General features: G+C 36.1%; 1 protein-coding gene across 1 annotated transcript; it reads right to left on the reverse strand.

Moving 5' to 3' along the window:
• Positions 1 to 10,472: 10,472 nt before the first annotated feature.
• On the reverse strand, positions 10,473 to 51,761 carry NBC (sodium bicarbonate cotransporter; the record flags this gene model as incomplete). Its single annotated transcript, NM_001079551.1, is given in 24 exon segments — positions 10,473 to 11,022; positions 11,640 to 11,839; positions 18,060 to 18,212; positions 19,351 to 19,389; positions 19,391 to 19,397; positions 19,400 to 19,524; positions 19,950 to 20,018; positions 20,541 to 20,613; positions 21,465 to 21,643; positions 22,588 to 22,752; positions 23,604 to 23,717; positions 24,958 to 25,213; positions 26,075 to 26,287; positions 26,771 to 26,904; positions 27,578 to 27,752; positions 28,330 to 28,507; positions 29,225 to 29,318; positions 30,144 to 30,392; positions 42,815 to 42,874; positions 47,073 to 47,236; positions 47,958 to 48,173; positions 49,172 to 49,332; positions 50,249 to 50,387; positions 51,541 to 51,761. Coding segments are annotated over 24 exon segments (3,574 nt in total), but the record flags the coding sequence as incomplete, so codon positions are not given.
• Positions 51,762 to 72,089: the final 20,328 nt, after the last annotated feature.

The raw sequence follows: 72,089 nt of genomic DNA on the forward strand, positions 1-72,089 counted from the left end.
TGCGACGTGGTTTATTGTGCCAATTCACAATTATCACGTAGAAAGAGGATCGTAATTTTGGCTTGTATAAGATTAGGTTCAGCAAACGGTCAGACGATTATGCTATTGATCGTGATCGTTAGATGTTCGTTTTGGGTATAGTCTGCTCTCTTTTAGGATTCAGCTTTAGAAAGGAGCGGATAAAGATATTTGATAGTTTGATGACAATTCGCGATAGAATTGATTCATGGCGAGTTTGAATGTTCAGGAGGGAAATCGTGCTCTCATTATAATGCAATTCTCATCACGTTTTCACGCCATCGCGTTAGCATTCTAAACATTAATGCAGTGTGAAGTCGCACTTGTCATGCTGTATTTCTTCCCAATTATTTTTTAATTTTTTAGAAGTTATTAATGAATTCTTCAGGAAATAACGTAAATTGCCGACATCAAAGAAAATTAGATATTTCTTAAAACTTAATCTCTGTTTGTTCTCCTATTTGAGGCGTGACTTTTATGTTATGTACCCTGCATAAACCCTCGTAATGCAAATACAAACACAAACCACCCATATGTAAAAATAAACGTATTTCTCTCGTATTTCTTGACCCTAACTATTATACCCAATTATGACGTTTCTTTTATGATGGTCTTATGAGCCAATCAACCAGATATTCCTGTATTTGCTTGATCTCAATTCATTTTATATTGTTTGCAATTAAATAGGTCTTTCGCCCATTTTCTCCAACTGACACTCGTTTATACTCATAGCTTTGTCTTGTTCTTTCGGTTACATGTTTTCGAAGTTTTTTAATTCCGAAAATTACATACAACTTGTATCGTTTTTCGGAATTACGAACCGTTGGGATAATAAACTCTATATTTAAATTATGAACATACGGATAAACGAACCTTCGGAATAACGCAACGAATCCTTTTTTCGGAAAATAATTTATGATCCTCCTAGAAGTAGTATGGGAATTTGTGTTCGTAATTATGAACCTTAAAAAAAGGAACCTTAGAAGGAGAAAAAAAAAGAGTGTCTCTCGTTTTTTCTAGGGTGCAACCGTTCTAAGATTCTTTTTTACAACCAATTTCAGATGAAAATACGGGTAACGTAGCAATTGCAAAATAATGCCAATCGCAGTCAACGGATACAGTATACTTTCTCGACGGAGTACATTATGTTTTCTCCTTTTTTAATATTAATTAATCATATTGACGAATGTTCGAATAAGTATACATCAAGGCACATCCTCTTCGCAACTCTTTTTCGTCTATAGCCATGCACTCTAATTATTTACCTACTGTAATTTATCGATTTTCTCTCTTTTGTGTCACTTTCTTGCTTCAATAAATTCTTTCAGCGGGTATTGCAATTCGATTTCGCATTTAGTTATCTCATAGAGGTGTTATGGTCTAGTGGACAGGCACGTAGCCACGTGGGGAGGGGGGGGGGGGCACGGGGGCACGTGCCCCCAATTTTTTTCCAAGATCGGTTGAACTTTTTTGACCCCTTTTTTCGACCTCGATCAATTACACGTACACTGTCGCTCATATAGTTGGAATATTTTAGTTTTACCCCAATTAATTTATTGCATTTTACCCCGGTTCCCAACATTAAAAAATCCTCTGTGTGCCCATGCCTTGAGCCATAATGCATGACCGTCCAGAGGATTTTTTTATGTTGGGGACCGGGGTAAAATGCAATAAATTATTGAAAATTTATTGCATTTTCTGTTTTTTTATTTTATTTATGGAAACTGCCCTCTACCCTAGCCCCCGCTGCGTACAGTCATGGTTCAGTGACAAAGAAATGGCCTCGTAACTGTGAGGCCCCAGGATCAAAACCGTGTCGATGTGCTATATTAGTGCCCTTTTGTGGGGCATTAATACTCATACTGTCATTTATGAATTAAGGGCGTAGGTCCCCTAGTTGATAAACATAGTAGCATACACATGCTTTAGCAGTCACGCAAAACACACATTGGCAAATTATTATTCAATAAAATCTGAGAATGTATACTATTATCTAGATCTATTATTTTGTAATTATTTATTAAAATAATTCCATAAATTGGGGTAAAACAAAAAATATTCCAACTTTATGAGCGACAGTGTATGTGCCCCCCCCCCCAAAGGAAAAAAACCCATCAAACTCTGGCTACGTGCCTGCTAGTGAATAAGTCATCCGACTGCAGATAATAAGGACGGAGTTCGAATCCCAGCCCGACACTAACCGTCTTTGGCAAGACGTTAATCTACATTTGCCACTCTCCACCCAGGTGCTAAATGGGTACCCGGTAGGATGCGAAAGTTAATGTAGTTTGCTCATCATTGTGAGCATCTGTAAAGTGACGCCTGAATGGAATGCTCCCCAGGGAGTGGAGAATGTGCATACAATGTGTGCGGGCAGGCCTAAATCCGATGACCGGGATAATTACATATCTGTAAAGCACTTAGAGGCATCGTTGATGTATTAAGCGCTATATAAAAGCGAATATATTATTAAATATTATTATTATAATCTACAATAATTCCTCAGCTAAGCTTCAATGTCAAAACATTGAATTAAGCTGCATGTACAATATTATAATCTTGAACTTAACCTAGATTGTATTTCCACCGTCAAAAAAGCCATTGGAAGCAAAACAATTATGTTATATAAACACAATAGACCTATATATATATATATATATATATATATATATATATATATATATATATATATAACTCCTTATCCAAATAGTCTTTAAGTCAATGTTAACTTTGAATGATGACTATTAAACCATTAACAAACAGAACTCTCATTTTGCCAAGAGCTCTTTAGTATATATATATACAGACATCAAACAACATGAAATTCAATATTATGTTCTAATATGCTATTTACTTATATGAGCATCATCAAATTAACCCAACACATCAGCGTGCGATATGACCATGATCCCCCCCCCCCGACATCTGACATCACAGCAAGAGAGTGACAAAAGCTCATAATGACATTGAATCATTAATCATCATCATTATCGGGAGGTGATAATGCGATCTTGGGTGGAATTTAGTTTCAGACATGCAACGCTAACGACTCATATTCTAGCCGACCAGTCCAATAAATGTATTAGCACAAGTCATCATTACATCTTGAACATGATAATTAACCCAGAAAACACGAGTTACTTTGAACTTCTAGTGAGTTAGGCTGAAGTCTCGCGCTACTAAGCATCCATTGTCTGTGTTTTTTTCCGGAGGGGGTGTGGCCTGGGTGCTGTCTCAAAAGGAACACTTTTTTTCTTTCTGGTTTTATTGTTATTTCTGAAAAATTAACAGAGTAAAAGCAACAATATAATATATTCAAAAGGAACACTTAATTGATACCGGCGCTTTTGTTCATTGTTATTTTGTTTATTGGATATTTTTATTCAATAAAAGAGATGCGAAAACACGTTTGATATCATCCTATTATTACATGCACAATAATTGGTTCCCCGATTTCATTTTCAATACTGTGCTTGTGTATTTATAATAGTTCCTACCACTCTATAAGCAGGTCCATACTCCAATTATCAATTGGATTTGAATTTGAGTGTATGTTTTGTATTTTGTAGTATAGCCAAGTCAATCGCTAATGAAAAAAGTAAATTTACGAATACAATAATATAAACAAAATCAAATTGGCTACTTGACAATGAAATCTTCGCAGATTCTGGTATTAAAACACTAAAATGATATACCGTGCAATTTATCATATTTTGAATTTAGTGGCAGCATAGAATGGGAATACCAGTGGAAGGACTTATAGTGTATTGGGATAATGAAAATAAAAATCGTTTTCACTTACTTATGATGATTTTATGATTTTGGGAGGTTTACTTATGGCATTCATGAAACTGAACTATATGGCGTTTGAATATTAGATTTGAATTAATGATTACCTCTATAGTGACTTGATTATCCTTATGGACACAATGAGATCACAAAAAACGATAGAATACAGTTGATTTTAATCTCATCCTCCACGATATCGATATTTATTCTCCTTAGATTCGACATAAACATACGCTTTATGAGTACATCCATATCACAACAAAGGAATGATTTACACATAATCCCTTTTTCAGCATTGGTATTCAGAAAAATAAAATGCCATTTCAATCAAAAATTTCAAACTCAAAATCACTATGTTACTAGCGCATATTTCAATAAAATTGCGATTCTCTATTTCACAAAAGAAATCATCACATCTCCGATTTCGCTAAAAGTGTAGACATTGTTGACTGTGAGAAATACATTTTTAGCATATCCACTATTCAGACAACATAAATAGGCGAAAGAGAACTTAAGACTAAGTCTTCTACTTAAATCACAATATTTGTCATAGTTTCCATAAAGGAAAGAGAACACTCTTTGGTCTCTAATAATCTTTAGCTTTAACAGCACAAAGCAAAAGATGCACACAAAAAATAAAAGGAAATGTTTTTAAAAAGACGCTCTACGCATCTACAATTACACGTTAATCTACATATGAAATCAGCAGAAGCTGTTGTCACACTGTCTTACTGGAAAATACTTATAAAAATGAAGTTAAAACTATTTTCTGTCCTTTAAAATGACTTTACAGGATAAAAAGCACTTGCTTATGATCTATTTGGAGCCATATGGGCATTAATTCATATACTTTTAAAAGCAGTTAATGCCCTTCTGGCTCTCAACAGATGTTACGTTTTTATAAAATCACAAAATATATCTAAAAGAGACAAAAAGAAGAACCTTGAAATATGAAACAGGACTATTATGTTCACATATTTTCATGAACTTGAATAATGGTATTTTGGGGATTAGGGCAGAAGAATTGATAAAGTAATGTTTAACAAATCTTAGTGGGGTTTAATAATCTGCCACCAGGATTTTAAGAGAAATACACAAGGAAAAGATATGGAACTTTTTCCTCCTAGTTTTTACAATATTCACTATAATCCTACAAGTTAATGAAAAGAGAATCAAAACTCTTTCAGATAGATAAGAATAAAGCGTTCAAGCACCCATACATTATATATACTTCCAAGTGAAGTAACAATGAAGATAGAAATAAAAACAAAGTTTATACCAAAGCTGATAAAGGAGAATTGATCATCAATACAGATACAAGATTAAGAATGACACAACATGTGCGATGATAGAACTCAAAAGCTCAGAAAACTCTCCTTTTCCAAGAGAGGAAAAAACAACACTGCAAGGAAAAAGTACGAAGACAGATACAAGGCATTTTTTAATTTCCTTTTAGAGGAAAACTTATAGTCAATCAACAGTTATGAAATAATACGTAGTATTTGAAGACGTTATACAAATCTTGATGTGAGAGAGGATTTGGAAGAGGAAAGAATTACCTAGTGAGAGAGAGAGAGAGAGATAGACAGACTGGAAGGGAAGAGAGAGAGAGAGAGAGAGAAAGAGAGAGAGAAGAATTGTTAAAAGGCCAACACAATATGAAAGATACTTCCCTAAAAGTACAAGTAGCATGAATTCAGGACATATTTTCATGAACCATCAATTACAAGCTGGTGCATAGAATAACCATTACATCAAACATCAAGAAAAAATGGAGAGGGAGAGTGAGATAGAGAGAGTGAGAGAGGCAGAGAGAGAGAGAGAGGCAGAGGGAGAGAGACAGAGAGAGGGAGGATGAAAACAGAATGTTATAGGATAAACACACTTCATGTCTTAATGATACAAATATTGCTAATCTTTCTCATTACAATCAATAGAAGTATTTTTTACAAGCACTCCATCAAGAAATCGATATCTTTTAGATAATATACAAGAGAGTCCACTGGCCTCTTTCTAGCCTGTATCACCCATACCAATAATTTAAATAATACAGTGCATTGTATTGATGAATAATTTAACCTACATAATAATAGTTCATATTACAGGTACTCTCATAGTATGTTTTTTAAATAGGGTCAATTTGAGGGGGCATCAAAATGGATACAAATACCCAACATGATGCATTTTTAAAAGATAAATTGATCCTCCAAAAAACTTTTTGCCCGTGTGAGAAAGTAAATTGAGATTCTTCAGCCATAATTCGAATAACCCTGCCTATTAAAACAAGATTGCGAGTCTGATTGTTGTGTGGAAAGTTGAAAATAAGAACTGGAACTTTCCGAAACGTGGAAGTTTCATGGAAATGAAAATCTTGTAAATTTTAAATCTTTAGTTGTCCGAGATAAATAATAAATAAAAGGAGGAAATCCCCAAAATACCTTGCCTTTGGCTAACTAATACTGTAATGTTAAATGCATTGTAATTTAATATGTTTGCAAGTCACTGTGTAATGAGATACATTACCTTTAATTTAATTTCCCTTTGAGAAGAAAAAAAATCAAACAAGTATTTCATTTCAAAATAGTTTTGTTTTTTTGTTTTTTAAAGTTTTCTAAACATCAACTTGCAGTTTTTATGGTAACATAATGGTGAAGACTACATGTATCTTCCAAAAATGTTTTGACATTAATGCATCATTTTGATGTCGAGCATCTCTCAATTATCTCAATATATTTCTGCTCGAATTAAAATGTATAATTGTTTTTTTCTTCTCAAGAATTCATCTAGCATTAGACTCCTCTTCCACGACTCTAAACCACACACTTCATTGGTACTTACATGTAATTTGGTACTTCTTAATGTATTATACAAACAAAGAAAATCCACAACAATAGATAAACATACATGTAGTAATAAAGATCATTGTTATCATCATTGTCAAACAGGCTTCAAATTAAACATTCAACTTGCGAGTATCTTAAGTATATTCTTGCTGATATAATATCCGAGGGGCAGTCTATTTCAATTGATAATTCTCACTGCATGATATAGGTATGTTGGTCTCTATGTACATAAGGACCTAGGTAACACAAAGCATGTCTTGTACTAAAAAACAACAACACAGTTACCTCAAATCAAAGCAATTTCAACCAATACTAGTATCATGAAAAATAAGTAACCATATTGAGTAAATATCACTTTGGCAACACATGACGCAGTATTGGTAAGTGTGACTATCGAGTATAAACAGTTAAACATGTCTCGGTGGCACAACCTTTATATAGTGGTCACTCCTATAGGTCACCTGTCTATAGTGGCCCCCTACATGTATACTGTCTTCCTCGAGAAGGAATTGTTTTATTCAACCTGTTTAGAAAGGCCACCTGTCAACAGTCACTGTACTACTATATATCTTTCCATGCCATGGCCTGTATAGACAGGTTTGACCATATACACCTTCAAACCTTCACACCTTGAAACCGATATATACAGGATGCATAATAGACAAGAAAATGAGTCTTTATAGGTAGGTGGTCTTTATGAACAGGTTCCTTTAGTACAAGTTTCAATGAGAGATGAATTTTGAAGGGATATGCTAATGGTGGTCTTTCTATACAGATGGTTATTAAAACTGGTTTTACGTTATGCACCACAAAACAGAATGATTGAATTGAAATATTCTTGTGGTGTTTACCGACTGTAATCCATTCACACTAAATGCTATATGTAACGCCAGTATTATGGATACAGCGCTTTACAAATAGTGATTATTAAACACAGGGGTCGTTCACATTAGTCTAATAGGAGGACTGGAGGTAGCTAGAGGATCTGTTCACACTATGCAATATTTACTGCAATAGATCTACAATATAAATCTCTCATTTTAAACAACAGTATGTATGTATGATATTTGTACATGAAATGCTGCAAATATGATAACATTTTTATTTAATGATGAAGTGAAGTAGGAGCTGTAAAATGCAAAAGGGCATTTCCCAATTCAGACTTCCAACGCACTTAATTTATCTCTCTCTTTGATTATGTACCATTAACATGTAGCACAGGTAATAAACAGTCAAACCTGTATTAGTGGCCACCTCTCTATAACGGCCGCCTGTCCAATGAGGCCGTGCATTTCGTCTCCCACGAGAGTATCAAGATAAAGATTCATACATTCACTTACTAAAGTAGAGTTTTGAAGAAAGAAAAAGCATATATCCAGCTTGGACGCAAACTAGATCATTCATCCACACATTCCTGATCATATATTATTACTTGTTTAGTTTTTAAAATCAAAATTTATTTACAATTTTGGAGCAAATGACTACTACTTCACATCAAATGCATCAATATTTTGCTAGCAAGGTGTCATCGTAAGATCATATATGTTTCACATATGCTTACAGTTTTTACACAAACACGAATACGTAGTCTACTTTTACAACTTAATACCACTACAAATGATCACTATGAGTTGTATTAGGGATTTGTGCACATAACACTTAAGTAAATAGAAGAATGAAGTCCTATATTATTTATGACGGGTGTACTCTATTTCATCAAATGTTTATTTGTATACATGTATATACTAGTTAGCAAATACACACTCAAACGTATTTATAAAATGTACATCCTCCGTATGACGACAAGACCAAAATCTCCTTTAATCATGATTAATAGAGGAATGTCCAATCGCAATCACTTTGGGTTTATTACTTCTTCACCGGTATCCCATATTGATTACAATCCAAAGTTGGCAGTTTTAGAAATCAAATAAATGAAATGAATCAATTTAAATATCTGATATTTAACAACAATAAATCATTATCATAATCATGATAAGTCTTTATTGCAAATACTATAACAATCCAGCTAGAAATATACTCTCGTATACATTATCTTTTGCTGATTACATGAGGTCCCTTGAATATTTTCAGACTTCATAGACATCACACATCATAATGTTCTTTTTTTAAAGGTCTACGGTACTATGAAACAAAATGGCTACCGATATCAATTTACACCCAAGACCTATCAAATGTCACTAAAACAAAGACAAGCACATTCAAAGATTCAAAGTGGTAGAAAGTTGCATAATATAAGGTGAACAAAATATATCTCTTTACAATCTTCACATGGTTTTGGAAGTGCTCTTAAATACATGTAGTTTACAAGAATCTTACCCATCTCCTTCCTCAAATCATTATTACAATATTAATTTACAAACATCACTTGAAATCTCATGAAATATACTTTTAGAAGAGGAAAAAAGAGAAAAAGAGAAATATCGTCTACTCTACTAGAGTCTACAAACAAGGTCATAATTTATCCTATTTATCCCATCAAAACATATTCTTTGAAGGGCTTTACTTTTACACAAAAATTCGACTGAAATGGAGGTAATATACTTATTATTGCCAGTCTAAAAGATAGAGCTTGCCTTGTTTCTAGCATATTTACAAATCACGAGCTTTGTGCATGATTTTTCTTCCCAATCCTGGACATTTTACATTTCATTTTGGTTAATAATACCAAGGATTGTCTTGATATTGGCAAGAGTTTAATCAGTTTTTTAAAATCTACAGTTTGCTTCTACCTTTCACCCAATATGATTTATGTTCTGATACAGTAAGATTAATGATGCTTTTTCACTCGGTCTGATGTGAACTGGCCACTGCACTGTTTCAATAGAGGGCACTTCACATATCGTGACATGTGTCTTTGTCTATAGTCACATAGAAATGCTACTGACATAGAACTCTTTACATAACCCCTCTGTGCCTATTCTTTCTGTCTAGATAAACATGTTGGCTTATATGCCAGGGAAATTAAAGAGTAAAGATAAGGATACAGAAAAGTATTTAAAAAGAAAGTGATATTCAAATATCCTTATCAAAAGGACAAGTGAGTATAACACAGTGGTATTTGTGATTATATGCAATCACGCATCACCAATTTACATATACGTTAAGTCAGATTACTAGTGAATCATTAAAGCCATGATTTTCTTTGTACAAAGTCTCTCAGTATCTGCCAATAATCTGTCTGCATGAAACAAAACAAAAACAGAATCTTCGGCAGACAAATAACTTGATATTTCTCTCTGTGATTATAATCCCTGCTGCCAGATAAAATCTCTTTGAATTATAGAGCTAGATACCACACTCCAGTTTATGTACAAGCCTATGGAATGGAGGGAGTCAATATATAGTAATTGGGTTTCTCCTTAAAGCTATAAATCACCCATTTAACTGTAACACACTCATTGTAGATTTCTAGTCTACTTTCTCGCAGTCACATTATCACCCCCACATAGTTAATTTTCACATTCTCACTGTGAGAAGTTTGTACACATCGCAACGAGAACATGTCCTTTGGATAGGATGTTAAGCGGTTAATCCCAGACAGGCACTCTCCGGTGCAATGTGTACAAATCTCTTTCCTAATGTTACATTTTCTCATCGGATAAACACACGCACAGAATAAATACCATGCAGCAGGCTCGCACACACAATCTTTAATAAATGGCATCAAATACAATTTCAAATTAAACATCACTGATGTTTGTGTATAAGTTAAAACAGATGTCCTCCTGCGGCATTAAGTCCCGTTAAGCTCCTCATCTTTCAAAGTCCTGTAGCTTTTGACAGCAATCAAGTAAGCTGCTAGCATTAGGTAATACAGGTTATATCAGCATTTTTTCAATCAATAAAAAATATACATGTATGTATGTTTGAACGCACCTCTCTCTACAAATTAAAAATAACACAAAAATGATGACAAAGTAAGTTTTTCTAAAACTCATGATCACACATCTTTCTTCCCTGCCATAATACGGTCATCTTGATGAATATTCATTCCACTTCATGAATATTCATGTCACTACAAGAAAAAAAAGTACAATAATATTTTTAACCAGTCAGTCAAAATCATATAGACTGTAGTTGAAGCCTTCTGCTTGCGCACTCTCCAGACACTGCTGCGTCGGTCGGCATCGCACCGATGGAGTTGAGACGTTCTTGCACTTACACAGAGGTTTCGTTATCAGTACCGATGTGGGTTGGGGGTGGAGACGGGGTGCGTCGGAACTGCTCGGGGACCTCGATGCGCACCTCCTGGATGCTCCCTCGTTGGGTCTCGAGATACGACGATTCCCGAGGGCTGCCAGGGATTGTGGGTAGGTCCAGATTAGGACGTCCTCCGCTACTGGATTTCCTGTAGGTAGCAGGAGGAGAAAGTGCCACTTAGTCTTTAAATGTAACACTAAACAGAGGTCAAGTACCTCATGGCAAATGCAGAGTTCTATGTTTTTTTCTCTTTTTTGTGTGTAAATGTATGCTTCACAGATTAAACACTCTGTTGCAATTTACTGTACACTTCCAAATTCAAGTCTGCATTGACAACATATAGACTTTGCTGATAATAGCAGAGATGTATCAAATACAATACCCAATCATCCAATTATACACTAATTAGGTTGAAAATACAACATGCTTATTAACTAGATCCTGTAATGTGTAATATTCAGTTTAAAAAAATATTTATATTCATCATTCATGATTACTTGCATTTAATTGAAACTTGAAGCCTATCTGCACTAGTTTGGCCAGGAGGGATTAGACCTCCCTGCGTGGTCAGTGACAGGTGGTTATCTTATCAAATCAGCTCTCAATTAACATAAGAAAAAGGGGACCGCTTAGCCATTGTTTGCTATATAGAGGGCGCAAGTAGCTACACGTAGTGCAGTCCTACTTTAAAGTGAAAGAGTTCAAACCCTTCCATTTTTTCAATTTCTCAATAGAGATCAAACAAAAGATGTGTGTCCCACTTACTCTTTTCCATGTGGCTTTCTGTGGACGACTTGACCGCCCTCAGCATTCTTAGCCAGTGCTTTCCAGACACCGGTCTTGGCCATGTCCTCAGGAATGTTGATGCATGCAACCTCTGGATGGAACTCTACCTTATCAACGGGGATACTCAGCATGTTACCATCTGAGAGGGGTACTTGGACGCGGCCTGGAATGTTCTTGATCTACAAATAAAAGAAAGAGAATGATCTAGCATGAGAATGTGTTTATATTGTGGGACAATAGGTATGTCTTCATCAGCTCGAGATTGCCAAATAGCCCGCTATTTCTGATTTGGGAAATAAGTCCAAAGTTACAAATTTCATCTTCATCAACTCGAGACTCAACCTCAAAACTCGAAACTCGAGCTCGAGAAATTAGCTCAAGATATTTTGCTCAGCATTCGTCCAAAGTGCGAGTCTTTGGGCTGGTGAAGACGCACCGGAAAATAGCTGGATATTTTGCAAGCTGGTCCAAGTCATATTGGGATGATCATCTCGACCAAATATCCCGCTAATTGCGACTGGGGGCTGATGAAGATGTAAATTAGCTGGATAATTTGTGATCGGGATAGTTAAAATAGCGGGTTATTTGGCAATCTCGAGCTGATCAAGACAGGCCTATTGACTGCAAAACGATTGTTGCTGTAGCATGCATCGTTCAACCGGTGATGAGCTTCAGAGAGAGGCATTTGGGCATCGCCTGGAACTTTCTTCAAGAAAGAAAGAAAAAGTAAGATAAAGATAATTGTTAGGTTAAAACCATTCTTTGCATGGGTAATGGAACAGATTCTTAATTCAGTTGAGGGTCAGATCAGCTCCAGAGAGAGACACCTAGACTTGGCCTGGAAGATTTACAATCTGCAAAATAATGAAACAATGATTAGCTTATTGCCATGATTTGGGTGGCTACCACACTGGGTTAGTGCAGTAGAGGATAAGTTGGAAGGCCACTCCAAGATGGACAACAATCTTGAATGATCTAGAAGGTATGGAGGAATGACATAATCAGTAATAGCAAAAGACCAGTGTTCCAATGAAATCTCTTTAAACACACATCTTTGTCAAAATGTGAAAATATTTGACTACCTCTGTAACTTGCTCTTGAAATTATGGCCCCATCTGACAAGTATGCTATCAAAACCATGCTTATAAGCTAATGTTGAATTTACTGCTTTTGAAATCGAAAGAGTTCATCACTTCTGAAGGGAATCTTTGTCTCCATTTCAGTCATGCAAAGACTTTAAGTACAAATACAAATTATTGTAAGGCTCTGTAATTTTTTTCCCTAAAAATAAGGGGAAAAAGTATCAAATAGTTTTATTCCAAAGAGTAATTTATCACCATGCTAATTAAAAAAAATAATAATCAAGAATTCTGTGCATGCTCATATCACTCAAACTGGAGATCTACATGTATGCATGCACCCAGCTCGAGAAGTGGTCCAAGCCACTTGACAAGTTTCTAAACTTTGTGGTCATATGGGAAAAACTTTCAGGAATCAAATTTCCCACATTTTTATGTGATTAAAAGTAAACCCTTTGCTGTCAGGCTGGTATAATTAACGCAATCAAAGTTCAAAGGGTATTCTACAATTACGATTCCATGAGTGATTTTATTTGGTGACTTCAAACATGCAAATACTTCATTCCCTTTTATGAGGATTCTATCTCTTTTCTTATTATTTCATTCTTTCCTTTGAAAGCTCTGAGTCCCGGTATTCTTCATAACCATAACTCTAGAGAAATTAAAACGAGACAATGCTCCTATTAAATAGCTAAGCCTGAGTCACATCACTCTGGTAAGTGAAATCAGATGGGAGGGGGAGGGGGAGGGGGGGGGGGGTGAAAGAATATGTGCGCATTCTTTCCATGATCATGCCCTCATTCATTACAGCCATATTGAAAGAGATCTTGCCAAAGTCAGCCATTCCTTTCTCATTTCACATGTCCAAGACTATTTCTGATTCATGCAACGTTCTATTTCATCCTGCTCTGAGACATGTAGATGTTTACACATTCTCATCTAAAAATGAAATTCAAAAACTACTACATGTACTATCAATGAATTTCCTTTTGAATCTTTTGCTTTCATTGACAATTGCACCGAGACTGACGTGGCAGAGGCCAACGGCATGGCTCTTACTTTTGTTAAATATAGGGAAACTGTTGTGCGATTCCTCAAAATGATAATGTATTATTTTCATTCATCTTTTTCTTTTGTGTGAACTATAGTGCATGCCACTTATTCTTTGAAGAGAAGTATTACCACATCCTTGTTCATTCAAATCATTCTTGCATAGCAAACAAGCATCCTAATTGTGTGTAGTCCCATTCATATCAATTAATGCTGGTCTTGCTTTTACCCTCTACCCTTTTCTTTCCCATGCATTACTAGCACCATTCCATTCCAAGCAGTACCGGTTCAGTTTCTTCTAGATTTTCTGTAGGTTTAGGTGATGATGGTGGCGGCGAATAAGCTGGTTCTTCATCTTTCAGTTTCTCTTTCATTGCTGAACCATTTTTAGCCTGTTTGCATACAATAGCAAAAAAAATGCACACTTGGAATGAATTGCAGTCTCTAAACATCCCAAGTCATTTTAAATATCTAGATCAAATTCCAACAGTAGTAGCATGCATAAGAGAAGAAAGATTTGTGTATGGACAGACAATTACTGTACAGCTCATGCATGTAGTATTCTCTCTAGCTCCCTCTTGTGGTGAATGACTGACAGTTCACTTACTACTCTACTTAATAGGAAACCTCTTGATATGTGCAATATTTGTCACCCATGCATGCAATATTTTCTTTAACCCCCTCTGGTGATACAATGCTTACTACCATTCACTCTACCTAACACTATGAAACTTGGGAGCTTGATTAATATTTAGGTTTGCCACTAGAAGTAGCTTCACTGACCATTACACAGTCATATTAAGCAATCATGAAAGTAAGGATATGCTCCAGTATTCAATTAAAAAAAATAAAAATAAAGCCTTTTATTTTTAATGGTGATGTAAAGTGTTATGAGGATTGAGGTGTACTACCCTCAAACCCAAAATGAATAAATTAATTCTTAAATCTCTTTACTTGTTAAAATGTTAGAATATTTTGTGTAAATCATTATCATGCATATAAATTTAAAAAAAAAATGATAGCACATAACATCCTATATTGATGACTTGTCCAAAATTTGTTGAATTTTCTTCTACATGTTTATTATAGCCTGATCAATGCTCGCGTAAGCTGTAAAAAATCAGGTAATTTCTAACTACGGTAATCAAAAGGTTAAGAAAAGAAAAATGAATTATTTGTATTGTCATGACATAGCATTCCAATTAATCATCTATGGTATGGGAGATTAATCTTATACTTTAAAATAAATTGGATTTTACAAAAACTTCTTTCTTGTGGGTTGTTTCTTCTAACAAACAGTTTGTAAGTGGAATGGAAAAGCAGAACACTGGACAAAAAAAAAAGGTTGGGGTCATAAAAAGTTTAGTCATCCTAATTAATCCGTGCTACCTTATAATTCACATCAAATACCATTTTAGGTTGTTCCTGAGATGCCATGGCCGATGCACGCTGTAAAAGTTGAAATGTGTCCGAACGTTTTCTTCCCTGTTAATAAACAAAATTACTTTGGTTTTTACCTACAATATCAAAAATTTAAGAGCAAAGAAAGGCTCTCATCGTCAGCTAACCCTCCTGGTCTGCAAATTTTCAAAGGGAACACCTATCTTTTTCATATTTCTTTCTTTTTTGGATTTTATTTTGTGATTTCTCCTGAACATCGTGCATCGTACTCTTTTAAAAAAACATTACAAATGTCCTTTAGAATTAAATATTTTCTAATTTGGCTTCTATGTTTGTTCTCCCAATAATTAGTGAATGGTTAATAGATGTGCAAACGATGGTCAATGAGTAAGTCTTTTTAAAAGTGAATTTGAGAGATCAGTTTTTTGTGTGCAAACCTGAGGGGTTAGAGATGTGACATTGTCAGTTGAGTGCCAGAAAGACGCGAGTGCCTTTCTGATTCCCAAGTAGACCATACAAAAAGGTTGTTAGACCTTCCTCATGCTATGCATGCACAATATACATGCTTGAGACCATCATTTGTGTAAGGTCTAAATTCGTTGTTTGGGGCTCCATTTCTTTATTTATTCTTAACCCCGTAATGCCACTTTGGAAACTGCGCAGAGGTACTGAAAATACCATTTTTGGTGATGGTCTAAATTTCTGGATGTTGAAGAAATCAACCAACTATCAAAATAAATCAACACATTCATCCTCAATAAACAACCCTAGACAAAGAAGATTTCTGTATTAAAGCCATCCCTTTTCTTCATTACAAAAAAAAAAAAAAATAGCTCCAATCCATTGACTACTGGTTATCTCGTTACCATAGGCTTATCAGCATACAAAACAGCCTGGTTCATTTAATAGTCTAAGTAAACTATTTTCCAATCATGCCAATAATTCAATACTTTAATTCAATAATGTTTTTTTATCAGGACTGACCAATTCAATTTAAGAATGAATTCAAAGACCATTGTAGTTTACTGTCAGACATCATTAAAACTATACAAATACAAGGTCTTAAAGCGATATTGCCCGCTGTCTTCTTGAAAATTGAAGTAAATTCCTTATTGTCTTTTGATACTGTTTTCAGGGTTCACTAAATCTCAGGCAGGGAACATGCACTATACTGTCACCTTTTTATACTTCCACTTTATACCGCAACCCAATCTTTTTAATTTGGCGAGGAATTGAAACTGTCACGGGAGGAAAAAAATATTTATTTATTTATTTATTTATTTCTGATATTTATACAGGGTGGCACATATCACCAATTCGGTGGTCTTCCATGACGCCCTGTTTGGTAAGAATAAAACAAATAACAGCAAAAACAAAATAGATAAATACATCATTCTTTCAGTCTCAAATCTGATGACTCCATGATAATTTAAGATGGACAATTATGCGAAATGAAATTAAGCAGTGTTATCATTACACATTGATCAGTACTACTCTACAAAAGCAATGATTAATGTTTGTCTAGTTGAAACAAAGAAACAAACAAAGCAAAATTCATTAACATAATATAACATAAACATGTACGTTCTTCAAAAGTTTACTAATATCACTGCACAAACATGCACACAAACTTTCAAGACGGGTGTAATATAGAGTAGAGAGAAGTAAATACAGACTCTTGTAAAATCATTTGGAAAGAACCAGCTCTCAATGGTAGAGAAACGAAATGATACAAGGGGCACACATTACCAGATAAAATGAAGTCACATATAAAAAAAAACCTCTAAATAAAATGATGTGGTATTGGAAGCAACTTCTCCATACCTAATGTAACAAAGTAAGTGAGAAGGAATTCAATCATTGTGAAAGTCTTTTATGACAGCGCCCTCTACAGGAGAGAGCCTACACTCATTTTACAGCAGACTGGATAGGCAATACATTTTATGGCTCTATGTCTCTCTCTCTCGTAAGTCAGCTTGTGTCAAGAGATGGCCGCTTGATATACTGAGGGTTGTTGGATATCAGGCTTATGCTCAGGTAATAATTTACTCAGGGTGATGAAAATAGACTGTTATTTATATAATCATGAACAATAACCCTCAATAAACACAAGCCTCAACGAAGGACCACACAGCAGCAAATTTGACAGGGGTAACCACTGCGCATTCCTTTGAATATGTACATCATGGTCTAGTAGATAAGGTACTCTATTACCGACCATTTTGTCAGGGTTTGAATCCCTGCCATAGCACCAACATTTTTGGCAAGACATTAATCAACATTTGCCACTCTCCATCCTCATGAAGTAAACAGGTACCTGGTAGAAAGAAATTCCTTGAATGCTTGAGCACCTGAGGGTACTGTACCTCGCAAACAGCCAGGGAAATAAAATTATTTAGTGCTTTGTATTCTCAGGGGGATAAGGGTTTTATACATCCAACTGCTATTATCATTCTTATGATAGGAACTTGGCAAACATAATCATCTCCATTACCATTAGGCCTTTTAAAAAAAGATGTTGTATTGCCCTTTAGGTGCCAAAACATGGGTCGGTCGATCAGAAATCTTTTATATTTAAAAACTTTTTTTCTTCTTTTTCCTCCCTCTTTGGGCTGATATTTCTCAGTTTTGAATGCTTTTATACATATTTTTGTATTCATTTAAACATTTTTTTTTTTGAAAAACTGTAAAAATAAAAACATAAACTTTTTTAAAAAGTACCAGTAGATTTTAAGTTTTTTGGGGTCGGTCGCAAAGGGCAATACAACATTTTTTTTTGTTAATGCCTTATCATCACCATCTTCATCATCATCATCGATACAATTTCCACCACCCCATTATCATTATTATAATTTCTTTTGTTTCTCACCTGTTCACAGGCTGCTACCTCTTCCTCTTGCTTCTTCTTGCGGTCATGCTTGGCTCTCTTGGTCATCTCAGGCATGACATCATCCAGCATCATCACCTCTTGCTTGGTGAACACGTAGTCCATGAGCTTCCTCACCACTACCATACCCAACACCTGACATAGGTCAAAGGTCAAACAAAAGGTCAAAGGTGTTAGTCATAGTAATTTATTATTTTATTTGGTCATCTCAGGCATGACATCATCCAGCATCATCACCTCTTGTTTGGTGAACATGTAGTCCATTAGCTTCCTCACAACCACCATACCCAACACCTGACATAGGTCAAAGGTCAAACATGAAGTGAAAGGTAATACAGTGCTAGTCATGGTCATTCATTTATTTAGTTTTATTCATTATTTCATTTTAGGAGTCTCAATATCAATGTTCTTTAATTATCTAATTTCAGAATATCCAATGTTCCAACATTTCAAAGGTGGTCTAGGACCAAACCTACCAATTGTGTTCTCTTCTAATAATTGTCATTAGTCATTTTTATTAGTCTACTCAAACATTGGAGTTTGACGGGAATCCATCAATCGGTTCTTGAGATAACGCGATCACTAGAACGGGAAGTACAGACGGACGGACAACCCGACGGTTGGATAATGCCTCCTGCTACCTCCTTGAAGAGGAATAAAAATGTTCCCATGTCTGCTCGTATGCATCAAACCTTAGACAAAAATTCTCAATCATTATAAATGTTGAGGCTTTTCGGTCTAGTTGATAAGTCCTCAGACTATGAAGTACGAGGGGGATCCCTGTCACGCACTAGTTTTTGCAAGACATTTCATCTACATTTGCCACTCTCCAACCAGGTGAAGAAAATAGGTACCCAGTAGGACTTGGTCACTTGAAATGCTGGAATTCTGTAATAGCAGCCATGCTAAAGCCGGGTTATCAACAGGACAGTCAAGTATGACAGTCACAGGCGTTACATGAGAACCTACTACTAGTAGTATTATTATTATTATCAAATGAGTGTACAGAAATAAGTCCACTTCTCTAAAAAAGGAGTATAATCATCCATCTCACACATATTTCCCTTAAAGCCCCACTGTACTACTTGCTCCCTCTATATAAAAAACAATGCCTAAGCAGTGCCCGTTGGTCCCCCATGGTCCTCTTTTTCTTATATTAATTGAGAGCCGAGTTGATGAGATAACCACCTGTCAGTGACCATGCTGGGTGGTCTAATCCCTCCTCGCCAAACTAGTACAGACAGGCTTTAAGCTCTAAATCACCATGACTTACCATGATGGGGAAGACGATAGCAGCATCGGTTGACTTAATAACCCAGAGTACAACCAAACACATGAGCTGTATGAAGGTAAAGAGATACACCTTCTTGATGCCGACGTGACGCAGATAGATGTAGTCTGGTTGGTACTTGAGAGGCATGAAGAACAGCGATAGACGGTCCACAAACTGCAGGGGTGAATGAAGGAGATGGGAGAGGTGTAATGTTAAGGAAATTAAAGCATGGGCGCGAAAGTGTTACAATGAACAAGAAGCCGATACCACTTTCACCTTCCAAGTTATATATGCTTTTTCTCATAATGCAGATGTCTTCAGGAGTACAATATAATCCTAATATGAACCACAAGGTACGGGGTACAATTCCCTGCCACAACACTAACGTCCTTTGGCAAGACGTCAATCTACATTTGCCACACTCCACCAAGGTGAGGTAAATGGGTATTGGTAGGATTATTCCATGAAATGCACCGTGCGCCGATAATGGCTGCCAGAGGCAAGGCTAGGGTAATCATTTCCAAAGCTCTTTGGAAGCGTGTAGGGACTTTATATCATGTGTTATGTGCTATACAAGAATAAATTGTCATTATTATTACCTGAACACCTTTCAGTGATGCGATACCCATGAAGAGAAACACTCCATACAGAACAGGCATTGGTACATACTGAGAGAGGAGAGAATATAAGAAATAGATTGTAAAATGTACAGCATAATGGAGCTAAAACACCAGCGAAAAGTGTAATACTTGATAGGTCCAATGGTAATGGAATTTTGTTTTCTTATATAAACATTAATATTTGAGGACTTTTGTTGTTTAAATAAATTGATCTGTGAGCATTGTTTGCAAAAATTAAAGAAGCTGATAACATGTTTGATTTGATAACTTGTTTTTTTTTCTAACCAAACATTTATGTGAGGGTTCACTTGCCTATGAGTAATAGAACTATTTATTGGTTAATACCCGACTTTATTCTCTTCTTATCTTTTTTTGTATATTTCTGTACAATTTTTAAGCAAAAACATATTTAGCCTTTTTTTAATGTGATATTATTTGGGACTAGCAAACTATTGTAAAAGTACTATAATAACTATTGTTGGAAATTTGATAATATTATGGTAAGCCAGATTACCAACTCAAGCTGGGGGGGGGGGGGGGGGGGGGGGTGTTACATTGTAGCATACTTACAGATAAAATCTTAGTCATGAGAGTAGCCAAGCCTATCATGACGAAGACCATAACACCCGTCACTCTCTGCTCTCTGTTAAAACAAATAAAACATATGCCGGTACTGAATTAGAAGAGATGAAGATTTGGTGGCGGAAACAAGTCATTGTTAGGGTGTCTGATACATCTGTGTCTTTGGAAAGGAGCATAAATTAAATTACAAAGCAAAACATGGCTCTTACAAAATATTCTGCAGAAAACATTTCTTCAAACAATCAAAGTTTAGGTAGCATGCATTTATAAGCTTGGTTCTACTTCCGACAAAAATTAAACTTTTTTTCTTCTTCCACAATCATGCATTTTGTGTTCCAGACATGTCGTTCTAGACGTGCTAACATATTGCCCTAAGTTTTCTTTCTGTAAAATTCCTTTCTTTTTTAAAGAAACAACATCCAGTCATTTCGATGGCGTGGGTTCGATCCCACCGCTGCCACCAGTTGTAAGACTCACACGAGACAAAACCAGTCTGACATGATTGTTGACTTGAGCTGCACTGCTATATGTTACTACATCTTCAAAATGGCTGACATGCAGTCCATAGAACAATATCCAATCCAATCCAATCCAAAAGATATTTGATATACATGTAGCAACTTTTCCTTGCAGTTGCAAAGCGCTGCACATAGGCTCCACATTGTTTGGGCCACTTAAAAACAAAAGTTAGACACTTCTAAGAGATCAGTCAAGCATATGTAGGCTGGTAATAAAGTAATTTCTAGCAGAATAGATGTGACTTGAGTAATTTCTTGAACTGGTCAACAGATGAGGCCGTCAACAATAACAACCAATCACGAGATTGTACATGAAGTAAGTAACCAATAGAGAGCTTAAGGACAGTTTACACTACCTTATGTATATACCATATATTTAGTCACAACAACTGACCTGCAACCGACAATCTTGGGTCTCTCTCCCGGCGCTTTACATTCCGACTCGACCCTCAGGCTGTTGACGTGGTTTATTGAGAGAACAGTGGCAGCAACAAACCATGGCAACCCCATGATAGAACAGATACCCAACATGACGGCAACAACCAACAGGTCCAGATGGTAACCAAGTCCTTTCTGCATCGAAGCAACGGTTTAGAGAATAAAAACAGCTGTTAGATACTAGGAAAGTAACATCTAACTGTTTGGCTAAGAGAACCAGAGCCCCGTCTCATAAAGAGTTGCATTTGATCCCAATTAATTGCAAGTTTGCAGTCTCCTATCTGTTATGTACATAGTTGCGATTGATATCAATCTCAAATAAGTTGCGATTGATATTGACTCTTTATAAGACGGGCCCAGGCGTTTCCTGTATTATGCCTCAGGGAATTCAGAGATCTCAAAATGCAGAGATCATTTATCGAAAAGACTTTATTGGGAATGGTTGAAACAAAAGTGAAAGTATTTTGAGGCTTTGGAATCATTTAATTTATCAATAAAAAATTTAATAAGTCTTGCTGAAAATCATAATAAGTATAAAGCAATGCAAACATACATGTGTACTTCTATATTGGACTGCAAACACATGTCACATTAAAACAGTGTCTAAAGTTTTGAAATATTTCTAGTTGTGTTTAAAACATGCTACTAGGATATTCTTCCACTTCTTCAAAAAAAGGGTAAGAAGGCTCACAAAGTATTTTCCCTTTATCAGAACTGAACCACCTCTTTAACCAGCAATCATTAGGCCTGTCCTTATCAGCTCAAGTTTCCCAAATAACCCACCATTTTAACTATCCCGTCTTCATCAGCCTGCAGTTGCAATTAGCGGGCTATCTGGTCGGGACAATTTCCCAAGAAATCTTGGTCTCATTTCCAAAATATCCCAAATTTATTTATTATTTGGGAAATAGTGGGCTAATTTGCGCCCATCAGAGGTAGGTTGTGATGAGCGTATCGGTCTGGTGAAGAAGCAATTTCGAGCTTCGGGATAATATCCAGAGTCTGAGAATAGCGGGTATTTGGCAAACTCAAGCTGATGAAAACAGACCTAATGTTCTCTTTTAATCTTGATGACTGACCTTGAACTTGTTTTCTTTCCTGTTGACGATGACAGCAGTGATCTGTTGATCCATGAAGACGAGGATGGTTGCTAAGAGAGCCGGGATGATGGCAGCCAGCACCGTCCACCAACCGTTACCGTTGAAAGGATGGATGAACCAGCCCTTACGCAAGTCAGACGTGGGCTAGGAGAGGAGGGAATGAAATCATCCAATTTATATATCCATTAATTACCATGAGAAGAAAGTTATAGAAGGGAAAGTCCCAAGATATTAAGCAGACCACATCCCATATTTCCTTATATTTGCTCACTGTATAATTTGCAAGCCTAACTATAGTATGGATCAGGTCAAATATCAATTAAAACAAAACGCTTGGTGTCAACATATGTTTGCAATACCACAATACATTGAAACAAAAAGGACATCAAATGAAAACATAACATCACGGCTGATAGTGAGCACTAAAAAATGTCATCTAACAACATCCCCCCTTTAGAGTAAGAAAATTGGGGGAAAATTGGGAAAATTGGGGTAAAATCGGGGGGGGGGGGGGGGGGGGGGGGAATTGGGGAAGAAACAAATCGGGAAACCAATTTAAATTGTGTAATTATCAGGCCTTTACCATGGAGTTGTCCAGTGATTAATTCACTTATATCTCTACCAGTAATGATAATTCTGAGGACAATGACAAACACATCTAGTCCTACATAAGAAAGCAATGGTAACAAACAAACCATTTCAGAAACATGAAACTTTAATGAATGATTATTAACAGTTGTTTGCACATTAATAATCATATGCTGATGCATGTATTTCATCACCACCAGGGACCCGTTTCACAAAGCCTTTTTTCAATGACACACAACCAAAATCAGTGACAAATCCACTGATACCCAATCAGAAACAAAGATTTCACTAGCTTATAACAAAAACCGCAATTTGTCAGGAATCAACATAAAGATTGTGGTCTTACAGCAATATACTATTATGTGATGCCAAAGTCTCTTGAGGCTATACGTAAAGCATCAACTTACCTTGAATTCTGATGGGACAAGTAGTTTAGGCGTATCAACACCAAACAGTCTATCCACTCCAACCATGATCACTACAGCAATGAGAACAGCAAAGTCACTCACCGTCGTTCTTATCTATCAAGCCAAAGAAAACAGAGGAACAGAATACATGTGAGAAGGTTAGGGTGGCTGTACGAACGTTCATCAATATACATTATTCATACTCAACAGTCCCTTAAATTGTCAGTGAACGGAGCAGCTGGAGGGCACCGGGCCCCATCGGGCAGAGCTGAGCACCGAAATGGGTCATAACAAAAAAAAATTGCAAAAAAAAAAAAAAAAAATTGTAAAATTATTTACTTTTCCTGTATCAAAGAGAACTGTTGCTGAGCTAGCGCCATGAGCGTCCCTGGACGGTGTGTGCGCTCTATAAGTTTATACTATTATTATTTAGTAGTGTAATAAAATTTAATGCACAAATCTTTGTTAAAGAGAAGGTTGAGTTCTGGGTAGAGGTGAAAAATAATTTGTGAGCATTATCATTGTATTATGCAAGTGTAGAAGAACATCATATAAAAAAAATGGTCCCTGAAAAACATGGCTCTTCAAATACCTTATTATTCTAAATATGGCATGTAACATCATAAAAATCGGGACGGATTTTTATGCCACATGTTCATGTAGTCCCGTATACATCTTTCTGTGTAAAGTGCTTGTAACTTTACCGAGACTGGGCCAACTTTCTGATCATTTTGATGATTCCAGAACCTTGCAGTACACACCAACACGTATATGCTAGATGATCAACCTTTTCTGATCGATTCCACAACGTTTGTTTCACAATGCAATCGCATAACCAGAACTCAACTTCATCTTTAAGTGCCTTGTTACAAATTATTTTACAGACAATTGTATTTTAATAGTCAGAATGCAAATTGCATATATTACATGTTGTCAGGTAGGACACACCATGATGTTTGTCCTACCTACAATAACAACTGGTGAGCATCGCCCGGCACAGTGCCAGGTGGAGGGGCATAAACAGTAAACAAAGCATATTTAAAAAAATTAAATTAAATTGTTCAACTTTTTTTTTCTTTCTCGGCCATGTCTGCAAAAAGGGGTGCGTCTTATACACAGGTGGGTCTTATACAGGGAGATGTACGGTAGTAAGATTAAATGAATACAAGCCCAGGGCCATGCTACACAAAACTTACCATTGACGGTAACTTTGCCATCAATGGTAACTACCATGGAAACCTTGATTTTGATTGGCTGTTGAGCCCTCTTACCATGGTAGTTGATGGCAAAGTTACCATCAATGGTAAGTTTTGTGCGATGGGGCCCAGATCTCTCATTGGATGTTGATACTCACAATGGTTGGGAAGTACCCTGTGGTTTTGAATTCCTTGAGGCTATATGCGATGGTGAACGTTCCCAGCATGAGGATGAGTGACATGAAGAAGATATCAGACTGCGGGACATGCTTCCCGCACCAGTTACCCACCAGCGTACCGTTCAGGCTATCACAGTCTATTTTCGATTCCGTGTAGAAGTCTTTTTCGTCGTACTCAAACAGGCCTGTCGCCGTCTGGCACATGCATTCATACGTCGTGTTATCGTTTGCATATCTAGGGTATCGTGATTAGATTGGAAAAATAATGCACAGGGTTAGATATTTCATCCCATTTTGTTATTCATTTGCCATTTCATGCATATACAGGAATAGGGTTGAACAGTTTTGTGTTCTTGAAAATACTTCACATTAATATTGAAAAAAATAAAAGATTTTTTATCTTTTTCTTTTATCTTTGCTATGACACAAAGTCACATTTAACTGTATTTAAGACAACATGAGCATAAAAAACCCTAATATGCTTTTCACACTTGGAAAATTTTGATTAGCCCCGGACTATAGGTGGGGCTATAGGGGGTCTTAGCCCCACCTACAGTGCGGGTTAAGCCTAGCCAACTTGCTGTTCAGACACAAATTTACCAAAGTGGGCTAGCCCCACCTATAGTACGGGGTTAGTTGGCCCTGAAAAAATGCAATGGAGCATATCAGAGCTGGCCAGAGACAAAGCAAGAAACCCACTGTCCAATCAGACACAACGTATTTATAAATACGCATTTCCCAAAAAGCACTACCGGTGCGAAAGGTCATGTTAAGCTCATTGTTTACTATACTATGCAGACTTTTCACTGAAAATTGTTTTTACTACCGGTATTCTTTTCCGAGGCAACATTCATTAACAGAGTAATATTACTGAAGCGACAAAGAATTGAAAAGTTTCAAATAAGCGGCTTAACTTTAGAATACCCCACCAAAATGCACCATCAACCATTTATTACAGTCACGTCCGTTAGTACTCTTGACCAGTTTCTGAATTTGCCAATGCATCAACCAGAGTTCCTAATAAGCAATTAAACCATTTTTTTTAAATCATTAAATATATTTTGAAGTTATATTACCTAGCATGAGGTTATATTACCTTGCTACTGGATATTCTTTGTAGATCTTCATCAGTTTATGAACAGACTCATAGATAAAGATGAAGGAGATGAGACTTGAGAAGCTCTCTTCGATGAAGCGGGTGAAGTACTTCACAAAAGAACTGGCATCCGTAGCAACCAGGATTACACAAAATACCATCGTCCACAGACCGATCCAGAAACGAAACGATAGGTAGTCCAATTCTTGAGTCCTGAAAGAAAACAAAAATTAGAGGTCTTAACCCGTTGGCTAAGGTAAACAGATGGCTCCTGTAATCAAGTATATAGGAATATTAGTAGTGACTGAGGTCATTTGGAAATCAGCTTGATAAATCATGCATTCTTCCAGTGATATTAAGTATATCAATTCAGATTTTTATTGAGACAATTTGAAGAACATATTTTTATTGTTACTAAATAACAAATTCATTTTATCAATGTTCTAAGGTGTAATGTCCATTTTAAATTGAAAAAAATTGTATTCTCAGTCCTTGGAGTACCACAGATCCCCCTGCAACAGGTAGCAAATCCTATCAAAGAAATAGACTCTCTATCTGGACCAAGAGAAGGTAGTTTCACCTTTTTTTTCAAGAAAAAAACATACCTGTGAAGCTTGTTAGTGAATCTCTTTAATTGGTATCAAGTCTAGATCATAATATACATTATTGACCTAGGAGAGATGGGAGAAAACTTACTTGCAGAAGCCGAACAAGATCTTCTCATAGACTAGAATAGGACCCGTTGAACCTAAGATGGTGAGAGGTTGACCCGAGAACAGATGAAATGCCACACCACAGATGGAAGCCCCAAGTAGACCCTCTAACGCACTCTGTTCACAAGATACATGGAAGAAGATAATAATAATAATAATAATCCTACCCATTTACCTCACCTGGGTTGAGTGTGGCAAATGTAGAGTAATGTCTTGCCAAAGGACATTAGAAAGTTTGAAGAATGGGGGATTAGGGTGGGGAGAAAGTTTGGGTTTGAGTTATATTATACAGTCAAACCTGCTTTAGTGACCACCTGTATAGAAAGACCACCTGTCTACAAAGACCACAATTTATGTTTTCCTTGAAAATGTTTTCTCATTGAAACATGTACTTAAGGAACCTATACAAAAAGACCACCTGCCTATAAAGACCACTTTTCTTGTCTCCCTTGGAGGTCTTTATAGACAGGTTTCACTGTATCACATACAATGCACATGTGGATCGTACCCTTTTATTTGGGTTCTCTCTCAAATTATGATGTCATAGTACATTTACATCTGGAAAGTTATTTCTGACAGAAAACAACCATTAACGAAGATCGTAGTAAATAATAAACATTACTTGTAGAACTACACTGTTTTGACTAGATTTTTCAACGAAAATCGAACACGATGAAAGGTATTACGAATACTGTCACTTATGTCGCTTCTAGTGACTTCAGGTTTTAAAGATTTACGGTAACATATTTCTTTCATTTTCAGTCTTCCCTTTTTTTTTTTAAGTACGTACCATTCTGTTTTCTGTTGCCTCTCCTAGCAGTCCTCCAAACGTAATGACGGGGGTGATACAAGCAAAGTACATGAAGATGAACGAAGCCAGACACTGCAGGTGAAAGGCATCCTTGAAGTCACTCAAGTAGAATGGGAAGCGACGCTTGCAGTCCTGTATCAGACCACCAAATATCCTACAAACAGGAACATACAGAAGGAATATGGTGATGTCAGGGCATTTATAAATGGTGTCCCGATATCAGCTAGCAGGAACTGCCACTTGCCTCTATAAATATCGCATATCTTCAGCATACATACAGAGTTACACATATAATGCCTAATTTACATTTGGCCTGCGATTAGTCTACAAGGGGCCCGAAAAATTGTAGACCAATTAATCGTACGGCGCCCGGGGCAAATGAAAACCAAGCATTCATCTATGTTCAGTTTGTATCTGTTTGCGGAGAGCTAAACTGCTCGACAAAACTAGGCAAGTTGTCGATTCAGTCCTATATTTCATTATTTTTATTGGAGCATCGGTTCCCAAAAAACGAAACCGGGACCAGAGGGCGACGGTCGGGATACGGTGTGACCGACTGGACGGACTCGGGCTTAGTAATTACCTTGTGAATGAAACTGCCTAGAAGTTATTGGGAGGGTCGATTCATCATGTATGTACTGCACGAGAACTAGTATACAGAGTGAGGTTTTAGAATCATCAAAAAATGATAAGTACAAAGCAACTTGGTATGCAATTGTTCCAAAACTTACTTTCCAGTTCTCTCGAGTCCTTCATGCTCTCCATTATGCCCTCCTCCTCCTCCTCCTCCTCCGTCTTCTTCATCTATCCCTTCTGCGTGGCCGTTGGGAGTCTGGAAGTGGGACAATCTCTTGGCCTGATCGGGCACTACCTTGGGGGGCTCGATTCTGATGTTGGGATCCCATGCACCTAATGAAAGGGAGTTAATGATGGAGTTGGAAATTGTAAAAAGTTGCAAAAAGCAAGAAAGGGATATATACACAGCTTGATAGAGATTGGTGGTTGACAGACATGTGCTCAAGCAATGATTGATAATTCAATTTTCTATATAAAAATCTATTCTTTTTCTCTTTTTATGAATTTTTTTTGGGGTACATTTTACCAATTTGACTTGGAATGTTTGCATTTTATAATTCATGCAATTCATCATGGAAGTTGTAAAGCATACAGGGAGTTACAAAATTATTATACACTTATGTTCAAGTACTGGTTTTCTTTCTCATTTCCATCATCATCATCATTAATATTAAAACAAAAACAACAATATCACCAAGGATGGAAGACCTTAAAAATATAAGAAAATCAGAAAAAACTACTCTTCACTATCATGTTGTTGTTACTAGGATACATGAGGGCAACACCCCAAATGTGACTTTCATATGACGGTCCGTTGGCATGGCAACACTATGGGATCTATAGTCGACTTAATAATAATAATACATTTATAGAGCGCATAAACTATCCAACATTAAGTATATATTCTACTTCGCTACAAGAGCTCCTGATATGCTTAAATTTACGGTTAATTGAAAAGATGTTCTTTCAGTTTTAATTTAAAGATATTCAGAGATGGTGATTTCCTGACTTCCAATGGTAAGTTATTCCAGAGTTTTGGGGCTGACTTACCGGGTGGAAGAACTGTAACAGAGTCGATGAACTCATCAATGCCTGCGAGAAGATCCTTAGTACTTTTGGCCTTGTAAGCAACATCGTGGAAAACCTAGACAGACGGATAAGCCAAAACAAAGGAACAATGTGTTAATGCATCATGCCATGGGGCTCCTTCACCCCTCTTCAATCAAAGCCTGACATGGGTGGACCAAGGTTTTTATATCAAGGTTTTATGCGTGACTGTGCTATGTATTGTTCCATTCACACTTTTTGTATTCAAGCACCCCCCCCCCCACCCCCAATAAAAACGCAACAACAAACAAACAAACAATATTGAAAGAAGAAAACTTGTAAATCTACAACCAGTGTCTGAAGGTGAATTTTTGTTAAAGTAAGTACAGAAGATTGGAAAAGTAAGAGCAAACTTTAACATTTCCAAAGAGAAAATATGATGAGCCATCTTCAAATGTCAAGATTGCCAGAAATAGGGAATCAAGAACTAGGGATTCCATCTTCTGCATGTTCATACTGCAACGCGCTTTATCTCTATAGCTCCAACAACAATATACATCTTGACAACACATAGAAGTATGCCTCACAAGACCAATGGAAAGTGGATTGATACCTTGCCTGACAAGCATGTAGTAACACATCTCTCAATCTCAAGGTACACTTGGGTCCCGTCTTACAAAGAGTTGATATTGATTGCAACCTATTTGTGATTGATATAAATCCCAACTATGTGCATAAGAGATAGGAGACTGCAAACTTGCAATTGATTGGAGGACTTGTGATTGATTTGGATCAATCGTAACTCTTTGTAAGACGGGGGCTTGGTCTATGTTATTGCACACAGCCTTACAGAAAAGCAGTCTTTTCGCCTGAATTTAAGGTTTAATGCATTTTCAATTTCAATTGACGAGTGAATTGATACCTTATCTGACATGAGCGTTGCGACGCATCTGCCGATCTCATGGTACCGCTTGGTCTCCCCAGACTGGGGGCCCAGGAGGATGAAGAGGAACCTCGTCGGGATGGGGACCTCCGTCAGATCACCGAGGGATACCGCCGACTGGAGACGCACGAACGCGATGATTGGACGCGACAAGAAATCCACCTCGCCGATCAGGACGTTGGAGGCCTCTGCGCCTTGAGGGATCTTCCTCATGAAACTGTGCCTTGCCTGTGCGGAAAATGATGAGATTGGAAGGGAAAAACAAAACAAACAAAAGCATGAGTATTGTGCAATGATAAGACCAAGCACCTAAAGGATTACCCTTCTTTCAAGAGTGGTGACAAATTGACTTGATGATGCAGGCAATCAAAAACCATGCTCTGCCATTAATTCCTCAAACAATAAAAAGGCATTGTATTTGTGTATGAGCAAGCAATGTGAAGCAGCATACATACTTTTGCGGTTATTGGTAAAAGCAGTGTTATTCATATTTTCAATGCCAAAACTCACTTTAGCGATGGATATTAATATATCAATAGTCTTTCCATTTATATTTTGAGTTAGCCATACAACTTCAAGATCAGCATTTTAATAGCGGCTTTTGACCTTGTTTACACATGCTCTGCTAAACTGCCTCTAACTGTCCCTAAACTTCATCTGTAATGAACAAGTGCCCAGAAATATGAGTATTACCCCGGTAACGGGCAACTGATTTTTTTCCAATCATTGGACTAACCTTACCTAGTCCAATGCCTGTATATACACAGCCGGCCTCGTTCACTTTTTGTATAGGGCATGACGTTTCCCTCAGTAACAAAGTAAAGCTTAAGGGACTACATTGCAGGGACCAACTCCCTTCACCCCATTCACCATTATTTTACACTTAAAATGTTATTATTTTGCCATGGTGTTTTATTTGAGGCAGTATACAGCATCATGTGTAAGCAAGACTTCAATATTAACCAAGAGCACATTCTATGTTAATATCCACAAGTTTCAGCATCACATGAAAGAGTTATTTCACCATCACATGAAAAAGTTATTTCACCATAGGAATGCAAAGGTTATTAGTTCAAACCACATGTATGACATAACTTATTTACGTCATGGATAAATACGTAATTTGGTGCAAGCATGAAATGATTTCCAGTAAATAAATGTTAGTATTATTGATGGCACTGTTTAAATAAAAATGTGTTAGTGGCAACCAATCACCTATAGAAAAATTACAATGTATATTACAAAGAAGAAATATACACATATATGTATATACAGGCACTTAAATACAAGGATGGTATAATGTCATACTCATGAGAGAGAAATGAAGCATGACTTTATAGCTTATGAGTGCTCTGTACCAAAGCACTAACAATCAAGTGATTCAGAAAGCTTTTGTTAAATGAAAATATTCATGATTAACACATAACAAAGTTTCTTTTCCAAATTTTTGTCCGAGGGTGAGAACAGAAAGGGATATGGGAGAATTCAAATTCAAACAATATTACACATATCTGCTGTAGATCATTGGCTATTGAAATTAATATTTTGTAAGGAATATTAATATTCCCAGAGTATTCAACACTATCTCTGAAAAAAATACACTAATTAAAACCTTATTGCACAAAGATTTTAAACAAGACTTCATAAGTTTTATATTTTATATTACTGACAATGAATATATATATACCAGAAGGCATTATATATATGTTTGTTCTTCTTTAATTTAAATGAACATTTGCTACTTTACATAGTAATTGCTATCAATAAATCTACGCAGCTCACTGAAATCAAAATGGACATATCTAATTACGTGAATATGTACATTTTTGTAATAATGATTTAACATCTGTTAAATGATGATTAAATTGTTAGATTTCTACTACCGATAATCTAAAACCTACAATACTTATAAAACAGACTTTGCAAAACACAAACATAGAAAGAGTGCAGACTTTACACATAAAAATTATGTATTGTATTTCAGAAGATACATATATTATCAGTATTACTTCATTTAACAACAAACTCTTTGCGAAAGATGAATAACGTGATGGATGTGTATCCATTATACCCAATGCAATATATTACATAAGTGTATCCTCAGTTGAGAGCCAGAAGGGCATTAACTCATAAATAATACATAAAGATAAAACATTTTTCTTGTCAGTTACAGAGGATGATACATGATATCATGTTGGATGTTTATACTTGATCATCTTGGCAAAGATTATCTTCAAAGGATAAGAGGTTTAACCATAATGAGAAAGAAAAACAGGTGTTATGTTGAAAATTGAATGGAGAATGGTTAGACCGTGACATCAAATCGTTAACAATGGAAAAGAAAAGGGGGAGAAAAAGACATCATATTAAAGGTGAGGAAATATTAATGTTGAGAAACAAGATAATGAATTGAGCAACACTGAATCTTCTTACTAGTTGTTACCATATTGGTACCTGTGCCTGTAAAACAGATTTGCACACTCATTTTCACAAACATCCAACACAAAGTTTACAACGTACATGTATTCACAAGTGATTGTGTAAGTAGATTTGATGTTTGGAACCCAGGTGACAATGTTCACCTTGATTCCAGTAACATGATTTCAAGTGCTAAATAATAAATATAAACTTATGGTGTGTCATTTATTAATGACCATGCATATTAAAGGTGGCTGCATATAAAGCAGAACACATCTGTGGAGACACAGATGAACTGTTGCAATTTTAAATTTGTGAAGCCAATCAAAACATGGTCACTGAAGTCAGGACAATAACATTCTCAGGATATCACCCAAGATCTATGAGGCGTTTACTGCTACTAATAATAATAATAATATCAGATATTTATATAGCGCACATATACACCATGCAAGGTGCTCAAGGCGCTCCGAATATGACCCGGCTCTGCTAGGCTGCCGATTTCGGCGCTCACAGCATTCAAGGAATTCCTTCCTACCAGTACCCATTAAACACCTGGGTGGAGAGTGGCAGATGTAGATTTATGTCTTGCCAAAGGACATTAGTGCCCCAGCAGGGCATTACATACGGTAAAACTTGTGTTTTTTAATATTTATAATCTTATTGAATTGTTATATACAAGTAGAAATCACAGCACACACGTATTTTCAACATTCTGATATTATTCAACACAAATGACATATGACAGGTCAAAAGGTTGAAAGTCTTAAAGAAAGAAAAGTGGGTGATCTCTAAATTAGGAGTCCAGACCGTCACACAAGTGCCAAGAAGAAATGCTGTTGCTATGGTAACATACCTTTGACCTTTTGAACCTATACGAGGAATCTGATTTATTGGACCGTAGGGATTCGGATTTAGTTGGGTAGGAATGGAAAGACTACAACAACAAAATGGAAAAGCACATTAAAAATATAAATAAACAGGCATATATTAATTTACTAGTTATCATTTGAATCACAAAATGGAAATGAACGATTAGCCATATTAATTCTGTATATACATACATGTAAATACTGTATGTGATGTCAGTGTATTGCACCTTATTAATAAGTGAAATAATTTATTCTTTCTGCTGTGAACTTTATCATAAACCATAAAATTTTATAATCATAAATGGACATAAAATATGAATATGTTTCAATAATTCATTATTGCCACCATGGGGAACAGAATGAATGATAGGCAATATTCCACATAATAACAATGACATATTTTTTAACATAACTTCAAGCTAACATAGTTTGTTCTAAAATGTAAACATAATGTAAATCTATTTTTAATGATGAGCATGTCATTAACATGAACATAAAGACTCTTACAATCAGTGAATAGTGATTTTAATATGTCAAAAAATTGAATATGTGCGTTAAATCACATGTGTGCAAAAACATTAGAGGTTAATATTCAATGATAGAGTAATGGGGGGGGGGTATTATTTGCAGGAAAATCTACAGCAAATCAAAATCTTTTCAGGTAGCACTGAACAATGACTAAAACACAATTTGTCGTCTTTATCTCCGGACTGCTTCTCATCAGCCAGGTGGTTCCATCATGTCCATAGGAGGATAGACATAGGAGTCAAAAGGGTCTTGTTGGACATAGTATACATGTACATCAAGTTGCAACAACCTGCACAGACAATCAAACATGGCAGAAATGTCAAAGAGAGTTCCAAGAGATGCTCTGTTCAGATAGTTGTTACAGAAAACAGAAGCTGACATCAATTCTTTGTTTGTTTGTTTGTTTTACCTAATTGCTAAGAAAGCAAGTGTATGTCCTTGTAAGTGAGCAATCAGTGAACAGACGGCTTTAAATCCACTCCGAGGGACTTGATCATGAGGATTAATGCCTTACCAAAAGGCACTAACACATCAACTTGGTTTTATACCCGGGACCTTCCGGTTACAAGACTACTGCTCTACCACTAAGCCATTGCACCTCCTATCAAATTAGGTTGCAGTATTTGCTGAAGTAGTTTGGAACAGTAGGTTTGTTATAAGCACAAACTTGTTTGGAGGAGTTTTTCCTCCCAATTTATTGGTGGGGGAGGGGTGGGGCATGACATAGGGGGGGGGGGGGGTCGGCATTAATTCAAACACTTCTGAACCCCAAATCACCATCACTGCAACATTTTCATTAAAGGACCCAGTCACCCTGTTATGTGTGTATATCATTCCCACAGTATATTCTTTAACCATTTTTATCTTCTTTTTAGAATCCTGCGCCACAACACACAATTTTCTTTTTCTTCAAATAAATATTTGAATAAATGAATCCTCATCCCACAATAGCATTGAGAGTGATGAAGGAAAGGCAGTTAGTGCTCCCCAAGTTTAGAACATCACATATTCGGCCATGCAAACAAAGCCATTGTCATGGCAACATACCTTGGACCTTTCAAACTTATTATGATGCATTCTGTGTAGCCTAGGAGAATCCACTTTACATGAGACAGAGTGGAAAGACTAAAAGTAAACAAATATATAGATCATTCAAAAAATGATTACATGAGTGAAGTTATTTGTATTCATTTGAAGATATGCCGAGTCATTACAAAATAGGGTATGGATATTCATCAATCAAATCTAACCATCTTTCAAAAGAATTTTGTAAAATAATAAGTCTAAAGAGGGACTGTTTTCATCAGAAAATAAAAAGACATTTATCTATATGGATAAGGGTTTTCAATTCATCTCTAAAGATGGAAAAGCTAAATAGTTTGAGTGAATGTGTGATTTTTCTTTTTTTTTCTTCTCGGAAATCACATAAACTGAAACTTTTCTGTAGTCTTTGTCAATTTATCATTAATACACACTATTAATCAATTAAACATTTATTTGACAAAAGCTACATGAGTAAGTGCATAAAATTTAATCTGTGTAAATCAATAAATTAGTTATATATTTCACAACAAGATTTTATTTGTGATTATTTGTTAATAAGGCAATAATTTATTCATTTTTCCTTATCCCCATTTCACAAAATTTATCTAAAAAAAATTGGAAGAGTTCAGACACTTCAAAAAAACACCAAACTTCAATGAAAGTGCTCATGAATAGTAGTGAAAAGATTTAAGTTGGTAGATATGTTTAAAATCATCTTCTTTTCCTATCATAATTGTGATTTCGTTAATTTATTTTTTATTTTAAAGAGAGTAATACACAGAAAGCACAAATAAAGGCTAAACATAAAGCAGAGGATTCAATTCAAAAGTCTAACCTATCAGTTTAAAAAAATGTCCTCTTCTTACAACTTCAACAGTCATTTAAGTAGTAAATGTTACAAGTAATGTTGTATTTTTTCTCTTCGTAAGAACTTCATTGTTTTTTATATATGCTTCTGCTTACTCATCTTCCTCATATGATATTGTTAGTTGTTAAATTTTATATATACCAGTAATTATATTGTAAAGCGCATTGAAATGTCAACACATATGAAATGCACTATAAAAGAACAAAGTATTATTATTATATTATTATTACTAAGTGGCGGGTAAAATAACTTATGTTAAGAAATGTGAACTTGTGTTGTAAATTTATGAAGACACACTTGTTTAGAATCCAATATATATGTAGTGAAATGTTTTTAGTTAATGGTGCAGTTATTATCTATAATCTTCAGAAGTGAATCGTGGCACTTCATAAGAAGATGGGTATAATGTGCAGTTGTGTATCTTGGTAAAGTAAAATCCAGCTTGTTGATAGGTCTTCTGGTCAGTAAAACGCCACCCTGTGCAGTAAAACTCACACGTTACCATGGTAACACATACCTTAGACCTTCCATGTCTAAAATCCTGCTTATGTTTAATGGGTTCTGGTTTACTTCTTTGATACGATTCGAGAGACTAAAACAAATAATAAGAAAACAAAACTTTTGAAAATATAGGCCTATCACCTGTAAATACTAGCTGAATATTCCAACTTCACCCCCCCCCCCCCCCACACACAAATTTTTTTTCCCCAATCGCCCTCTCTCAAATGTATTCAGTTTACATGTCAATACAAAAAGTACAGCAATCCACTAAGCCACTTCATATATATATATGTGCATGGGTACATAAGGGTCATGTATACGAAACTGTAGAGCCCAGGAAGACAAAGTTGGATATGTGTTCATGAAAGTTATGTAATCCATTTTTCATTCATGCATTTAGAGAGTACATTATGTGAAACACAGGTGGAAGTATTCTATTTCAGAGAGGAAACAAGATATTCATGAAGTACATGTACCACCATCACTTTGGCAGAGATTATTCTGAAATACACAAAGTGGGACTTCTCCATCTTTCAATGACCTGTTGATATTTGAGGGGTCATTTGTACAGGCACCATCTCTGTACTCTTGCATTTTCACATTAGATTGTACATCCGACGTGCAAAGTATTCTATAGTGTTTATAAACAGCTGTTCCAGTTCATCACACATGTGAGCATGTGAAATACAATCCAAACTAGTTTTTTTTTTTTGGTCATGTGTCATTGACAGGCTTTGTAAAACGAGTCCCTGATGGCACGTACAATGACCCATTAGAGACAATATCATTTTCAAATCAGGTGGAAGTACTCTACTTCAGAGAGTAAACAAAAGTTAGTCATGAAGTACCACCATCACTTTGGCAGTGATTATTCTAAAATGCACAAAGTGGGACTTCTCCATGTTTCAATGATCTCTTGATATTTGGCAGGTCATTTGTACATGCACCTGTTGTATTTTCACATTAGTTTGTTACAGCTGAAGTGTAAAGTATTCTACGGTGTTCACAAACAGCTGTTCCAGTTCATGACGCATGTGTGCATGTAAAGTATAATCCAAAGTAGAACATGAAAGCCAGAAGGGCATTTACTCTCAGCAGACGAACTGTAGATCTGGGCCCCATTTCACAAAACTTGTCATCAGTGACAAATGAGTTTTTGTTATATAAGCTTATGAAATCCTTGCTCCTGATTGGTTATCAGCAGATTTGTCAATGATTTTAGTTATCAGTACATTGACCCATTAGAGACAATATCATTTATAAATCAAATACAAGTCCAATAGGTGATCTCAATCTTAGTACGAAACAAGTTAACATTCAATGCAGTCAGCATTATCCATTATCCGCATCCATTTACATAATGGTATCCATCTATATTTATTTCTGATACAAAATATACATTTATCAATTTCATACAGCTGTGAAAATATTCTGAGAAAATTGTTAATGGCTCCCTTAAAATGGGATCTCACACAATTAACACATATGTAATGGATTTTTACTTATACGGCATTGGAGCACAAATATTATATATTGCTAATGAGTTTATTTTCTGAAAAAAAAATTATGATTGCAGTACCTGCTGTGTTCTTTGTGCGGATATAATATCATTTTTGTTATTTTACCATAGCATGCCTTTAATATATAAGCATTGCATGAAAGCAGCAGGAGATCAGTAAGTATACATGCATGTGTATTTTGATATATATGATACTGGTATGTGAAAACAAAAGTTTGGGCCCTGTTTCATAAAACATTTTATTGATAACAAGTAACAATAACAGATACAGCTACATGTACACTGATATCGTTGCATTTGATTAGCTGAGAGAATATCTTGTTCTAGAATTGAGGCTTTTGTTATTGATAAAAAGTTTCATGAAACAGGGCCTGGGTGAAGATTGAGAAATCAAAAGAAAAGTTGCAGCAGTAAAACAAAATATTTGAGATTTAAAGAATACATATAAGCCGATCCTAAACCTTTCCAAATGGACTATAGACACATGAAGGAATGGGTATCATACAGAAGAAAACACAGGAAAAATATATTTGGAGATGAACAGTGGTTGGATGATGTATTACACAAAACGTAGTAAAATTTGTTAACTAACATGCATTTGACATCAATCAAACATTATTTTGAAGTTACATATCCTTTTGCAATTCATGAAAGACAATTCATGACAAACACGATTTGATACAGACATTTACATTTTAAAGCATAAGAAGTTTAAAATGCAGTTCAACATTTAGGAATACAAACAGCAATCATATCAACAAACACGTAGTAACCAAGGCCTGCCCACACCACACACAAATGTCTGCTTAGAACCCAAAAGGCATTAAGTTCATAATTCAATGCCCTTTTGGCTCTTGATGTCGGTAAGCACAGTGAAGACACTAGTAGCAGGACAATACACATCGCTGTGTAGACGAACAAGCAAGACCACAAAAAACATACATACATGTACATTCAAGAAACATTTAGAATGCAATGCAATGATATTTACATGAGATATAAGGAGGGGTGGGGATAAGGATAAAGAAAATTATGAAGAAATTTCCCCCCCTTTTTCAATTACCATGGGGGATATGCTGAAATCAATCAATGTACCAGATTACGGAAAATAAGAAGAAAAATAAATTCTGAACAAATTTGTGCAGTGCATGAAGTGAAAAAAAGAAAAATATGTTTTTGTTCTGAAACTACAAAATGGGATCGATTTCTACTGTGACACAGGGATTTCATAATCCATGACCTCATATCATCTGCTGAGAGATAGAAGAGCATTCATTCTGTATAAAAAGATATGAAATAATGCCCTTTTGCCTCTAAACAGATGATGATCACTATTGTTGTACTCAGCAGTGAGATGTTTGAACTAAGGTACTTGATTGATCCAACATATTTAGCACATTTTTATCATATCACCCATGGTAGATGAAATTGCAATAGGATAAGAGCAAATCAAGAGAAAAGTATCCCAATAGGACCACAAACAGTGCCACATTTTATATCCATACAAATTTAGGAGCAAAGAGAGCTGTTTTTGAATTGGAAAGTTACGATTGCAAATCTTTGATCAATTTTCTTTGCCATAGATTCAGAATGCAACCTTACATAGAAGATGAAAAAGATGCCTCATTTATATATTTTAGAATGCAAAATGACTTTCAAAGCTAGTACAAACGTGTCAGCCTATGTATAATCTGGAAACTATTCAAAATATTTGTTGAATTTTAAATGTACTCATTTCGAATTTCTTAACACTCATTTGCACAGATATAAATTGCCTTTATGTGATTAATCATTTCTCAAGACTTACAGGTCGATGATGGGGGGTTGAAGGTACGATGAGGAAAAAAATAGGATGAGGAATTGCATGATGTCAAATTTTAGAGCAGTTATTATTATCCATGAGAATAAAAAGAAGAAAAAAATAAAAGATAAATAAAAGATGTCGAACCGTCATACTAAGACCCTGCAGATTTTGCGGCAGCGACATGCGAGCTTCACTCAGTCTTTTCTGTGAAAATAAAATGGACGCCACGAGAGTAGCAGCGGAAGAAGAAAAACCTTGTCACATCAAACATGAATATAAAAGAACATTATTTAAAACCAAACCATGCAAAAGAGAATATATATAACGATGTTAGAATTGGAAGTCCGCTATTTACCAAAGAGTATAGCCAGTACACTAAAGAGTATATTGCCAGTATACCACAAGTGTCTCCCATTTCAATATAATACTAAATAGATGACTTTAATAGGGAGAAAAGATAATCATGATTTGTTTTCTAACCATTAGAGGAGTGCAGGTCATTGTGGGTCAAAGTAATTCCAAGCAATAAACTCATTATATAGGTTCAATGAAGGCAACTATTTGGGAGTTTCTTCCTTTTCTTTCTGAATTTTTAGTGAAAGTTAAGTGTAAAATAAGCTATTGAAGGCTACCTATGTGCTACAATGCATCTAAATATCTGCAAAGACAATGTGCATGTTTTGATAAGCAGCAGTGGAATTTGCTTACTATTTTATCTTTTTTGTAATTGTGGGGAGCAACACTTCAGTGATCTCATAAAAAGTAATTTGAAATAATGCTGAGCAATATTTTTTTTTAAAGAAAAATTTCATCATGAGTAAATTTGATGGACGTTTCTTCATGAAAAGTACTTTCTCTTTTCAGCGATTTCATGTTTTTTTTTTTTTAATCATTTTTGCATGACTGCTTCATTAAATGTTTGCATTGGTTACCAACATTTTGAAAAAACTCTCTCAATACAATCAACAATTGGGTATTAATTTCACTGATCACCAATTCAATATGATTACTACATTACAGTGAACTTTTATGTTATTTCACCGACTACAAAGTTTCCTTATAATGAAATGGAGTTAGGAAAACTTCATGAGAAAATACAAATTCAACAACAACAACAAAAATCAAATCATTATTAAATGCAAGGTAAAGACAAAATCAAATATTTGAATCCATTTCAAAACACCATAGCTGGATTGGGAACTCTTGCCAAAGCAGGACATGATTTATTTGTTCATGTAATTTGTTAGCAAAAGTGACATGATGAAACAAAGATTGATGATGATAGTGTTAGTACCAATGATGACAAGAACAGTACGGTATGTAGATTTATGATGATGATGACAACGATGATGATGAAGATGATGGTGGTGGTGATGGTGGTGGTGGTGGTGGTCATGAAGATGATGTAGATGATGATGATGATGGGTAATGATAGTGGTTGTGATGATGACGACAATGTCAGTGATGATGAAGATAGTGATGATGATGATGATGATAATGACAACAGATCAATTCTTTATAACTAGGGATGACAGATAGAATTGCTCAAAGTGATATCAAGAATTTGATGGTGATGATGATGATGATGATGATGATGATGATGATGATAAATAATGATGATGATGATGATGATGATGATGATGATGATGATGATGATGATGATGATGATGATGATCATTGTCATTCAACAATGATGAAGATGGCAATAATGCTGCTAAATGTACTTTACATAGTTATCGATGCCCGGTTTTCCACCATGTTCATGGTACCTCTTTGTACGATGACAATTACAGAATTTGATGTTATTGTGCAATGTTGCTTTGAGTGTGTAATTCTGGTAATGGGTTTATTTATGTCATAGAAGACAGTCGGGACAATGTCAAAACAAAGATGACTGGATGAAATGAGAAGTTACCATGACAACGATGGTGAGATACAAATGATATTAGAAAAAGAGAGATGAAATGAGGGGGGGGGAGACAGGGAAGAATGAAGGAGTTAAGCACTTGGTTATCAATTCTCTATTTATTCAACCAATGATGACAAACCCCTCTAAATGCTAACAGTAAATGGACAGACCGATGTTGAATGTTTGCTCCTCAGTGAATGAGCACGTCATGACCTTCAAAAAGTCCCCAATGAACACAGCCTTTCCAAATAATTTTGTTTAAAGATGAGCCAGTATAAAATTTCTAAAAGAGTCTTGGTTAGATTCGAAATAGGAGCAGCCCTAATTAACAAGCATTAATATTATGCTGAATGCTTTTATAATAATATTGGCTAGAACAGGGGAAATGTGATTGTTAATGATTGCTGGGAGGTGGCTACGTGAGTAGAAAGGACAGGAAATGTTAAGTGAGAAAGAAAAAGGCGATTCCGTTCAATGTGTCCCATATCACATATGAAAGTTTTCAATATATTTCATCCAAACAATGAAAATCTCTTCATATGACCATCGGCCTATAGTTCTTCCTGGCACCACTAACACTGTTAAATGGTTATACCAAGATATTTTTCACTTTTGGATGAGATAAATAGAAAAGGACATTATGTTGTATGTGACACATTGCACGGAATGAATTACCTAAAAATGTTTACAGGTAAACACAAGATGAAAAGATGATTACACTGTTGCATAAAAATTGATGGCAGAACCAAATTAGCATCGTTGAAGAAAAAAAAAAGACAGAGAGACATGGAAGACTTTGAAGAAACAGCAGCTTGGTGATTTTTGTAATGACTGCGACACTGAATGAACAAAGATGATGATCATGTCTAAGACCAGAGGGAAACTCAATTCAACTTGCAAAAAGCTAGAACAAAAAATTCACCAATGAAACCATCAAAACATCATTAAAACATTAAAAACTCATCAAAATTAAATAACCAACATAAACAGACCCCAAAAAGAGATTGCACCTTCAAAAAATAGAATTAAAAAGAGCATAGTGAGATGGATGGATGGAAACAGTCAGATGCTTGCAGGATGCACTTTGGGGTCAGGGGTCATTGAAAGCAAAGCAAACACCTATATGGATGTAAAAAACAAAACTACAAAATAACATATAAAGGAGTAATATGAAATTGGAGGCCAACCGAGAGACTATGTCCGGCGAGGTTGTGCGGGATGGAGAGACGAGCTTCACTCAATCTTTTCTGTGGGAATACAAAGAAGAAAGCCAAAGATACATAGAGGGAGGGTGTATCACACTACTACACATCTATCTGCACATCATTTACATCAAGGGTACTACTACAAATAACACTTGCCTGCCCTAGGCAACCAATGGTGCTGACAACTACGTAAGCACATGGATGTCAGACTTGCCTAAAAACCCAGCTGACAAAAGATGTTGTAACAAGATTTTCTTGTATTGCTTGAATTTTAAAGGCCTATTTACAGCTGTATTCAAATTTTTCTCAATATTTCTGTCCCAGAATCCCTGAAAAAAACTATCGTTTCATTCAGTTGCTGTGTATGACAAAAATCTTACACGTTTGAACTGTTGCTATGTCAGGCAATACAGAACAATTGGTCTTTAGTGGGCAAGTAAGTCTGATTTAAAGGCAAGTGCTACAATTGTATATTCATTCAGTGGCGTAGTTGGGCAAGTGTACATGGGTAATTCCATAAAAGAAAACTTGTAAAAGTTGTTATAAGAATGTCAATTTTTCTGATACAGAATCACCCAAACTCATATTTTTCACAACCCAAACATTTATCAAGTTTTACAGGGGGACTTGATACTACTAAACTACAGACAGGTGATATTTGATGGGGACATTGACAAACGTAATGGGTGTAAAACATCAGAGTTCACTAGAAATCATACTCTACCAATGGTACAGTTGAGAATGACATTACATTACATTACAACAATAATAAAAGTCACCACTAGGGGGCAGTATATCCTCTGCATTTTAAACAGTTTTGTGCAAAGCCATGAGATTGAACAGTGTAAGAACAGTGCTTTACACATAGAACAAAATTTGACTATGCACAAATCTACTTGGTTCAGAATGAAAATACAAATCTTTTTAATATTACTATTAAACAACATTGATAAACTAAAATACAACACCAGTAAGCAGTTTAATGGTGGGAATTTTTACAAAAGTTCTGCACATGTACACATAGACTTACTTGGTATATACATAATGTTCATATAATAATTTTCTATTGCACATGATACCAACCTTAAATGTCACTACTCTAACAATCTAAAGCAACCAAAATTAAAGGACCACTTCAAACACAATTCTAAAAGTTTAGTCAAATGCGTATCGCATATACATGTACATTTATCATGCATTAAATGTTGACACTAGTTGCTATGTCTACGGCAGAACCCACTTCACTACGATAGCACATTTTGGGGTTACATACCAAAATATATGTTCTAAAAATAAGCATTAAGACATAAGACCAATCTCACTCTAATCCTTTCAACTATCTAGACATTTATTGCTGAATATGTTTTAAGGTTTCTAACAAAATGTTGCTTTATTCTACTTTCTAATTATAACATGCCACTCACTGCATGTTTATAACTCAGCTGTTAATTAGCTTTAAACTGCACCAGACCACTTTAATGACTATTTACTTAAGCAAGAAAATAAAATTCTATACTGTAAGCAAGAAATAAAATTCAATACTGTAAGCAAGAAAATGACATTCTAAACTATACTATACACAGGTAAATATGATGTAGCGATTTCCATTTCCCCAAAAGATGACATTCAATTATTTGTATTAAGCATTTTCAGTAGCACAAATCTTGGGATAATATACAAATTGTATGACTTCACGTTAAACAGGTTACAAAGAGAGCTTATCAGTGGCAACAGACACAAAGTGGATTCTAAAGCGAGCAAATCAGAAGTCACCTATTAAACAAGTCTGTTCCTGTACATGTTGCACATAAAGAAAGACTAGGGTGATTCTAGGAATGTCCTCCCAGTAAGGAAATATGTCATATCCTTTATCCATTAATTTCTAGGATATTTGGAAAATCTTTGACACGACGGTTTTATGACTACTGACAAATGGAAGTAATAATAGCTTATGTCATACAGAGCACACTGAATGGTTAAGCCCACTTGTTTGTTTTCTTTCCATGAATAAGGGCTCGTCATTCCATTTGATTTCAACTCTTTATCCTTGAAAATTATGACATACACCTATAGAAATGATGATTTTGCATATGTATAAAGATTTGAGTCATAAATATGTCCTTAAGAAATTATATAAAAAACTTTTAATTTCCTCTTGCACTCAATTCATGTTACCTTTGCCTTTAAAAAACCCATAAAGGAAGCCCTGCGGGAAGTTGGCACACAGTCAACTTAATGAGTTAGGATGAGGAGGTTTCCTGGTTACTCTGAACATTGAGGAGAGCATCAGGAAAGAGGGCGACAAACTTATGATAGAGCATTAAACTCCTTTTTCATTAAATGACATGATTTGCCTTAAGCTTACGACCCGTCGCTTCTTTTGAGATGTGACTCATAACCACTAATGAAATTTCAGAACAAACGAGTAACTCATTTTGGACCATGGCCAAAGACATTAAAGTACATGTATCTGCAGAAACATGGCATGATTTCTGTTGTTTGTACTTCTCAAAGGGACTTCTCGAAATGAAAATAGATCAAGTATTTGTTTTAACGCATCCAAGATATTTATTAGGTCATAAATGTCCTATACATTACACATATATACATTACACTATTATAAATTCAAATTGACTCAAATTTGTTTATTGTACTCGATAGATGGCCTGATCGAAGCTCCAATAGGTCTGGCAAATTAATAAAATCATAAATGTGTTTTTTATCAAATGGGACAAAAAAATTGGACTTGCTCATGCATTGCCATGCTTTCTTTGGTTTCTTTTTTTCCCCTCCTTTTTTTTTTGGATATTCAACTTCAGTTTTATGTTGTAAGAAACATTACATTCTACTTGTTTTCATCAAACAACCATTCATTAACGCCCCCTCTCCTCCCCCAGTCCCTCCCCACTCCTTTTTTTCCCACTTTGTGACATGGTTTTCAATGACCTGCTTTCCAATGACTTGCTTATTATGTCACAAGATCTTTTGGCTTTCCCACTCGATATCCTGGCAGTGCTCATTGTTTCATTGTTTTATCAAACAATGCTTTGCTTTATGTTGATAGGTACCAATGACAAAGGGGTTCAAATTTACTGATCGTACATGAATGTGAAAATTCTTTTTCTTTTGAAATACCTTTCTCTTCATCTTCTTCCATTTTTATAAACTGAAATTACAGTTAAATGTGAATTCCCAGTTCACATAAGATCTACCTATTTGAGTGATTAAAATATTTGTGACTATTTGATTCTTTCTTCTTCACAATACATTCCTGTGGAACAGATTAGTGATACAGTAGTATCAATGCTATTCCGAAGATACTTATACTCCTTTCAAGAATTCACTTGCATACCTTTCACCTAGAGTTGTGACATATATACCTCTTAATTTCTTTTCTTTTTTCAAAGAAAGTTTGCAAATGAAAACCTGAATGGATGAAGGGGCTAACTTATTCAAAATAATTAAATGAGTTATTGATAGAAGAAAAAAAGACAGAATGATTTCATTTTCAAGAAAATTTCAATACCCTTGAATCAGTCATCAAGATTCCCTAAGATGAAATTATTCTGTCTCTTCAAATTGTCAAAAAATCAAGTTTTTATCTTAATGACTAAAAAATTATTTTGAAATATGATAGAGTTAGGCCCTTTTTCCTCTCATGTACATGTATTCCGTGACTTAAATTGTAAAGAGTGTAACACCAAAAATACCATCATCCAATGCCTTTAAGGAGCAAAAGTCACTAAGCAACCATTTTCGTTATCAATTCAATAAAAGAGATTTGCCACATCTTATGGCTTGATTATTTTGGGGGTGGTAACCGAGGCATTATTCTCAAAAACTTTTAATTTCATGTTTACATCAGAAAGGTAAGATATGGTTTCCAGTCTTCTGCTTGATCCAAGTCGGTAAGCAGAATGAGTAAAGAAATACACACACACTTTGATGTCCTCTGGGAACACTTAGTCCAGTTTCATATAGAGCATCAATTACTCATTATATCACATTATGCAAGTATAATAGCAATAACAATTATTGCACAAGGCAACAACATCTATTGCCATAGCAACCTAACAGAGCGCTTATAGTGGCGAGAACCTCTAGGCATGATGTCATTATCCTTGGTAGAAGAAGAAAAAAGAACACCTCCAGCATACATCGTAACCTGAAAACAAAAGGCAGAAATGGAAGAAGCATTGCTAGAAGTGGTTAGTATTCATCAATTGCCATGACAACCTACCTTGAGACTGTGATGACTAGAGACCTTGGGAAGACTGCCCGAGGTTTCTGACTTGCCCAGGTCACCGGAGTTACCCTTCACCATGAGGGAGCTGGGAGAGGTTTGGCTGTTCTGGATGTTGGGGGATGACCCGTGGGAGGTCTGGATTCCACTTTGCGCAGCTGCTACATGTAAAAGAAGAGAACAAGATAAAAAACTGTTACATTTCACAGTTTTGTGCTTTTCTTGTCTGGGTTTCCTTAAAATGATAAAAGTTGACAAACAAATTTGATGATATGTAACTTTGTAGTCTGAATAATTTGTCAATTACTATTCATTTTTTAAAACTATGAAACAATATGTCTTTTATGTTTATTTTGTCATCTGTATTGTATCTTCATGTGAAATGTGAAACCAATAAACTCAAACTCAAACTCAAGGGATGTCAAGGAAGATTGTCAAACAGAATTGTTTTATAAAGAGAGTTGTCCCAGATAGAATCTTTCTATGTCTTCCACTAGTCTTCATATGTACATGTATAATAAATATCATTGGTCATCGAGACAACCATAGGCAACTATTATTAAACATAAATGGAACAAGCCAAAACTGTCACTCAGAGTTGTTCCAAATTGGTTCTAAGAATTTAGTACAAGAGAAAGTTGTTCAACAAAGATTCTCCTAGGTTGTTTCAGACTTAGTATTCAGTATACTCCTTTATCTCTCTCTCTCTCTCTCTCTCTCTCTCTCTCTCTCTCTCTCTCTCTCATTCTCTCTCTCCTCCTCTCTCTCCTCCTCCCTCTCTCTCTCCCCCCTCTCTCTCCCTCTCTCCATTTCTTCTTTTTTCTTCTCTTTCACACACATCTCTCACTTTCTACCATTCAAGTTGTTACAGTACAATCAAACCTTGCTGTTCCATGCTTGTATTATGTGCGCCGCCTTGCGAGAGGCTACGCCCGATGTCCGTCAGAGATCTGATCATGGGAAGGAGACTGCTCCCTCTCTTGTCCCGATGCTTCTTATGACTCTGATGATGATGCTTGCGCAGGAGCGCCTCCCGGACCTGCTCTCTCTTGCTCTCATCCAACTGCTCCGACATGATCAACTTGTCCAGGACAAGGTCTGAAAAAGGGCAATTATTAACATTATCACTAATCGTTTTCAATTAAAAATGATTTTACTTCCAAACCTTTCAACAACAAAAAATCAATCCCCCTTCCCTCCCCCCCCCCCCAACCCCCAAACATTCAGAAAAAGTAAAGAACAATAATCATGATTAATTATTGATTACCTAACCTAATGCCCACATAAACCAGGTGGTTTCTATATTAAGCTTACAGGATATCAGATCAGCCACACAAAGGTGGTATGACACATGGTCCTATGACAGCTGGAGCTGGTCTGGCTTTTTCTGCGCAAACCAGCTTCCTAATTTCAACCCTGGACCAAACTCTATACTCCACCTCAACCCTAACCCTACATTTAAGCTACAACAACCCAACTGCAACCCTGATCCCAACACTAAACTTTTTATGAAATAAAAAACTATGAGCAATTTTTGCCGGGGCACATGTCAATTTACCCACATGAACTGTGCATAATTTGGCTATTTCTAAAACTGAAACGCTTGAAATACATAGCAATTTCATATGATCATTCTGGAGGCGGCAAGATGCCTACAAGGGCCTGTATCAAGGATTTAAGCACAGGAGCAGGAGATGACAAACATCCTAGCTGCAGTTGCGCACCCAAAACATGCTAAAAGAAAAAGGACCAGGGGGGTATTTGGCAAATAACCTAAGTCGAACTTATCTCTAAGTTGGACTAACAATTATGGAAAGCCGTTAATAGCATCCTTGAAAATATTTTGGAAAAGTTATTTTAAAATGCATAAAATGTTGATTCAAATCATTCATATTTTCTATTATCACAGAGATTTCATGTTCTTGATGTGGAATTTATAGAAAGTCTAAAATACTTGAATTTTCGCTTTTGAATATATTTTATTTTAAGGCTACAAACAGCTTTCCATAATATATAAGTTGAACTTAAGGTTAAGTTTGACTTTAGGATCTTTGTGAAACACCCTCAAGGGCATAAGACACGGAAGATTCCCTCACCTGCAATCTGGACAATGTTGTCTGCTTCCATGTCAAGACACACTGTGCCATTAATCAGGCAAGTCCTCAGTTCAAACAGACTGTGAAGAGGCAGTGTCGCTACGTGAGGTTTACTCCATCGGTCTGCATCCACGTCCACATCCTCCTCATACTTTATCCACCTGTTCACAAAGGACGATTTAAAGATAAAGTTGAGTTCTGGTCATGCGATTGCATTGTGAAAGAAATGTTGTGGAAATCGATCAGAAAAGGTTGATCGTCTAGCATATAAGTATTGGTGTGTACTGCAAGGTTCGGGAATCATCAAAATGATAAGAAATTTGGCCCAGTCTTGGTAAAGTTACAAGCACTGACCACAGAAAGATGTGTATGGGACTACACAAAGATGTTGCATAAAAATGAGTCCCAATTTTTATGATTAAACATGCTATGTTTAGAAAATTAAGGCATTTGAAGAGCCATGCTTTTCAGGGTACATTTTTTTCTCTGATTTCTTCCACACTTGCATAATACAATGATAACGCTAAAAAATTATTAGTCATGTCTTCCTAGAACTCAACCTTCTTTTTAAGAATATCATCAATGAATTGTATACTCAGAACCAGAAGGGTTGAAACTCTGGACAGTTACCCTTCTAGGCATTGCTTCACAAAACCATCATGACGTATGCTTGGAGCAATAAGTGCAATAACTCATATACTTTAACACAGAGTTAACGCCCTTCTGGCTTCCAACAGACGATAAGTACCAGTTTGCCCCTTATCCCATTGAAAAACAGTTTAATTTTTTGTACATACATGCGTTTCAATAGGATGTCGGCAAACTTTGACTTGCCCAGTCTCTCAGCCAGAAAGAAAAAAAAATAAATTATTTGTTCTTTATTTTTATTGTTGAAAGATGTACTCTCATCTTGATTGCCGAGACCTAGAGTAAACTTAATTCTTGCCTCCCTTTGTGTATCTTTCCTTTCCACCTCCCCCACTGACCCTAATCCTGACCCTTTCCACCTCCCCCACTGACCCTAATCCTGACCCTATCTAGAAGACCTTATCCTCAGCATGCTCAAATACTGCCTACCTCGCCATCTCTTTCCATTCCAGCTCCTCTCCATCTGACCCATAGCACAGCTCCTCCATCTCTGTGAAGATCTCATGAGATTCATGACCGTCATCGGCTTCATCACCCAGGATGAATTTCACTCTCTGGGAAGCATCTCCTGCAAGTAGAGAGGATGGGGAGGATCAGTGGGGCGTTTCACAAAACTTTTCATCAGTGACAAATTACACTTTTTGTTCTGAAATCCTTGCTTCTGATTGATTATCAGCAGATTTGTCACTGACTTTTATTATTTGTCATTGAAAAAAGGCTTTGTGAAACGCTTCCCAGACGATGGTTCAGTGCAAAAAATACTCAAAGATAAAAACTCTTCTGCAGCACACTAATTAAATGCCTGTTCAGATATATCAATATGATCACACTGGATGGATGCAGGGATATGTCTAGCAAAATAATAAATATTGTGTGTTTCAAGAATGAAAGAAAAGATTTTCCAAATTGTAAAGAACACACAGACAATTCTTTTTTGGAGGGATGTGGGTAGATTCGTGAAAAGGAAATTTCTGTGCTGTCTTGCTATTACTGCTGCAACACATTTGTTACTTCTTTCATGAACACTGTTTTTTTAATTTCTTGCAATTTTTTTTTTTCAACAGCACCTCTCTGGGTAAGGAGAATCATGAAGTTGGCATTCTATCAAATTCCAGAAACCTGGGGGAAAAAATCAAGTCATTTATAAACTGAATCTAATATTTCGGGATTCTATTGCTGCTGAAAAGAAGCACATATTGTTGCAATTACATCAATTGGAAAACCCTAAGGCCTTGGAGATATTGCTAAACTGTTTGAGTGCCTTGGCAGCTTGGTAAAAAGACACTGCCAGCAATAATCGTAATCTGTATGTGCCTTGAGCATCCCCTGGCATAGATATGACAATGACTTCAGAGATAGATAAGTAGTCTCATAACCAGGAGGCACCGGATTCAAACAAAGTTGATGTCATAATTGGGGCTCAATTACCAGGTCCCGTAGGTCCACTGGTTGTTTTTCTACAAGCAAGAACTTAGAACTTGCTTTCTTATCAGTCAATTAAAGCCACACTGTCCTACTTGTAGCTACTTGCTCCCTCTATATAGAAAACAATGCCTAATCGGTGACCATTGGTCCCCTATGATCCTCTTTTTCTTATGTTAATTAAGAGCTGATTTGATGAGATAACCCCCTGTCCTTGCAGTGTGGTCTAATCCCTCCAAAAACTAGTACAGATAAGCTTTAAAAGAAATTTCAACATGGTTTTGATTCATTACCGGTACCGTTTTTATCCAGAAGTAGGGCATCTGGTCTTGCATCTGGGTCGCTGTTTGGAAAGAATGCATCTGCAGTGGAACTACTGTTGTTGGCACTGCTGTGGGAGCTGCCATTCTTTTTACTCTTGCCTTTGTGGCGGTGCTTGTGATGGTGGTGATGGTGGTTTTTCTGTTGCTGCTCCTCATTGTGTGGAACGTGGACACCAACGTAGATGGCATGATGACCTACAAGTAAAAGAGGAGATTAAAAAATGTTCCTGGTTAAATCATTTGTTTTTTAATCATATATTGGTAATTGAGTAGAATATAAGGAAGAAGAAAGATATTTTGTAGACATTTTGTGTACATGGATATATATAGTACATCAACCCTCAAACATTAATATGTTCCAAACCAAAAGCAATTTAGGTTTACACAATTCATTCACATTATAAAAAAGACAGCATAAGAAGAGTTCAGCTTATCAAGAGAAAAGCAAACATATCCCATTCAGATCCCATTCAGATTCCACCACAAAAGACAATAGTGTTACACAATTCTTAAAATTCAAGTTAACGTCATTCATTAATTATTTTTAAAGATGGCATAAGAAGAGTTCAGCTTATCGAGAGAAAAGCAAACATATCCCATTCAAATTCCACCACATCAAAAGTTAGTGTCTGTTTATGGGTCTGAGTCTTTCCCAGAGATTTCTTTCCAAACTTGGTCATTTTTCTTTTCCTGAATGCTTCAATACAATGAATTCACTTCCTCTAGGCCCTTTTCTCCCATTTCAGTTTCTTTCAACCTTTGTATTCACTCTTGTACTCCTCTCTATATGTCCCACTCATCAGAATCCTACCACTCCTGTTATATCATTATTTTCGTATCACCCATTCTCCAAATTGTTTATAATGCCGTCACATCACCTGTTCTCCATAGGTAATTTTTCTTCAACTCTGGGTAAAATCTAATCATGTTTTTATTTTGAAATGAACACCCCCATTCCTCTTCCTTCCGTGTCCCTATACCAACTCACACAATATGATATCATCTTCTCTCTCCCTACATTTCAATTGGCTTATTTCTTTCCCTGGTAGGGCTGCTTTACAAGCTTTACAAGGCTGGGAAACACTAAATTAATTGCTTCTATATATACCCAGACAATGCCTGTGGCACTTCAGAAGCTTTTATATTACTCTGTACATGGTGTAGAAACATTTGTCTCAATTTCAGTCGGATAGACAAGAAAGGAAACAGCAATCCATTCAAAATACTGACTATACTACTATTTAAAGGGCAAGGCCAAGGTTTTTTGTCCAATATGCTAATGCTGACTTCATCAAAGAAAGTTGTCCTTTGTGTACCTGACTGATGATTGTATTCAGTGGAGAGCTTTAATGTAGTTTTGGATCAGATATATCATACCAAGAATCATAGTCCATCTGAAACACAAACATGCCCCATGAATGTATCGTCCAAACACTCTAGCTTTTGCTTGTCATATTTTGAATATGATGGCATTTCAAAAGACATCTTTTCAGGGGCCTTTTTTCTTCTTCTATGATATCCTTCCAAACGATTACAAAAAGAATGAAAAAGCTAACAAATCATTTTTCGCCTTTCCCAGAACTTAACCTTCTTTAATTTACATACATGTATATTGGACTCGTCCCAAAGAAATCTTCGGGTAGATGTGTACCAGAGCCAGACATGTATTTCTCCACACTTTTGCACTATTTGCTTGTATGGATATAAATTGCTCAACATTTGGCAGACGGGATGCTGGGAAAGGTCAAAGGATCAAGTGCACGGCAACGGCCTAGGCCTAGCCAGTCGGTTTAATGATATTATGGATGCGGGGAAGATGGGGCGGAGAGAAGAATGTTCATCTTAAGTGGCCATGTTACTCATGACCAAGAAGAAAGCATGTTTCAGAGCGAGTCTATGTCTTACTTATTGGGGTACGTGAAGAGGATTTAAAACATAGACTTGTATGGTCTCCTTGGCAAGCACATACAGTATAACGCTTTGCAGAGTTTGATTATCTAGACTACCAAACAGATGTTTAAATTCTGTTTCGTAGCTTCTCAAGAATAAATCAACCACCTTCAGATTTTGTGGGAGGAATTGTGTCCTGTTGTGTATTAAAAAGAAACAAGATAAGCCTGTACTTTTAAGACAAGACTCTTTCAATATAACTAGACTTCATACAGGAAAGCATGTATATTTGCCTTCATTTAGATACAAGTTTAGCTAATGTGTAACAGGTAGCTAGTGTTACAATGAAGAAATGACATCTTCTATTCCTTCACATTTCAAAACATAATCCTGCTAAAATGAGATGCCATGACCCTGTTAACAATGCAGGTTACTAGATTAAATAAAAATAGCTTGGCTGATCGATAGTCTTTCATTCTCTCTCAAAATGGTAATCAGAAGTAGAGGTAGAGCGAGACAAGTCATGAGAAAATGCAACCACCCACACAGGAAGGCGGATGATTGATAACTTGCCTATACAATGCTGTAAAAATGCATCTAAAGTAGGATTGAAAAAGCAACGCCAATCTAAAGTCTTTTATTTCCTCAATCTATCAATAGTAGATGTAGAACTAGTCGAACATGATATTCAACTTCAACAGAATGAAGAGGCATAATACATGGAGGGGGGGGGGGGTTAAGGATTGTTACCAAAGTGAAATTAAAAATCGCCACTCTAATCTGGAATCTTTTGTTTCCTCAAAATATCAGTAGTAGATGTAGAACTAGGCAAATTAGATATTCAACCTCAACAGAATGTGGATGTTTAATAGATGGGGATGGGAAAGAGAAGCAAAGGATTGTTACTAAAGTGAAATAAAAAATCGCAACTTTAATCTGGATTCTTTTGTTTCCTCAAAATATCAGTAGTAGATGTAGAACTAGGCAAACATGAAATTTAACTTCAACATAATGTAGGTGTATAATAGATTAGGAGGGGGGGGGGGAGGAGCAAAGGATTGTTATAAAAAGTGAGATTAAAAACTAACTCTAACCTGGAGTCTTTTATTTCCTCAATCTATCAGTAGTACATGGAGAACTAGTCAAACATGATATTCAACCTCAACAGAATGTAGAGACATAATAGATGGAGAGGGGGAGAAGGAAAGGATTGTTGCTAAGGTGAGACTAAAAATTGCAACTCTAATTTAGATTTGTTTTCTTCAATCTATCAAAAGTAGATGTAGAACTAGTCAGCTGAGATGTATTCTAGCTGTTTAAAAGAAAGAGGCATGATTGCTTAGATGCATTGCATATAACCTGTTAAATATTTGATAGCTGAAGCGAAATAGAAAGACAGTATCCCATTTTTTTTTCTTCCATTCCTCAGTATGTTCGTCTGTAGTAGATGTAGAACTATTCAACTAAATGGTCCATCTTCCAACATGACACAGGTATAACTGCTAAATTGCCCCATCCTAAACTATGTTTTCATTCAAAATATGCCTAGCATTTCTTTTTCATGAACTAACATTGGCACAAATTGTGTACAATAGCATTCCTTCCCAACAATTTTTCAATTTGGCACAATATATGTGAGATTCCTTACAGTGATTTTCATTTAACTTATTTTCTTCTCCTCTTTTTGACGAGCAATATTTCAGTTTACTACAGCTCATTTGCAGTTTTCCAGAGCTACAGTGTAACCACTCCCCTCTATCATGTGTTTTCTTCACTCAGCACAAAGGCACATACAATTACCTGCATTTACCTGCATAGACACAGTCTGTGGATTGTAGACAATTCAATAAAACATGAAATGTCATGGTCAATGCAACGACTCATTTACTCCTAAATGTATCAGACCTCCTAGTAGTTAGACCAATTATTGAATCAATGCCGGGCAGGAAAGAGAGAGAGCGCTACTAATCTTTGAAGTGGAAAATGGGGTCAAGGGAAGGCATCTAAGCCATGCATGTCCCGCCTCTAAGCAGGTATTCAAACAGCTTCTGAGCAGGTATTAAAACAAGTCAGATTTTCTCCTTTTTTCCCCTGCATATATGCCCCCTCCCCCAAACATGGTAAAAGATGACGGATAGAGTGGGCCAATTCGATGTATGACCTGCAAAAAAGTCCGAGCACAAATTCTGTCAATATTTTTTTTCTTCAGTTCATCAGTTTTGCAATGAAAGGATAGAAAAATACTAAGGAAAAGCTATAACGCTTCACCGCTCACACGTTCAAAAATAAACGTCTACAGAAATGTGTTGTAAATACATGTAATTAAAGAGGGGTCAAGCTAGAAGTAGAAAGTACATCTGCTGCTGGCCAACGAAGAAGCACCTGTTTGCGCCCTCTACAATTGCTTTGGGAGGACAACACATTACCTTTGATTTTTGTTAATTCCCATCTCAAATTTCATTTCTCCTGGCTTGAGGAAACAGAATTATAACTGCATTACAATTTCGATGATTGGAAACCTTAATGGAAGTAATTTCATACCCACCATGGTGACAAGAATTAAAAGACACTAATTTTCATCTGATATACAATGTTTCTTCTCTGAGAAAACTTGGTGTATTTGGTGTAACGCTGCTGACAACTGAGTCTCTTACAATGTTTAACAGGTGTGCTGGATTTAATCACATGCATCTCATATTATGTGTATCAGAAAAGCCTGAACCAGTAGGGCATATACATACTATTACATTATGGCATTTAATACGCTCCCATTTCCCTGTACACGTATGTGATGGTGTCTATTGCATGTATATTGCATAGTATTAAAAAAGGATAGCCTTGGCCTTGTAGATGTCGATACTTCGTTCAGAATTAATCTTTGTCTGCCTGTAGAATGTGATTGACCGAGAACTTTACCACTGCTTAGATACGAAGCAGGCATGGTACAGACACATTGACACAGGATTAGAATGCCACAGACTGCTAATATGTTTACTATGCCCCCAAAACAATCAATAATGTTAAGTGTTTTTTTTGTGTGTGTGCAATGTCTATGAGAAGTAACATGCTACCAATTTTTATTCTTTCATTTCATGATTCTGAAGATAAAATATGTGGAAACTGAGGGTAGACCATTTAATCTTAAAGGCCATTTCCTGGCTCTTACAGTGAAATACCAGCAAAAATCTTGTAAATTATATACAAAATAAATTATTGTTTGGTACTACTCTAATTAGGATAGACCATGATCTGAAACAGACCATTTCCTGCCTCGTCTATTTTATATTTTCTGAAAATAGAAAATATGGAAAGTGAATACCCGCATAATGTGCAAAATAAATTATCATTTAGCACTGCTCAATTTAGGGTAGACAAAAACATTAAAACACACAATTTCCAATTCGCACTCCAAATAACCCATGACGCATGTAGAATGCAGTGCTACATGAATGAATGAATGAATATACAATTGGACATGATATGCTATGATGCACATTATTGATGGAGTTGTAATGCAAACTTGAGATGATTTACACAGTGAAATGAATGTGTGTTTGACATAATGTCTTTCTCAGACTGATGAATCCCCCGCTGCCCGACCTACGCAGTTGCAAATTTAGATGATGATGATGGTATAGGCAGGAGGATCAGACATTGGTATGGGAATGCTTGGTATGATATTTCTATCATCTGAGACAGGTTGTTCCATGTCGGTAGACTAAAGTGCTCTGATTAAAAACAGTGCATTTATTGTAAATCAAATGCGACTGAATATCACACCATTATTTGAATGCATTTCCATACGGTACTTTAGAACTACATTACATGTCGGGCCTATTCAACTGTTGAAAATGGTCTCCATAATATAAATGTCTATATTCTATGGACAATTATTCATAATCTAAACATTACATAAGCCTAAGCAGGATGTTATGAAGAAAATTACATGGAATTGACAATGTGCCCTGAAACCAAAAGCAATGGACATTCTCAGAAATAATCAAAGGAAATGCTAAGATTTACAACAGTATATTGAAAGCAGAGTACAGTTGGCCAAAGAGAAAACTTAATTATCTTATGAATTTCAAAGTTGATAACAAAACATATTTATTTGGTCTTGGACCACTCACATACACAAAGGAAAATAGACAAAGGAAAATAGACTAAGGAAAATACACTTTCACCAATTTATGATTACGGGCCATTCCATGAGAAGAAGGACATGACATCAAAAAAAGAAATGTACCTCTTATGTTAATTCTTTGATTTATCACTAACCTTATGCCATGGATGTTCATAAAACATTAGGGCCTTTCAAATTCAATACAATTTATTTTTCATTTTTGTTGATTTCCTAAGATCTCAAACCATCATCAAAAACATACATGTGGGACTGTAGATGAAAAAAAAACAATTTATTGCAGATTACACAGGATTCTTGTAATATTTTTTCCTGAAAATTTCGCTAAATGGAAAAAGATGAATATATTTCCATATTCTAAGGGGTCCTGTGATATTTAATCTATTACATAGGGGTGAAAATGGCCTCCGGACAAAATGTAACGCGAGTTACCGTAACGTGAGTTACCGACATATTTGCTTCCTGCATTTTACTAGTCCATTGTTTCTTATCTTTAATATTGTGATCTTATATACTAGTAAGTCACAACCTACTATCAAATTAAAGTAGGAAAGATTTTGTCAAGATTGTCTAGTATGAGGAGAAAAGAGGGTCTCATAGAATTGACCATGTCCTTTTTTGTAACGCGAGTTACCGAAATTCAATAATCCAAGAATCTAAAAATGTTTGTTCTTCAATTTTCTTTTTTGTTTCATTCAGTTGTTCTATATCTACCCTGTCCATGTTTGAAAAAAGTATCTTGTAGATCCTAGCAGTTCTAAAGATATACATAGGCACATTATCGTGTCAATGTACCCATTAGGTGTAACGCGAGTTACCATGGAATGGCCCTTACCGTATTTGCCGGCGTAAAGGCCGTAGTATTTTTGGAAGAGAAAATATCAAAAAGTCGGGGTGCGGCCTTTACGGCGAAACAGTAGGAAAAAAAAAAAAAAACCATAAGTCAAAACCAGCACGAATTTGCCCATATGGGACTACAAATGGTAAAATAACTATACCACTATGGTACAGGACATTTTCAAACATCTTACCGACAATTTTCTCTTGCATTGTTGACATGAAAATGAAAATAACTTCCTAAAACAACATTTGCCGATATATATCTTGACCTAAGTTTGTGCCAATGCATTGCAAAAGTAAAGGAAGGGGCCGTTTAACGGACCTGCCGCGAAGCATCCATCCGAAGTCGCCATTTTGTTTTTCCATTTCATGCCATTTCGCATTACACCGTACATTGTGGTAGGGGTATATCGGACACTAAATCTGCCTGCGATCACTTTTTTAGCTAAACTTCCAGTAAATTATAAGAATATTGATGAATTTGGTATCAGTTTGTAAAAAAAAATAGTGTTTTAAGAGAAAATTACGATTATTTTGTTTTGTACGTTTGTTTTTGTTTTTGTTTTCCTTTTTTTTTTCCCCTCTATGCGGCGGTGCGGCCTTATCGCCGGCAAATACGGCATAACCAACACTGTAAATTATTTATAAACCAAAGTAGCCGATGGTAGCTTTTTATTACATTGGACTTCCTAGTAAAATTCATCAACTTGGTTTTCTGTTTTTCATTTCAGAAATTTCAGAATCATGTGTGGAGATGTATTTCAGTTGCATGCTTGAGCTTGTTGAAATTTTACTGGCAATAAGGCTCACTTTCATTCATTTTCAGTTCGGCATTACCAATTACCATAGAATTCAGACCTTTCCATTCTCAGGTACTCACACACCCACACACGGCCACAGATGCACTGCTCTTTTTATCATCAGAATTCAATCACACACTCCCATCCAGATAAAAAGCAAGAGAGGGAGAGAGAGACAGATTCAGTGAATTGCAAATGAGAAGACAAAGCAAGTAGACAAGGTCTGTAAACCGATCTCTTTCTCTTCATCACCCTCCCTTTAAGAATGCCTTACCGAGAGCCTCACACTGTACAAACACATGCGATGTGTTCTGAATCAATATATCCCACCGCCGACACCAGTTCTAACATGCGCACCTACTGTATGACGCACACTTCTTAGGCTACTTGTCTTTATAGTCCTATCACTTTCTAAGCAGGGCAGAAAGAGGGGAAGAAAACAGTGATAAAAGCTTGCCTCCCATCAGTATGATAATATAATTTGTAATACAAGCTTCAAACTTTGAGGCTCTGAGTGATTTTTTTTCTATAATTTTCATTCAGGCTGTGCCTTGTTTTAAGTACAGAAACATTATTCGGCAAGTAATACCAGAGTACATGTAACAGATATAAATGAAGTATTACTTGTAGTATTATTTCCTTTTTAGATATTTGTTTGCCATGTACAAATACATGAGTTTAAATGTTATGTAATAAGATGAATTGGCTTTGGGAATTAAGGATGGGTGCAAATCTTTTAAATGTTCACATCAATGATCGCAAAAATTCAACTTTTTTCTCATTTTCAATTTTGCAGCAAGATGGAGAAACAATACTATTAATAATTTCTCAGGGATAGTGATTATTGTCTATTATAGTGCATTTGATTGTGTAGACCCTTTAAAAACTGCTGTGCCAAAACCGTGAAATAAATACCATCTGATCTTGTGATAACATGAATTGACAAAGAAGCATGATAAACAGTTCCTTCAACTAGAAATTTATTTTGAAAAGTAATAATTGGATGCACTTTGAGGTGACATTGATGTACCTGTACTCATTTTGTATGCATAAAGCAAGACACTGCCTTAGGGGACATGGCTACATACAGCACATGGCTCATTTTCTCAACACACATGGGAAACCTACGTGTATGGATTCGTGGAAGTAAATTATATTCAGCCACATTTTTGTCTTCATAAGCAACCCTTGATCAATAATTCAGGAGCATGAGTCTGAAGATACAAGTAAGAAACAACATTTGTTTGAAATATTCAAAGTTTGTGTCACCTTTATGGACTTACTTAGCATCATGAGATTAGTCTACTTTTATCTTATTCGTTGAGTGACGTACACAGACATCATTCATTATGGCAAAGAAGATACCTAGAGATTCTTTTTCCTGATATGGTGATCTGAAGTCTGCTCTGGACTTTATTTTGTCAGAGATATAGTATTCTGGTTAAGATTGCATTTTGGTTTGGGGTTTAGTGTGTGTGTAGGATTAGGATTAGGGTTAAGGTTAGATATAGCGTTTGGTCTAGATTTCAAGTTAAGAATTTGTTAAGCGTTCCATATGTTATATTGTAGAAGTAATCGTTGCCAGCTAGAGAATGGATCGTTTAACCCCCGATGCATATCGACTTCATGTTGTGGAATATTTATGGGACATGATAAGGAAAAGAAAAAAGAACTCAAGTACTTTGCCAATATGAAAGGCAGGAAGGCTCAGAGCCAAGCAGTGCTTTATTAGGCCTCCTGGCACAGCACAAGAAGGGCAGATCACATAAAGCAAACCTGATATAGATGGATCTAGAGAAATAGAGGGGCAGGGTATAGAGATGTATTTCTATGCCAAAATTACAAACATCACATGAGGTAGAAACAAACATGGGGACAGATACAGCGTGATAGAGAAGGCAGAAAGACGGACACAGATACATGTGAACCCAAAGAGTATTTATAACAAAGACAATAGATTTACAAAATGGCCAGAACTTGCACAAACTCTAAGCTTATTGTTTATTAGCTCTACTTAGTTCACTTTCTCTGTACTCTCTATTTCCTCTTTGTATCAAATTGAATTTCCTGATGTTATTTACAATTTACATGCTAAAACAATACCCCCAAATTCCTTTTGCTTCCACAAAATTTTCCAAGACCTGCAGGACCTTCCATACTTCATTTAAAAACATACCAAAAAGTAAGTAAAAATTACTTAAATAGGATATTATTCTCCCCCCCCCCCCCCCCCCAATCTTCCCATCTACCAACTCTTCCAACTTTCACCCCTTCTTTAATCCTCAAATCTCTTGGGAGTAGCTTTTATTCAAAGGCTGACTGATCACAGAAATAAGAGCTCTAATCTGGACTTCATTAAGCGGGAGAGTTAAAGGCTATTTTCATTTTAGAAAAAAGAGAAACGCCTGGGCCGGGATACCAATATCTGGGTCAGGATTACGAGTGCTTATACTCACAGGAAATATCCATGGCATGCCACAAGAGGAGAAAATGATGCCTTAAATACATACATTTTAAGTAACATTCAGACTAGCACTTCAGCAAGCAAATTTAATCTGATCTTTCATTTTGATGGCTATCAAAAAGTGAGTCTCGATGCAATGCTGTCAAGATATTTTGTTATATTACACTTAAAACGTATTTATAAAACTGCAATTAAGATTACTTAAGTCTGTTCAGCTTAAAATACTTTTCAAAGACAGGGGACAACTTGAGATTTGACTGAACAACTTGTTGACACAGTTTCCCTACTTATTTTGTTTTCAGGAAATGAATGAATTTGTTTATGTTCTTTTTGTCTGGGATGGACAAACAAGGAATTCATCATCCATATTCTATTCCGGTGTTACATCTTTCACAGTTGAAAACAATGCACCAATATAGCAACATATAATCTACCGATGGGGCTTACTCATCTAAATATACTATTTTGTTGAACCAGAGTCAAATTACTTAATTCACAGGGGATCTTTCTGGATTTTCTGTAAAAAACAATGCTCTGAACAAGGTTTAGGGGGCCATTTTAGACTTGTCAAGAGCTACATGTATCTGTAATGTTTTGATTAATTTCCAGGCTTCCTGACAAAGAAGATCTGTACTGTATGTGAGTAACACACTCCAATTTAATTTCAATAGTTTATTTTTAATTTGATCACTGATCTTTTGTATTCTTTAAATACTTGTTATACATTTGAACTTGAAAAATACATTTGAAGAACAAATTCCACTATCTAAATAAGTCCTTACATGTATTTTTTCATCAAGCTTTTTCCTCAAAGTTTCAGGACGGTGTTCTTTTTAAAATTGAATGCTTCTCTGCTTCACCAATTTCCCTTTTTCATAAGCAAAAGAAAGTTCATCCTCTCGTGAAACCATTTCTAAATTGCGTACAGCATAGCTTGTGAATAAAGAGATTTATCGCAACACACGATCAATTACATTGTATCTACCCACGCTCATGTTTCCTTCAACTTGTAGGGTATAAGTTATTGATGAAGGCTCATCCATCACGCTTTCTGGGCTTTTTCCTGTTCTCTACAGGGAAAACAATGTCCATGCATCAATGCAGGAAAGAGGGAAAGTTAAGGAACAAATCACTTTCTATCCTTATTTTTCCCCATACCCATAATCTGCTGAACCAAGGGAATATCTTGGTGAGAATGGTAGCCTATAAAATAGCTAGGCCTAGTAATATAATATGCTGAGAGCTTAAAGGTTTACTAATAATGCACATAGAATTCATCACTAGTATATTGAACCAACACATTAGGGTTGTCCTTAATCAGCTTGAGTTTGCCAAATAACCCGTTATTTTAACTAGCTCGACCTCAAAATAGCCAGCTGATTTGCATCTTCACCAGCCCATAGTTGCAATTAGCAGGCTGTATGGTTGAGAAAATATCCTGAGAAATCTTGTTCTTGTTTGCAAAATTGCCGACGAATTAAGGTTAGGGTCAGCGTTTGGGTTAGGGTTAGGGCTAGAGTAAGGGAAGGGATGGTAATAGGGTAAGGTTACTTTTGTGACAGCATCTTTTCTGGTTGTCAGCAGACAATATTCAAAATTGATGCAGTATCTACTTTACATCAGCAGGTTTACAGGCTTAGATTACAGTCACTGGTAAAAAAAGTAAACTGCAAAATATTCTTGGTAGAATTGTTCCAGAAACTAAACTTTTAGCAATCGAGTCATGCTGACTATTTAATGATTACAAGAGACATGTACATGTGTATCTTGACCGGAATCTGTTGGCTTCAATTTTTGTATTGTATGGCAATTTTTGAGAAGGTAGAATATATGAATACACTTTGTCGCTTCTGTTTTTTCTTCCCTACTGCCCTGCAGGTTTTTAACGTCCGTACCTTAGACCTCCTTACCCTTGTCTCTTTCTTCCATTCTTTTCTGGACCAAACTCACAATTACCATAGATAAAACACATTAAACAAATGAATCTTGAAGTCCAGCTTGCCTACGGTAATTCTGCGGCAATTTGATTGAATAAAACGTCTTATCTCATCAATAATATTCATCTCTATTCCTACTCATAGCCTGTTTAGACTGTAAGAAAAATTTAAACAAAACTTGCATACAGAAACATCTTATAGAATCATTGTATAAAGTGAAAGGGGCATTCAGACTAGAAACAATATCTTATAATGAAAGGTATTATAAGATTAACAGTCTTGAAGAGGTCAAGCAACAGGACAGCTGACAATCATCAGTGCACACTCTTAGTTATTCAATTTCTGCACGATCAGAGTTCAGACTACAATGGACCCTGATTATTTGCTGAGTTATTGTTCGAAACGACGCTCAAACACACGTTTTGCTATACGATTCGTTATGCAATATTTCTTTACATGATATTACTTTATACGATGTTCATGTCTAGGAAAATAGTAATTACTTATTGTATAATTATACAATGAATTCTGATAGTCTGAACCTGAACACAGGGCAGAGTTCCTTCCATCCCCACAAACGTTTCGCTCTACAATTCGCTATGCAATATTTCATACATGATATTACTTATACGACGTTCAAGTCTAGGAAAATAGTAATTACTTATTGTATAATTATACAATGAATTCTGATAGTCTGAACCTGAACACAGGGCAGAGTTCCTTCCATCCCCACAAACGTTTCGCTCTACAATTCGCTATGCAATATTTCTCTACATGATATTACTTATACGACGTTCAAGTCTAGGAAAATAGTAATTACTTATTGTATAATCATATAATGAATTCTGATAGTCTGAACCAGAACGCAGGGCAGAGTTCCTTCCATCCCCATTCTATCCTCATCCATTCAGAATTGTTAATATCCATTACTACGCTGCCCCGGGGATTTCTAATTTCTCTTTTCTGCCGTATTGTACATGCAAACGATATTCTCTTTCCCCTGGTATATATCACTTGCACAGCATATGTCTCACGGCAAGGGTTAATAATCAAATTTGATAACAAAGCTATGTGCATGCAGGTAGCCATGTTGAGACGATTCCTTTCAGGCTAGACTATACCATGTCTACAATGAAAGGACATGTCTACAATGAAAGCTCATTTTACATAAGACTGTAATGTAAATATATATATTCTATCCAAAGCCAGGAGGGTATTGAATCGGGATAAAGTCCTATCAGTTAACACCCTCCTGGCACTTGGCCGACGATTAACGGTCAATACAGAAAGGGAAAGAAAATGGGTGGAACACATAAAACTAACCACGCAATTGCTTCGTCTACATCTTTGGGTACATCTTCAGACTAAGGTACAAATGTACCTCTCCTTATTACTTACAGACCATTATTTCATAAAATTTGTGCTTATATTCATGACAGTTTCATGCCATAAGCAGCCATATTAAAGATAATTGAACTTCTACTGACACTAAGAACTGACACAATACTGAATATCTGTGACTTGCAAAATTTCTCGACACAAAATTTGCTGTCGTTTACAATTTCTAGAAGTCTTTGGTTTTGGAGTCTTCAGAAAATAATCATACTTAATACTAATCATCAAGGCTAGAAAATGGATTGGGAAGACATCCTGGTTCATAAAATCTAGTGAAGATTGTGTAAGGTACCTTTCACCACCATTATGCGTATTACAACTGAGCCATTGATCTAGACACACGTCTGTCTTTTTAATTTCAATGACCTTTCAACAAAAATGAGGCCAGACCTGTCAAACACATGTCTGCAAATACAGTCTGCAGGTACATGTACAAGTGTGACTCAGCTGGATGTATAATTTCCACCTCGGCTTTATCCAGTCTAAAATGACAGCTTGTTTCATAAGAGTTTGGGAATGATCAAAATAGGAAGTTGATTGCGCTCAGTCTGCAGGCAAACCGCAGGAATATGTGGTTGAGTTTCAGAGAAAATGTCTTGTTTAAAAGTGACAGGAAAACCATATAAATAAAAAGCGGAGGAGGTGGAAATCTATTTAACTCTAGAAAGCTCATAAGGGCTCTCACTAAATTACAATGTTTATTGCTTACTTGGATTTGTTTATCACTTATCAAATTACTTTTTAATTAAAAAAACACAAAAACAACAGAAACAAAAGTCAAATGACTTATTTTTTAAACCCAGAAACAACAGTTGTCTTCAGTGTGCTCTGTATTTCATTGTACAGCAATTAAACACTCGGCATAATGCAATAAAGTGATTAATACTCTCCCTCCACGCAGAAAAATATATAGAAAGTGAAGAGTAGAGCAAGAAATCCCTTGAGCAAGTTGAGGAACTTTAAGGTGCAATTGCAAACTCCTCACTTGCTACAAATCTATAGGTGTCTACCTGGTGAGAGTCATCCAAAGGAGTTGCCCCTTTCGCAGTATGCAAGGCCAGCTGTTAATTTCCCTTACACCCAGAGCTCCGCGCAACAGCTCAGGAAATATTAACTAACCCAGTTGGTGTTGTGTGAAATCTCTAATTTCCTGTGTAGCCATAAACATTCACAAAATCCATGATGCAAAAAATTGGATCATAAAGCCCATTACTGACAGAAATAACCCATTTATGTCACTTTTACGAGAGCAAATTTCATTCTCATTCACATTTAATTTATGTGGCTTTTCCTTTCATACATGTACCTTCTTATCCACGCTTCCTATAAATATTTATCCATCTCTCACTCTTCTCTTCTCTCTCTCACTCACTCTATTTCCTTCTCTGTATAGCTCCCTCTATCTACATGGGGTAATAGTATATTTGTAAAGCGCTTATGCACCCGTCAACCGGAGTCTTGAACCTACCCCCCTCAAGGATCGTCAAGCATTCGACGTCAACTCGACGTCGAATCTTGGGGTCGCCAAAATCTGAGCGTGGTGAATCTTTGACGTATTTTTGTTTGGCCGTAGTGAATCTTTACCTTATTATTTGTAGGAGAAGGTGAATCTTTGCCTCATTTTTTACCGAATGTTGTGAATCTTGAACGAATATTTTTCACATACAAGTGAACGAGCGTCGAGTGAAAAAATTATCGTGTGTGAACGAGCGTCGAATGTCTTTGACTCCAGGGGAAATGAGGGTTCAAGATTTTAACTGTGACGTGGAGCTAGCTACGTTCGAGTTCGGATTTCGCGCTAAATCCGGTGTCCACGAATATTAAAACCCGAAAATATATACCTTCTAAACCTTCTGAATTTGGAGTCAGCAGGGCGGTATTCCGCATGTCGCTAACTTGTATGGCAGGTTTTGTGATGCCATACAAGTTAGCGACATGCGGAATACCGCCCTGCTGATGAGTACCAAAAGTGTACCCCGATAAAGTTTTTAATTATTGAAGAGTTTCTAATATGTCTACACTCAACGAAGACTGCTTTGTCAACTGATCACATTTTGGGTAAATCATAATATAACCCGGCTATGCAGACGTGGGGGAAATTTGTTTACAGCTGCTGTCACGTTTTGTTTACTTGTATAGCCTGCGCCAACGAAAAAAATACACGATGGCGACGGGGCGATTCGCCTCCTAAACCTCTGAAATCGCCACAGTAAATATCAAGACGAGGGCGAACAAAATTGATATATAAAGAAAAATCGCCCCCGCCATAAATTGATATTCCCTGGGAACTAATAAATCAATTTATTGATTTGTCTGACTGAACTCTCCGTTCCAACTACCAACTCCAAAACTAGAAATTTCCATCAACATTTTAAAAGTTTTGTGATTGCAGCGGATCGGCGGTCGTACCTACTGCTGTAGCTAGATCGGTATCCGCCTAGCCTAAGCACGCGGCCAGGCCCGCGCCCCCGATGTAAATACGGAGTACAGATTCACAATACACAGAAACTAGCTACTCCAGTGCAGCGCGAGCCCGCACGCTTCTTGAGTATGAAGCAAATAAGTATTTGCGAGTGACGAGTGCTGAACTGCTAGCGACCAAATTGGTTCGTAATATGTTTATTTAGTCTTTTTTCCGACCCGAATTTTTATCATGGACAGTGCAATCCCATTAAAAATAATGTTATTCCGTCTCAAATTGTGTTATTTATAACTTAAAACCATTAAATGCGAGTATATTTTTACTGTTGTCCCACATACCGATATATTTGTTGTAACGAAACGTGCAAAATCAATGCCAGATTTTTTCCTGTAAAATCGGTATAAAGCTAATTTCGTAGACAGAAATTGAATTTTGTTATAAAAACCCCGTAAATAAATATATAAATGATGTCCCTATACCTCAGCATTTTTCTTACAACTGTTTAATTAAATTATATTATTTATATACTAGGCCCATTGTCGTTGATTCCTGCGCCGCCTGAGTGATGGCATCAATTTCAGTCTACGAAATGAAACTAGCTTTGGCTTGGCCTTTTATAGATTAGAATTAGAGTCTTTACGGGGACAAAAATAGGACTATGATTTTGCATGTTTCTTTATAACAATGATCGTTATGTGGGACAACAGTCGTTATGTGGGACAACAGTAAAAATATTCATTTATTGGTTAAGTTATAGAGTCTAGATCTAAATAATTTTAAACGGAGTTACATTTTTTTTTAAATGGGATCGCATTGTCCATGATAACAATTCAAATTCGGGACAGAAAAAAATACAAAATGACACAATATTACCTACCAATTTGGTTGCTAGTACTAGTAGCATGACGGCTAAGGAAAAACACAACTTATTGTTACAGCTTAAAATGAATTAGCCCCCACTTTTCTTAAAGTAGCCCCCATTAAAAAAAAAAATCCTAGCCTAGCTGCGTGTCAGTGACAACATTTTCTTATATAAAAACAAGCAGTTGAACAAAACACTCCTTTTGACAAGTTTTAGCCACATGTATATGTAAATCATTAAGCCACACATTTAACACAAAGTGAATAACTCATGGATACGGAGATCCAAAAATTATAATTATTGGCGAGACATCGTAGCCGAAGCGGAGACCCGAAAAAAATAATTAGTGGCGAAATTGTACCTTTTTTTAAATTCTAGCTACCATTTTCAGAAAACAGATTGTTTCCACAAGTACTCATGATCAATTTTATGTTTCCTTTACTTATAATCACTCTATCTACCATAAGTAGCGGTGCTGGTGAAAGGCCGGTGAATCTTGACCTTATAAAAATTAAGCAGGTGAAGACGTGTGGTGAATCTGCACCTAATATTATTAGCGGCGAGGTGAATCTGCACCCTATTTTTCTTGGAGATGGGTGAATCTGCACCTTATAAATAATTTGGAATAGTGAATCTTGACCTTATTTGTTACGAAGCAAGGTGAATGAGAGGTGAATCTTTGTGTCGGACGTTCAAGACCAAAAGTGAATAAGAGTGAAGTCTTGAGGGGGGTAGGTTCAAGACTCTAGTTGACCGGTGCATTAGAGACATTTGTGATAAGCGCTATATAAAAACTAAATATTATTATTATTATTACATGTATCTATCACTCCCTCCCGCCCCTCTACCTTGGTTTTCTCAGTTCTGCCAAAAAACTCTAAACAATTATAATTACAATTACAACCTGCACCTCCAAATATCTTGTGCTCATCCTGTACTTTGTTCAACATTCATTTTAAATCAAAATAATCATAGCTAATTGATCATATTAATATCAATGTAAACACCATCATCAAAAATAAAAGAACTAAAGAAATACAAAGCATTGTCAAATCTGGATCATCACATTGAGTAAAAGTTCATTCACCTTCTAATCATCTTCAGTAACTGCACTTTGTAATGTATTCCCCTTCCCCTCCCCTTCTTCCTTCCCCCTTTTCTCTGCTTTTCTGGGTTTTTTTTCTTCTTTTCTCACCAATACAGCATATACTTTTTAAGGGGTTGACGTTCATAAGGCTAAGTGCCCTTTTTGCTAACTCCACATTCCCATAAAATTTTGTTTGCTCCTTCCCTATGTATTTTTCTTGCAATCAATCTATTAGCTGTATGTCATGTGCATGTATGTCATGTTTAATGTTTTTTTTTTATGGAGAATGAAAGAAATAAATGAAATGAATTGAGATCTAACATCACATCTTAGTAATTTTACTTTTAAATCAATGGTGAAACAATACACAATCAGAACGAAAACGACATGAAAATAGCTCATGATAGGGTCCTGAGGTAACTTCTTAATGGATAAGACAAAAATCACATGTGGGAACTCATGCATGGAGGTGAATTAATTCCTTCGACCTCCAGAAACGATTCATGCTTTAAGAGTGGATTAAAATCTTGATCCTTTAAGACAATGACTGGATGAAGACAATGAGCCAAGTCTCAACCCTTGGACCTTTTAAAATGAATTTCCGCTCCTTGGACTCGGTGTCAGACTCTATGACTAACAGGAGTTCAATGATTCTTACACATTAAAGGCATCGTTTAACAATGTTAAATCTGAGATGCACAGCCCTACATGTTTATATCAGTGTCTGTGATATGGTGTAGTATTGAAGCCCTAAAAAAATTGCGCTTCAAAATGATCATGAAGTGCCTCAAAAAAGTTTTTTAAAATTGAGTGACCGGTTTTACCATACTCTATTTCCCCAATAGACTGTAGTGTTATGAAAACAGGTAGGAAAAAGCAAAATGAAATTTCGAATTTCAATCATAAATATCTTGATAATCAGACTGGCAATTGGCTTGTAAAAGTCGTGGGGTTCCTGACTGAACTAAAGGTTTATAATTATCATTGCAGCATGAGCTCAATCCAGGAGTTTGTTTCAGAATCTGACACAAAGTTACCGGATCCCTTTAAGATAATTTATTCAGTAAATCACCTATGGTATAGAAAATTTGCAGACTTTATTCTTCCTCAAGCTTTAGTTCTCATAATGAAAAAAGTGGTATTAGCCTAAACATATTGTTAATACAAAAACATCCGGATAGAATCTTTACTTGATCTCATTTTAAGAAGTGTCTGCCAGTACATATATTTTGTTTAATCCGCTTGCTTTCCTTTCTTACATTCTTATCCTTCTTGCTCATAAACTACGCCTGAATGATCGGATAAAGGGATGAGCAGGCTTCTCTCTAAAGAATATGTTACCCCCTCAAAAGGGCACATCAAAATCAGGACAAATATTATTCTATTCCTGTCTACTATCCTTCATTTCAATGTCATACTTTCTATTTTAATCTTATTTACCTCAATATTGGTGATCTAACTGACCATGGTCATTCTAAGGCTTCCTTTTCAATAAACAATATCCTGACAACGGCACTATCCTCATGCTCTTAATTAGGCATCATCATGGTCATCAGGCTCCCATCCACACTGATGTGGCCCTAGTTGACTTCCTATTACACTGGGCCTGTCTTCGTCAGCTCAAGATTGCCAAATAACCCGCTATTTTAACTATCCCGATCGCAAATTATCCAGCGACAAGTAATTTGCATCTCCATCAACCCACAGGTGTAATTAGCGGGATATTTGGTTGAGATAATCATCCAAAGGTATCTTGGGCTAGTTTGCAAAATATCCAGCTATTTGTCCAGTGCGTCTTCACCAGCCCGAAGACTCCCACTGTGCAAACACTGAGCAAAATACATGTATCTCAAGCTAATTTTTTGAGCTTGAATTTCAAGTTTCCAGGTCGAGTCTCGAGCTGATGACAACGTGATTTGTTACTTTGGGCTTATTTCCCAAATCAGAAATAGCGGGTTATTTGGCAATCTCGAGCTGAAGAAGATATACCTATTGAGTAGGGTGGGGCTCGGGGAGTAGTAACAATCACCTGTCCATTAGTGGAATGCTAGGAATTGTATCTGGCTAGCAAACAGCAAACATTTTACATTAAAACTTAACATAAACTGCCATGAAGCTTTGAGCCTAGTCTAGCTTTGGCAGTCTCTGGTTACGCCAACGGAGTGAAGGCCATGTAGTCTTTCATTCGAGACCATCGGTTACAATGCCGGAAGTTGTAACAACGAACAACGAAACACGGGAATGTAAGAAAATTGATGATTTTTGCTTGCAGCTACTTTTGCATCTTTGAATCCCACTCCATCTTCTCCTCCATTAGCCTACAGCATCCTCCCCTAACCAAACATTAGACTATCTAATGTATCTGTCTGACGAACCATCTATCTGATAGAGCTATCCCATCACCAGACTATCTGTCTGATGAACTACATATCTAATAGAGCATGACCACCACCAGACTGTATCTGTCTGATGGACCACCTAGTTGATAGAATATGCCTACCACTGCATACACATTAACATCACGCACAAACCCTTTCACACATGGTACTATCGAATGCATTCTTCAAAGTATATCAAACAAGTTGGTCTGAATAATTGTAAAGATCCTGTCATGATGCAATGCTTATCTTTACTTGGAGCCACACCCAAATGTGACATCAGTATTGAAAACTTAGCCGACGTAAACT

Source organism: Strongylocentrotus purpuratus, unplaced genomic scaffold (genome assembly GCF_000002235.5).
Source record: "Strongylocentrotus purpuratus isolate Spur 01 unplaced genomic scaffold, Spur_5.0 spur5_scaffold_7, whole genome shotgun sequence".
Lineage (NCBI taxonomy): Eukaryota > Metazoa > Echinodermata > Echinoidea > Camarodonta > Strongylocentrotidae > Strongylocentrotus > Strongylocentrotus purpuratus.